The sequence below is a fragment of the Pinus tabuliformis genome, chromosome 3_2 (genome assembly GCF_031772625.1).
Source record: "Pinus tabuliformis cultivar Carrire ecotype Pingquan chromosome 3_2, CPIR1, whole genome shotgun sequence".
In the NCBI taxonomy this organism is placed as follows: Eukaryota; Viridiplantae; Streptophyta; class Pinopsida; order Pinales; family Pinaceae; genus Pinus; species Pinus tabuliformis.
Window position 1 is genome coordinate 1,087,041,604 of NC_142302.1, and position 72,089 is coordinate 1,087,113,692.

Consider the following 72,089-nt stretch of genomic DNA (forward strand, 5'->3'; position numbering starts at 1 on the left):
GAAGAGTGTGAAGTCCAACTCAAATTGTGAAGCAAGTGAGGCTGCCTCACCTTCAGATCCTTCCTTGGATCCCTTCTTGGACTTCTTCTTTGGGCAATTAGTAGCATAATGGCCCAACTCATGATAACGAAAGCATCTCACCTTTGACTTGTCAACCTTCTTCCCATTATTGGAAGAATTGGATTCGGAAAGAGAACCCTTCACCTTACTCGCTAAGGCCCAGTTCTCCTCATCATGCATGGATGAAGAACTATCTTTGGTGCTCCGTCTGATCTCCTCCTGCATCAAATCCGATGATAGTCATTCCCAATTTGGCAGTTTCTCCCTTCCATACACCGAGTCCTGGTAGCTATGCCAACTCTTAGGAAGGTCAAGGAGTGCTAGACTCACCATCCTGATCTGACAGTCACCCCCACACTTCCCAGCTCATCCCGGCATTGGGTGAACTTCGTGAGATACTGGGGCATACTGTCTCCATTCTCACACTTAATGTTTTTGAGTTTATCTCTTGCTTTGGAATTAAATTCGAATTCCACTAGCTCAAAACTCAACCGCTTCCGATCTAGAATTCGTGAGAACAAAGTATTTCTGGTACAGAGATCGACTTTATGGGCATTCACCGGATATCTCACCTTCCAAAAGAAGGATGAATCCAGAGGCTACCTGGCCCGATCACAGACTCTGCCTGAAGAAATAAAATGTAAACACTTTCTGAATAATAGATCCGATGATCAATCCTCGCTTGATATCCTGTAAAAATCTCTTCTACAAATCAAGCAGATCCGATACCATGTAGAAATTTTGAATAATATGACACATATTCATAGAGATTATCCTGATCATACACTTATAAGCGGAACATGCATAATACATAACCTCCTCTACATTGATCATCAATTTACAGAAGCAGAAACATTCACAGGCGCACATAGAAGCATCAATCACACATATCAACACAGTATTTTCCCAGGGAAAGCATCTCGCTAAAAACCCCAACTATCTGTATATTATATTGATTGAATCATGTAACAATACATAGTACAATACTCCTCACAAGTACTCAGTACTATCTCCACATGCTACACACAATACAGCTCAGATCTGATCTCCAAATCTCCCTCGCTGCTTGCCTGCCTCCACAGCTCAATACCTGCTCAAGAATGAATGAGAATGGTTTACCAAACTCGTATTTAACCTCCAAAGAATCACTCACAGTGGGAAAGACGTGAGCATAGGCTATAATACTTGGTATTGGCCAATTCATTGGCATACTCAATCCCTTTGATTGTGCAAATCCTCATGCACAACTATAGTCACAACTGATAGCAATCTGATCCTCTAACACCTGTCCCTGTTGAACTGAACATGAACTGACACGAAATTGAGTTAACTGATGTATTCTATAGTTTCATTATGAGTTAATAATTAGTTTAACAACTCATCATTAGTCTATCTGCAGTTAGACTAATTACAACTAGTTTAACCAAGTCAAACTGAACACAACTCCATCAACTCTACAATCAACTCCACCAAACTCAACTGATTGAGTTCTAACTGAAATCATGCATGCAACAACTCAACTGACCCACAAAGAAAGCGTACTTCCTTCTGACAGCTGCATGTGCCACATCTGTAGCTCAAACTGAAGTGCTCCAAGAGAATAAGATCAAGTTTATAGTCCAAATATTATTATGAGACAATAATATTTGACTTTTCTATTTTGGACAGCCATTCTAAAAATAGACTTTGATCACTCCTGCTGTGATCACTCTGGCTGTGATCATCCCTGCTGTGGTCACTCCTACTGTGATCATCCCTGCTGTGGTCACTCCTGCTGTGATCATCCCTGCTGGGATCCAAAAATAGAACTTGCGCCATAATTTGCCTGCGGGCCCACTTAGTGAAGGCGTCTCTTTTCACTAAGCTCCATCATCTTGTTGCATTCTCAACAAGCATTTCTTGATGCACACTTTTCAACACTTGGTGCTTGGAAGAATTTGGGTTAAGATGGATCTACAATGATAATAATATATTCTTTTACTAAATTTTGAGTTTGAATATTATTATCTATGTTGCTTATGAATGTAATCTTGAATAGATACAGATAAGCGGAAATCCATGTAATACTTTGATAAAGTTTGATTTCATTGAGTAAGATAAGTTAGCAAATAGAGGTTGTCTTGGTTGTAATAACAATAATAATTTACTATGAAGATCACATTAACACATGCAAAGATAAATATACCTAAAAACACCTAATAGTTTGCATGTTGATATATTTTGTTATGAATGGATAGAACCAAATGGGATGAAGCTAATGTTATGATTATTTTGTAGGGAGAAGATGGCTTGGATACATTCTTGAATCAATCAAAGTTTACAGTAAAAAGGTACAAGAAAGAGGCTTATCCCTATATAGTGGTGGACTTGTTGATTGTTGGGACCATTAAGGTGAACTATAAATGGTACATGTTACAAAATTTCTAGGACCATTAAGGTAAACAATAAATGGTACATGTTACAAAATTTTTGAGATGGTTGAGGTAAAAAGGTGAAGCACCAAAATAAATATGCATACTCCATGTGATACAATTGTACAAGTTTGAGAGTAAAGTAGTGCTCAATATTATTACATCAAGGATGCATGAAGACCTCATAGAGATATGTTGCATTATGTGACATGTAATTTAGATTTGGTGTTGAATTGTGTGGGTTATTTGTAAACATATCCCTAGCATTAGACGTATACATATGTTTATAAAGGTTTTTAATATAACTTAAAATCCAAAAATTCCCCTAAAGAATTCTATATACTCATGCATTTTTTATTATTCAAATATTAATAAAATGAAGATGATGTAAAATGGTGAAATATAAATGAAAGTGTATGCGGTAATTAACTTGTTGGGTGAAAGAGAGGGATTATGAACAAACAAGAAGGGAAAATGGGATATGAGAAAATAAGAAGAAGAAGCTAATTGACCTTGCTACTTGTTGAGTTAAGAATCTCTTGACATTTTAAAACGTACAAGTCATTTTTGCTTCAAATTATTTGTTCACAAAGCATGCACAAAGATGAATGACTCAATCTAAAGTCTTTATTTCCTAAGTGACTCCATCTTCTAGTAAATTCTTCCACTTGATAAGATATTCATTGATATTTATAGATTGCAGGACTTTGGTTCTACCTTTTAATATCCCTTTGGGCTTTAATATTAGTCTATCTTCTTCATCCAAAAGGGGTAGTTTTATTTATATAGGAGTGTGGACTTAGATATTTTCTTTAAAAATGAAACATGAAAAACATCATGTAAGTCCCATTTGCTTGGAATTTCTAGAGCACAAGCTATTTGGCTAACTTTCTTTTGTGTTGGTAAGTACCCTAAATCTTAGGCGAAAGTTTATGAATTTTTTAGTTTTTGAGTGAATTTTGCTTGTATGATTGGATTTGGACAAACACTTAGTCCCCTACTTCAAATTCATAGTCAATTCTTTCCAAATAAAATTGTAGTTTGATTCGGTTCCTTACTTGCTCGAGATGATTTTTTTTTGATGGAAAGGCTTTCATCATAAGTGGCCAGGTAAGTTTTCATAATGGGAGCCTTAAAATCAGAGAGACAAACTATTTTATTGACTGTAGAGGATGCCTCGATTGGATTCATTTTTCTGAAGTGTGATAAGTGGTGTTATAACACCAATAAACAAGATGTAGTCAACTATATCATTGTGATTGACGATCAATCACAAAATTCTTGATGTAGCCCTCAAGGCATTTATTTACTGCTTTGCTTTGTTTATCCATTTGGAGATGTTACGAAGTTCTCATGGTTAATGCATTCCCTATTTGGTCGAATATTCTTTCCAAAAATTGCTAGTAATTTGGGGTCTCTATCACTATTTATAACTTGGGGAAAACCATGGGGTCTCTAAATATTTTTCACACAACTATCAGTGATTTTACTAGATTTAGTTTTCGATTATATTCCAATGAACTAGGCATATTTGGTTAATAGATTTATGGTTGCAAATATGTTACCCTTCCCCTACAAAGTATGGAAGCTTGTGGTAAGTCCATGAACATTTCAATCCATTTATGATTTGGGATATGAAGGGGTTGAAGGAGACCCAAAGTTGCAAGTGATTTGAACTTCTATTGCTGATAGGTAGCACACTTTACCTAATATTTTTGAATATCAATCTTCATTCCTTTCTAGAAAAAATATTGGTGAATATTGAAGTATGTTTTGAAATATCCAACATGGTGTGCAAATGGGGAGTCATACTCCTCCTTTAAGATTTGAATTTTGAATTTGGAAGTGCTAGGTAAATATATTCATACCTTATAATAGATCATATCATTTTCCCATGTGAATTTTAAGCCTTATGTATTGTTGCACATATCTTCCTCATTTCATTTTTTTCACATATTCAACTTGAACATTTGAGATCCATTCATGAATGAATATTGAAATGGAGCATAAAATAACATCCCCTCCTTCTTTTCTTGATAAGATATCAATAACCTGGTTTTCCTTACTTTTATTATAGAAGAGTTTTGATGTAAAAAACTTGGATTTTTCTCACCCATTTTTGTTGTTCTAATAATATATCTTCGTTTTAGAAATATTTCAAGTTGTTGTGGTCTATTTTGACCAAGAATTTGACTCCAAATAAACATGGTTTTCATTTTCCAAGGCATGAATACTAGCCATCATCTCCTAATAATATGTATATTTTTCTTGCTCTTTGGGATTTAATTTCTAATTTTCAAAAGGAGCGGGGTGGTATTTTTGCATAAGCCAGTCTCATATTCATGTTCATGAAGCATCACATTTTAGCACAAAATATTTAATGAAATCTAGGGTATCCAAAATTGGGGTTGAAATCATCAAGATCTTCATCTTCTTAAAACAAGATTTTGGTACACATTCCATCTACAAGCATATTTTTTTTAATAGTGTTGTTAGTGGGCAACATTCTCTACATAACTTCTTATGAATCTTCTATAATACAATGTAAGAACTAAGAACCCTTGTCAATATGTGGTAATTTTAGGAACTGAGCAATTAGTAATCAACATAATCTTTTTTGGGTTAACCTTAATTCCTTTTGTGGATACTAATAATGTACTTATATGATTAATACTTTAGATAATGGTTTAGGCTACATAGTGTATTTAAATTTGTTAACCGAGGTTGATAAACTCGCGAGGCTCTTTGTGCTATATGCATAAGAGACAAGCTCTCACTTATTCAAATGACCTAAGCAAAGGAGTGCATGGGAATTTGGGATCAAATGAGAGAATCAATCTATACAGAACACAACTACTTGGCGCTTCAGGCAACCAATATTTTCTAAGGGTGAGTTCAATGTCATTGGGTGTAATTCAAGAAATTCTGCAACATGTGATTCTGTAGCTTCTGCTCATAGAAAAAGCTTCCCAAACCCCCTAAACTACTGAATCAAATCATATTATTAAAAAACAAAGATGACACTTGCTGAGAAATTAAATATCTCACTTACTTGAAAATAAAAAAACACATGTACGTGAAAATAAACAACACCTATATTGAAAGGAAAACCCACTAAATTCACAACACTACAAGACAATGTAAACCTACTAACAAATTAACAAGAAAACCACTGGCACATAACCGTACCTTGAGTGGGCCCCTACTTAAGGCTGGCCTGAGTGATGTAGGAGCATCTAAGCCTAGCCAGCAATGTGATGGTGTGGTCACATGTTGTGGCTAACGAGAGTTTGGAAGAAGAATTGGTTACTTAATTTCTATAAATTGCAAAGTATGTAAGTAGTTATCTTGTTACAAATACTAAGGAAAAGAGAGAATAGGTGGCAAGTTGATCCTCTCTACGTGGAGATCAAGCCAAGTAGTTATATTAATTAGTTAGGGTAGGATATGATTTCTAAATATATAGTGAATTCCTTCATATGTGGAAGGAGACTGTTAGATAGAGCATATATGTATTTTCTTGTCTTTTCTAAAAAAAGAGGAGAGAGGAGAGGATTCGAGAGAATTCAAGATGGGGTTGTAAGCCTATGGGCAGACTAGGAAACAGAGGTTCCAATTAGAAGAATCAGGCCAGAGAGGAATGGAGAGCCTCAAGATGTAATTATGTGTTTATGTGTTTATATACAAAGAGTTGATTCTGAGTGTGGAACTATGTATTTATGCATTTTTGAGTTCTGTTTTATATATATGGTTGATTGTTTAAATCCCATTCGTAGGCATGTTGATCGACCATCCATCATTAGAAGGATCTATGGTGATCCATTGATTAAATGAATGATTGCTATATGGATATCGTGTTTAAAACCAGAGTATGGCAGAGGAAACCCGACTGTAGTGTAAGTCCATCAATAGAACGAGAAGAGAAGAGTGTATGCACAAGAGCTTAGCATTGGCGATCTGTGGTGTAGGTGCAAGGAGTAAAGCCATTGGATCTAGACAATTAACAGACCATATCAAATCGCGTAGAATAGACCAAGTGATATCGCATCAGAGGAGAGTTGTGTTATCGAAACTAGCCGAGGAGACTTAGCGATGGCGATTGTGTGATAGAATGTCAATCGTTGGATCAGAAACAGATCGATGGTCATCACATGGCATAGACACGAGGCGTTAAGTAGCGAAAGTGGTTTTCAACGGTAGTAAGCAGATTATTGGGTGGCCTCAAAAGCCGTAAGTGGTTTCCAGAAAACGAACCCAATGACGTTATGTGTCGAGATTCAATCTAGTTGAAGTCCAGAGAAGATCAGACCATCTGTTGAAAGACTGATCGGATGGATATCGGGTGCAAACATGCATGAAGGTTAATTCGGATTTTGGACTTGATGGGGTTTTATACAACGGGGTTAACTCTATTTGAGATCCGATGATCTTGGTCGTTCGTTGTGGGATCGATCAAATGGTGATCGCACGGAGAAGTGCCATGGTTTAACAGTTCGAGCGGACCCGATGAATTTCTGAATGCGGGTGTATAAGTTTTGAAGTCCGGCTAAGCGTAGTAGAGTGGGGTTTCCCGTGTATATCCATGGTTTCATGCATTTTTGATAAATTTGTGTGGCCCTAGTTTTTTATGAAAAAGCATAGATATAACGCTTCCGATAGTATTAGTGGGCCATAACCATAAACCCACGACTAATAATTGGGTAAAAAGGGGGTTTATTGCCTTAGTGCGATTGACACCCCATCAAGTGGTATCAGAGCAAGGATGCTCTGCTTATGAAGATTATGATTACAAAGGTAAAAAAGTTGCAGCGGCTGAATGAATGACAAAGTTTGGCACCAGACTACATTAGTAAGACTGTAGGAAGAAATTTGGAAGTTCTTAGAGATTGTAGCAGAACCTCATTCCAGCTGAGGCTTGGAATAGATAGGGACAAAGGAGTCCCTAAGAGTAGTGAGTATATCAACCAGAAAGAGAGCAAGAGTGCTCAATGCAAGTTCAAAGGAAAGAGGACTTGGAGACCAGGCAGAGGAGAAGCTTGGTGAGAAGATCAAATTAGAAGGAAGTTGATTGGTTGCTAGTGTAGAGCTCACACAGAAGAGAAGATCACTATGGAAAGTCATATGGAAGGTTCAGAACAAGGCTACAAGATGAAGGAGAAGGGTTCCCAAATAATCCGTAGGAAACAGATGAGTCAAGCAGAGCTTGACAAGGAAATGGCTGAGATAAGGGAAGAACTCGATGCGTTAGTAATGCTGCTAGAGGAGAACCAAAGACAAGGTTGGGTCTTGAAGAGGAAGCCAGTGAAGTGGCCTAAGTTGCAGAGAAGGCTGCAACAAGAACAGGTAAAGTGGTTGATGGAAAACCTCAGAGAAGCAGAGGAAGAAATGGAAGTTTCCATTTGTAGACCAGAACAGGGTGAAATTCTGGGTGAAGAGGATAATGGGAGATCATCTGAAGATCTCATGGACTATTGGCATAGTTTAGAACAATTAGAAGATATGATGACAAGGGAAGTAGATGAGGCAATGAAGCCTTGTGATTTTAATTCTCATAGTTTGTGTATGTTTGCAGGATATGCAGAGGATGATGGACAGTCTGGTGAAACTATCACAAATAGGAATGAAGCTCTTGAGGTGAAGTATGATGGAGAATGCCTTTTAGAGGAAGAAGGTGCTGATTTATTGTAGCAGAAAGAGTTCATAGATAAATTTCTGTTTGGTGTAAGACAATCAGATGAAGTTGATATGGACCAGAAGTCTGATGAAAATGCCATAACAGTATTCCAAGAAGGTAAGCAAATGAATTTGTCTGATGAAATTGATGAAAGAAATTTGCAATATGATAGTGCAGAAAATAAGATAACTCAGGAGGATTGCCAAGAAAAGAATAAAGCTGAGAATAAAAGTTGTGATGAACTGTTGGAAAGATTTCACAGGGAAATAGAGTTCTTGGAAAGATTGCTCAAGGAACCTGCAGGAGAAATGAAGCTTTCAGAACCTGATAAAGAAGAGATTGTGGTTACCATGCATGATAAGGCTGAAATGTCTCAAACATTTATAGAGTTAAGTAAATGTTTAGACTCTTCAGTTAATGATGTGATTGTAGGCATGGAAGACAACATTAATAAATATGATGCTGCAATTAGAGAAATTGAGCAGAGATTATTTGAAGGTGAAATGCAAGATAAAGAGCATAAAGAAAGTTATATCCTTAGAGACATGAAGGAAATAGGAGTATTAATCTAGCATGATAAAGTTGGAAGGAACCAAAAATTTAAAAGAGATGATCAACAACATGAGAATGAATTTGAGGAAGGCATTAGATTGTAGAAGTATAGCAACTAGAAATAGAATGAAGAACAAGAGGTTAGTCTGGCAGTACAAAGAAATATAAATGAAGACCGAAGATACAATTGGAGAATGAAGAAACGGGTCAAGTGGAAGCTATTGCAATAGAGGTGGAATGGCAAGCTGATGAACGAATTCATGGAACTTGAACAAATTCATATTGATTTGTTAGAGAAGAAGAGACTCAAAGGAATGGAGTCACAACAAGAAGGATCTGTTGAAATCTAGAATATCTATGATGCAAGATTAGTGCTTGAAGCATCAAAAGAGGATGAAGGATCTTGTATTTTGAAAACTGAAAGTTGTTGTGTTTGCAGGTTTTGTAAACTTGAGGGAAAACAAGTAGTTATTGGAAACTGTCATAACAACAGGTGGAAAGATGACTACCCACAGCCATATGAAGAATAAGGAGAAAAGTTACAGTCAAGTGAAGGAAGATGTCCAGTCAGAGGACATCCAAAGGATAAGTCAAAAGGAGGATGGCAAAGGAATTATTGAGATCAAAGAAGTGTTTGGAAAGGAAGAGATCCATTCATATGAATATGGAACAAAGATTTTTCTTAGGAAAACTGATGAAGCTAATACAAACCAAATGGAGAATGTTATGGTGTATTCAGGAAGTGGGAGTAAATTGGAAGAATTGATGATGAAATTATTTGTGGAGACCTTGGTGTCTCATAGTTTTGAAACTAATATTTTGTGTGATAATGTAGGATACACTGAAGTAAGGCAACTGTTTAATGTTGTCATAAGGGAAAGGAAAAGTAAAGATATGATTTTTCAGAAGTTAGAAGAAGGAAATTCACATAATCTTGTGATGTAGAGGAAAGAGCAGCTGTTAAACATAGTTGTAGCGAATTATGCAGATATTGGACAACTATTGAGGACTGAAGCCAAAGGAAAGCAACTACTAAAGATTGATACAGAAGACTTGGTAGATGTTAAATAGTTATTGAAGATTATTGACCTTGAAGAAAGCCAGAGTAGAGAAGGACTAAAGACAAATGTTGCAGACAATGAAGTTAGTAAAGATCGTGCAGAGCTCTTGGGAGAAATTCCAAATGAGATGACATATTTGTGGCATGAGTCAAGTATTTTGGAGAAGAGGCAAGAAAACCAAAGAATAAATGATCAGACTGCACAACCAGAACTGAATGAGAATGAAGTTGTCATGGATGACAAATATGGAAAAGAAGTTGTCAGAAATGTTGGCATAATGAAGAAACAGGGTAAAGCATTTGTGTTTAATGAATTTATTGATTTTGGTGAAGATTTATATGTAGGAACAAGACAATGTGAAGTGAATTTGAAACAAGGAGTTGATTCTGAAGATCAGATCGAAGTAAGGAAGGGTGAGATCAGAATGTCTCAGAAAGATGGAATGATGTTGAATTTATAGTATGGAATTGTTGAACTAGAGATGAGTTCAAGAGATGATAGTAACATGATTACTATTGTGCAACAAGGAGTTATTGATGAAGAAGAGGCTGAAGATGACATTTCAGAAGCAAACAAATATGATGCCATGATCCTTAAGGGTGTAGAAATTAAGTTACTGGAAGAAGAGGTATTCCAAGTACCTAAGCAAGCAGGAAGAATTCTTAGTTTTCAGGAAATTTGTGAAATTGCAGGTATACTAGAAATTGAAATAGGAAGTGGTGAAGCCATGAATGAGAAACCAGAAGAAGGATCTGGAATTATTGCAGGGGATCAATGGAGAAGGCATTGGCACAGGGATTATGATGTTCTTATGCAAGAACACATCCAGTTGCAGGAGAATAATATTCATCATCTGAGTAGTGAGGTGGACAAAGAAATTGATGAGTTATGGAGACTCATACAACAATATTCCAACAGAATAAATAGAGGGCAAAATGAGAAAGGAAGATTGGCTGGAAAGAATTGTATAGGTGAAGGTAATGCTAAATTGCAATTTAAAGTGTGGAAGCCTGGCATAAATTGTGATGATGAGCAAAAAGCAGTAAGATATATGGGAAAAACAGTAGCAGACAATGAGAGCATAACTAATGGGGCAATGTAGCATAAAATATGGAGACTTGGAGAACAACCAACAACAACAGTAACCAAGGATATACTACTGAACAAAGTATGGGATCCAGGAGGACATAGATCAGAAGCACATGATCAAGAGATCGTGATTATTTTTAACCTTGGTAGTCTGATGCAGAAGCATCTAGGCCTAGCCATCAATGTGATGGTGTGGTCACATGTTGTGGCTAACGAGAGTTTGGAAGAAGAATTAGTTACTTAATTTCTATAAATTGAAAAGTATGTAAGTAGTTATATTGTTACAAATACTAAGGAAAAGAGAGAATAGGTGGCAAGTTGATCCTCCTTGCGTGGAGATCAAGCCAAGTAGTTATATTAAATAGTTAGGGTAGGATATGGTTTCTAAATATATAGTGAATTCCTTCATATGTTGAAGGAGACTGTTAGATAGAGCATATATGTATTTTCATGTCTTTTCTAAAAAAAAGAGGAGAGAGGAGAGGATTCGAGAGAATTCAAGATGGGATTGCAAGCCTATGGGCAGACTAGGAAACAGAGGTTCCAATTAGAAGAATCAGGCTAGAGAGGAATGGAGAACCTCAAGATGTAATTATGTGTTTATATGTTTTTATACAAAGAGTTGATTCTGAGTGTGGAACTGTGTATTTATGCATTTTTGAGTTCTGTTGTATATATATGGTTGATTGTTTAAATCCCATTAGTAGGCATGTTGATCGAACATCGATCACTAGAAGGATCGATGGCGATCCATTGATTAAATGAATGATTGTTATATGGATATCGTGTTTAAAACTAGAGTATGGCAGAGGAAACTTGGGTGTAGCGTAGGTCCATCAATAGAACGAGAAGAGAAGAGTGTATGCATAGGAGCTGTCAAATTTCACAGATCGATGGTTATCATTGGCGATTTGTGGTGTAGGCGCAAGGAGTAAGAGCCATTGGATCTGGATAATCAATGGACCAGATAAAATCGCGGAGAATAGACCAAGTGATATCGCATCGGAGGAGAGCTGCGTTATCGAACCGACCGAGGAGACTTAGCGACGGCGATCATGCAATAGAACGTCAACTGTCAGATGAGAAAAAGATCGATGGTCATCGCATGGAATAGACGTGAGGTGTTAAGTAGAGAAAGTAGTTTTCAACGGTAGTAAGCGGATTATCGGGTGGCCTCAAAAGACGTAAGCGGTTTCCAGAAAACGGACCCAATGACGTTAAGAGCCAAGATTCAATCTAGTTGAAGTTTGGAGAAGATCAGACCGTCTGTTGAAACACTGATCAGATGGATATCGGGTGCGAACATGCGCGAAGGTTAATTCAGATTTCGGATCCGATGGGGTTTTATACAACGGGGTTAACTCTATTTGAGATCCGACGATCTTGGTCGTTCGTCATGGGATTGATCAAAGGATGATCGCGTAGAGAAGTGCACATGGTTTGACAGTTCGAGCGGACCCGATGAAGTTCTGAATGTGGGTGTATAAGTTTTGAAGTCCGGCTAAGCGTAGCAGAGCGAGGTTTCTTGTGTATATCCATGGTTTCATGCATTTTCGATAAAGTTGTGTGGCCCTAGTTTTTTATGAAAAAGCATAGATATAACGCTTCCGATAGTGTTAGTGGGCTATAACCATAAACCCACGACTGATAATTGGGTAAAAAAGGGGTTTATTGCCTTAGTGCAATTGACACCCCATCACTGAGCCTCTACACTCTTACTTGTTTAACACATGAAAAAAAACTTAAGCTTCCAAATTCAAACGAAAAAACACATCATAATGAGATAACACCGATAAGCGCGCACAAACACACACACACACACACGTGTGTGCGCCCACATACACACACACACACACGCACGCACACACACACACACACACACACACACACACACACACACGCATGCACACACACACACACATCGATCGAGAAAAAATAACAAAGTATCTCCAATGTTCTCTGCTTTGTTGAATTTCCATGACCTTGGGTCTAGGTTAGAGTCTTAAAATCATTGATGCTACCAAACAAAGAATCTCAACCATAAGCTACTTTTCACAATAGAAATATAAAGCAGTAATTCACATATGCATGAATATACACGGTTTTTAACAAAATTGTACAATATTTTACAATCACCAATATTCATTATATTAAACCAAATCTGAATAATACAACAATCTATGGTATACAAGATACAATGAAAAATGTCACTGCAACTTCTATGTCGTATCTTGTCCTGCCGATTCTTCGCTTCTGTACTGCTCAGTAGTAGTGCCTTAGTCCATCAAGGCTACTACACATCGAGACTCCAAGAGGGCTGCCACCTAACACTGCTGCATATCACTTCAACTACATGTACATGGGCTCATCAATCTGCTCTCTAGGTTGGCCAATTCCCGAGCTACAATCTGCCTTCTAGTAGCCTCTTTCGTCCATGAAAGAGCTACTCATAAGGCTACAATATTCACCCAATATTCAACTATCTTAATCACTTCAAGTCTGATAGTCTAGGGCTACTTTGGACATCCACACACTGCCTTCCAACAATCCAAAGATGCCCAATCCACTCATTGCAAGATCTGCTCCTAAGAAAGGCTTCTAAATCTCCAAGTCAGTCTTTCTAATTGACTCACACAGGCTACAATAATTATCTCCACACTAGGACACGATCGAACATCAAATCAACCCCAAACATATCATAACATACCTTTTTTTTAGGACTGTCTTTCTACAATATAAGTCTGGTCCTGGTTAGGGCTGAATACACGTTGATGCAACTCCTTATTCCACCTTCTAAACTTCCTCCAAATTTGTGGTTTAGCTGTCCCTAGATCCTTGTGTTTAGGACTATGTGAAAGGATGAGTTTAGGCTTAGAATAGGCCCCCCATCCCCCTACAAACTACCCAAAAATCCTTCATATCCATGCAGCACCCTACAACAGCCTTTAACACTCTTTAATTAGGCCTTTCGCCCCCCAAAAATGAGACTAATCTCTGCGGCCCTCAAATAAAGGTACCCTACAGCTAATCCACACCTTAAAGAACCCTTATTTGACCTCTCTGGAATGTGGCCTACTCCTACAATTATTTTGGACTTGTGATGTAGGTAAACCACGCCCAAAACAATCCTTAACCCTTCATGTCTTGTCTTCGTTTGTCTGTGGCCAAATTAGAGATGTTATGATGATGACTTGATGTTCTTAGATGCTCAAATGACATGTATTCACCCTATCTTTATAGAATAAAGAGGGGTTCCAACAAATTAGGGAAGAGACCCATATATTGGAGTAATTTACATCAAGCCTACATGACTTGAAAGCCAATAATTAACTTGTCAACTTCAAAACTTCATTTCTCCACTTATATAACTCAGAATTAGACGATTCTCGAAGCATTGGATTCTCCTTTCTACCCTCTATCATCTCATGCCATCACATATATAAATGTGGCTCCGGAATTGCTCCAAACATGATTGGGTGCAAAACCCCATACTTGGGTTCCAAGCAAACAAGTGACCCTTGTGGTGCTTTCCTCTCCAAACCGGAAACCCTAGGGCTTGGAGAACCTCCCAAGCTACATAAATCAACACTCCCTCTTAGCAAGGGAGGTACTTCCAAGACTAGGAAGTAGTTCATCATCGTCATCGCTACTCGCAAAACCTTCCCAACTCCTGGCACTCATAATCGTAACAATCCTTATACAGTGAACTATGCCCTTCTCGGAAGTGTCGCTATCATTGTTGGAAGAACCCTGCTTCTTCTTCTTATCCTGTAACGTCTTCCAGTCTCTCCATGATTTCTTCTTGGCAGTTGTAGGAGTACCCTTTCTCCCCACTGACCACACGCACTTCTTGGACTTAAAAGTCTCCCGCTGAATCTGCAAGATCCCTCTCGAACTTGACTCTCTCTGAGTCTCTAGAACCTGGACCTTCTCGGGAAGGTGTACCTTCTCCTCGAGAACCTATACCTACTCCTTTGAAGCCTGCACTTACACCTTCACCTGCTCCTGCTTCTTTGGAACCTACACCTTCTCCATCTGCTTCTTTCCATGATCCACTAGCTTGCTCGTCAACCTGTAGAGACCATGCTCTCTAACTTAGAGTACAATCCCATCAGACTTAGAGCCTCTAGGCTGAAGTCTTTCCTTTCGATCCTGGAACAAGACCTCAAACCCTTTCCTATTGATCATTGAGATGGAAATCAGCTATATTTGAGTCCTAGTACAAAAAACACATCCTGGACTCGCATCACATGTCATGTCTCCATCCCGAATGGCACAACTCCCGATCCTCGAATCTCCAACTGGCTCTTGTCACCCAAAACCATGTGAAACTTCGAGTCCCATTTAGCTAGAGTCTCAGAAACCTCCTGTGACCCTGTCATATGCTTCGTCACACCACTATCCATGTACCATCCAGCCTCATTAACAATACCCTGGAAGAAATGAGAAATCATAACAAATTCCTCCTCTTCCAATCTCATGGAGATATAATCTATCTCAGCTGAAGTGGAAACATCAGCTGCCTTCTTTCCTTTCCTCTTCTCATCATCTCCCTTATTCTTAATCAGACATCTAGACAAATAATGACCCATCTCGCCACAGTTGAAACACTTGAATTTACTCAAGTCCTTCTTTTGCTTACCCTTTATTCACACTACAAGTGCCATGTCATCATCTGAAGCCTTCTCCTTCGGATGAAGATCCTCGTCTCGCAACTATTCCTGAATGAAGTCATCTGACAGCCTATCCCAGTCTGGCAACTTCTCCCTCGCAACGATCCCTTTGATGAAAGGTTTCCAATCCTCGGTGAACCCTTTCAAGGAAATCCTTACAATATATCCTTCTGAGGTAGAGACACCGATGGAAACAAGCCCATCTTCTACCTAAGACAATCTTGTCAGAAACGAGGTTACACTTTCACCCTTTATCATCTGGCTGGACTTCAACTTATCCTCCAATACCAGTACTCGGTTCTCATTCTTATTCTAGAACAAATTTTGAATAGCCATCCACATCTCATGTGCATTGTTCTTTCTGGACAAATGAGGCATTATGGCATCCTTTACACCATCTAGGATTATCAATCTCATCCTCACATCCAAATATTCATATATTTTTAGCTCCTCAGGGTCTGTTGGCTTCTTGATCTCTTTCTTGGTGAACTTCCAAAGTTTGTTGACCTGTAAGACCAACTTGATCCTTTCCTTCCAAGGACTATAGTTAGAAAACCCCTCCAACCTATCCTCATACTAGAGACCTACATGCAACTTCGACATTGTAGTGAGCCCTTCACTTACAATGTGACCAATTCCCTCTCACGCTTTACTTCACTGCGCACAACTCTGATTTACTTACTTCCAAAGTAACTCAGACACGCTTTGATACCATGTTGAATTTCCATGACCTCGGGTCTAGGTTAGAGTCTTAAAATCACTGACGCTACCAAACCAAGAATCTCAACCATAAACTACTTTGAACAGTGCAAATAAAGCAGTAAATCACATATGCACACATATACACGGTTTTTAACAAAGTTGTACAATATTGTATAATCACCAATCTTCGTTATATTAAACTAGATTTGAATAATACAATAGTCTATGGTATACAAGATACAAATGTCACTGCAACTTCTATGTCGTATCTTGTCCTGTCGATCCTTCGTTTCTATACTTCTAACTAGTATTTCCTTAGTCCATCAAGGCTACTACACATCGAGACTTTAGGAGGGATACCACCTAACATTGCTGCATATCACTTATGTTGCATGTACATGGGCTCATCAATCTACTCTCTAGGTTGGCCAATTCCTGAGCTTCAATCTTCCTTCTAGTAGCCTCTTTCGTCCATCAAAGAGCTACTCATAAGGCTGCAATCTTCACCCAATATTCAACTATCTTTGTCACTTCAAGACTGATAGTCTAGGGCTACTTTGGACATCTACACATTGCCCTCCAACAGTCCAAAGATTCCCAATCCACTCACTGCAAGATCTGCTCCTAAGAAAGGCTTCTAACTCTCCAAGTCAACCTTTCTAATTGGCTCCCACATGCTGTAATAATTTTGTCCACGCTAGGACACGATCTAACATCAAATCAACCCCAAACACATCATAACATACCTTTGTTTTAGGACTGTCTTTCTGCAATATAATTCTGGTCCTGGTTAGGGTTGAATACACGTTGATGCAACTCCTTATTCCACCTTCCAGACCTCCTCCAAAACTGCAGTTTTGATGTCCCTAGCTCCTTGTGTTTAGGACTACGTTCAAGGATGAGTTTAGGCTTAGATTAGGCCTCCCAACCCTCTCCAAACTGCCCATAACTCCTTCCGATCCTTGCGGCACCCTACAACAACCCTTAACACTCTTTACTTAGGCATTTCTCGCCCCAGAAATGAGACTAATCTCTGAGCCCTCAAACAGAGGTACCCTATAGCCAATCCACACCTCAAACAACCCTTATTTCTCCTCTCTGAAATGCAGCCTTCTCCTGCAATTATTTTGGACCTGTGATGAGGGTAAACCATGCCTAAAACAACCCTTCACCCTTCACGTCCTCCCTTCCTTTTCCTGCGTCCAGCTCATATATGTTATGATGATGACTTGATGTTATTGGATGCTCAAATGGCATGTCTTCACCCTCTTTTTATAGCCTAAAGAGGGGTTCCAACAAATTAGTGAAGAGACCCATCTATTGGAGTAATTTACATTGAGCCTACGTCTCTTGAAAACCAATAATTAATTTGTCAACTTCAAAAAATAATTTCTCCACTTCTACAACTCGGATTTCGACAATTCTTGAAGCGTTGGATTGTCCTTTTTGCTCTCTATCATCTCATGCCATCACATGAAGAAATGTGCCTTCGAAATTGATCCAAACATGATTGGGTGAAAAACCCCATACTTGGGTTCCAAGCTCACAAGTGACTCTTGTGGTGCTTTTCTCTCCAAATCCTGAACCCTAGGGCTTGGAGTACCTCCTAAGCTACACAAATCAACACGCTTCACATATTTATACAAAAATCATAAGCTCTAAAATTAAATAAGTAACAAAAGTGGTCCATTTGATGAAATGAATAGTAACGTAAATAGAATTCAACTAACATCCATCTGATGATATTCACATTGTGCAAACAAGACTTTGCTATTCTCGGTCTTTAATGCATGCGCTCCAACCCAATGATCCCGTAGATTCTTGAGAGTGAGTGTAACAACTAGACTTGAATGCCAATTTCGGTCACAACCAACCAAGAAACCAACATCTGGTTGGAGTATCAAAGATGCCATGTGTGCTTTAAATCAATAATACATTAAAATTATAATAGACTCTTCATATTAAAATTTCGCGTGCATGGGTGGTTGGCCCAACAAGCCAGAATCTTCTTATGCCAATGCATAGCCCGAGCTTGTCCAAATGCCCCCACGAACTTGCTTCTTGTGACTTCATAACATGTACACTTGGCTTCCATGCTTAGTTGTAAAATTCTTACAAACTTGATCAAGGTGGCGGTCCCCTTGTACTATAAGGAAATATTGAAGGCTACTCTGCCAACATATGGCCGAGGTGGATATGTCCAAAACCACCCTGTGTTCATCAAATAATCTCATATATTGATAAGTCACTGAACCTTTATTCATTGCAAACCATAATATATATATATATATATATATATATATATATATATATATATATATATATATATATATTTCTACCAAGCCATGCAGACAAAAATACTTCTTATCAACCTTTCAATCTTCAGTTCAAGAAAAAGAAACAAAGCACTTTAGCAAATACATATATGTATACCTATAGACATGAATAATAAGTGTTTTATAAGTGATTGGAAGATAATGGATATATAGGCAAAAGTGAGTGTTTAATGAGCAAAAATTATGCCAAATGAGGGACTCGTTAGATACTATGTTATCAATAAATTCTTTTTCTTTTCTTCTAAATTCGTATTTTGATTTGTTTGAATAGAACTTATTTTCTTTTATTAATCTCAACAATCTCTCTACGACCTTGAGGTGAAAGCTCCAATTTTTTCTACAAATAGGTATATCATCAAAGAACACAAGTACAAAGTTACACAATTTTGCAAGTATGGATAGGATAGGTCATTCATTATTAATTGAAAGGTAGTTGGGGCATTGGATAGTCCAAATGGCATAACAAAAAATTCATATAGGCACTCATAGTACATAGAGAAATTTTGGGAATTTCTTCCTCTCATATGTTATTTGATAATAGGGTAATTTTAGATCAAGTTTGGAAGAATACTTAGCACTGTGAAGTTCATCCACATATATAATAAGGAATTTTTATTTGATATTAATCTTATTTAATATGCAATAGTAAATTAGAGTCTATAGGAGCGATCCTTTCTCCTTACGAGCATGATTGACATTAATTACAAACTCTTGCATTGGTTTATTACACCATAGCCTGATAATTGTTGAACTACGCACTCAATTCTTGTTTTGTGGCGATGCGATTGTGATGCAGGAGCATTGACCCATCCTCCAATTTTTTTTAGTAAGAATGAGTTCTAGAAGGCGCAACTATAAAAAATGCGGGGTGATACCTATTTTGTAAAGGATTAAACGTGTGAAAAAATTGAAGAATCTTAGGAATTCGTTGAGGGCTTTGTGGGGAAGATCATGTAGAGAGCTTTGAGGAGAGGATCATGTTAAGAGATTCATGGAGAAGATCATGGATCTTGAATTAATCCATGATATTTAAATAATACATGATATTATATTTTTCTAATATAAATTGTAAAACTGTGTGTGTATGAAGGGTGACCATTAGAACGAAGATCTGGCCAGCTGAGGTGCCATGTAATAATCTAGCAATTAATGTAATGGAATTAGATTGCTACATGATGTAAATGTGTGCACATATTTTATCTTTGCATGTTGTTTTTCATTATATATAAATCATGTTTGCATGACATGGTTAGTGTGTTTTCTGAGAGTAGGAGATTTGTATGCATGTTTCAGGGGCTAAAATCACTTTACAGGGGAAGGTATGATCAAAGCCATGAGTTAATAGATCTAGAATTTAACATTGTGAGTAGATCGATGTGAGACTATACATACAATTGTGCATGATGGAGGATTTGAAAGATTACGAAAAAGTTCGTGGGCGATAACACAGAGGTCCCAAGATCGAGACCGGTAAAAAGATTGAAAATGATAGACCCTCATTAATCATTTTCTTCAAGTGGTATCAGAGCATAAAATATTCTCGCGTGTAGTATGGAGGATAAGTAGTAGAAGAAGGTACAATTTAATTGAAAATCTAGTAAGAATTTTTTTCTCTGTGCAGGTGACAACAAAATTAGGTGAGAAGATTTGCAACAACTTAGAACAATGCGTGCTCAAAGGGTTCCAGAGAAGAGAAGGGGGAAGATGCCAAAAGTCCAAACTCAAGAGAAAGTTTGTTGAGGTATCATGTAGTAATGATCTAAAAATAAAAAGTGAGGGTTTCATGAAAGAATTTGCAAGCTAGTTCATGTCTTTTAGGAAATCGATCGTGATTGTAAAAGTACAAAAACTTAACTAATTTTTTAGAATTTTAACAGTTAAAAATGGACAAACATGCAACACCAAACAAAAGCAAATTGATAACGGATTTCACCCATCTTGGGCTAGGTCTCCGAATCGATATTCCAGTGGTGACCTTTTATTATATACTCAAATGCTCAATACATAAACATAAAAGGTTCAATCTACAAAAATAACACTTCCATCAGGTCCAGAGTTCTCAAAAACCCCTATCTAGGTTCTTATTGAGCTCAAAAAGGCTGAAAAATGAGCAAAATATGATCCTTTCTCTAATCTGGTTTGCAAATTGCTTTACAAAATGTCTTGGATCTACAAACTGTTCAACAAAACGGTCTATGGTCTACTGGCGGTGCCAAGGATTAGTTGGGCAGAGGTCACAGGTTTGACCCACACCTCCTGTCGGTGTATGCGTTGTTTAGTTTAAATAATATATTTTTTTAAAATCATATGGGTCGATGCCCCCTCCGCATCCGGCGCTGTCGGTCATATGACTTCACAGGAATGAGGGCCGTGGGATATAGGCTGTGTGCCGTTCCTTATCCTCGCTCCTAGTTTTGCAGTTCGCATATGGCCTGGGCTGTTAGGCCTTAGGCGCGGGCAGGGTGCCACACACCTTGCCCCCAATTGTTATGCCGTCGGTCCTGTTTACACACCAATGACCATGGGCCAGACTGGTTGGGCATGCCCGTCAGCCTGCCCTTCCCCCAACAACTCCTTCATATTACAATAAATATAAAATTCCTCCCATACATTAATAAGACTCATGGTGATCCAGATCTCTTCAGTTACTAGAATTAACCAAGATATTTTACTTCTGTGATGTTAGCAAAATTGCATATGAAAGAGTATGAAACAACCACATGTGCATACTTTAGAGCAGATGAAGCATAATGACAACCAAAAAAAAAAACACATAACACATTGGTAACGGAGTTAACCCAGTCTGGGTTACGTCTCCGGGCCCTAGTGTCAAGAGTGGGGATGTTGCTTCATTAATTGTTGCAAAATATGATTATGAGTACATAGTATATTCTGTCATTACAAGGATGAATACCCTCAATGAGAGTGGCATGTATTTCCACGAGACATTCTGTTAGGTCCCTATACTACTAGTGTAACCCCTTATTGTTATTAGTACAACCCCATTATTATAGTGTTGTTCCCATGTAGTCCCATATTGTTATTATTGTGCCCATAAAAGCCCGCTATTATTATTATTGTGCCCTTACATTATTATTGTTATGTCGGCTTTGATTATATTATGACCCCTTAGACTCCTATATATAGAAAGGAGGTCTTGTCATTTGTATCATCCAAGAATTGTTCATTTGTGTAATGTAAAGGAAGTCGCCCCCACGAAGAGGCCAAATTCTAAGGCGTTTATCTTTCTTTTCTATCTTTTTGTGCGCTGGTTTCATATCTTGTAAAGAATTGGCAAGAATTACCACACCTCAAGCTCTCAACATAGAAGGACATATCAAGAAGAAAAAGGTTCAAGAAGTGAAGGATCACATCAAGAAAGAAGAAATGAATCCGACCATATCTTGTAATGCATTGGCCGGAATTACCACTCTTCAAACTACAAGATAGAAGGACATATCAAGAAGAAAAATGCTCAAGAAGTGAAAGATCACATTGAGCATCAAGAAATGAATCCAACCATATCTTGTAATGCATTGGAAGAAATTACCACTCCTAAAACTCTCAAGATAGAAGGACATATCAAGAAGAAAAAGATTCAAGCAATGAAAGATCACATCAAGCATCAACAAAAAGTTCTCCAAATTTTAAAGGATAACGCTACTTTGGTGCAGAATCGAATGAAACAACAGGAAAATCAACATCGCAGTGAAAGAAGTTTTGATGTAGGCAATTGGGTATTTTTATGGCTACATATCAAACAAGTTATTTATGAGAATGAAATGTTGGCACTACTACATGCACTTAAGAAATGGTGACCTTACATAATGGGAAGACACTTCAAGTTAAAAATGGATTGTGATAGTCTTAAATACTTTTTAGAACAAAGATTATCTTTAGAAGAAGAGAAAAAATGGGTCACAAATATGTTGGGTTATGACTTTGAAATGATCTACAAAAAAGGGAAGAAAAATGTTGTTGCAGATGCACTCTCAAAAAAGGATGAGGATTTGGAAGCATTGTTTTGTGTTATTTATATTATCCAACCAGATTGGATAAATGAAGCAAGGGATGAATGGAAGAAGGACGAAGAAGTGTGGCCACTCATTCAAAAGTTGCAGAAGATCCCAGTTCAAACAATATTGACAGAACTTGACGAGGAAGGAAAAATCGTATTGGAACCTAGAGTAGTCATAGAAACAAGAACCCGAAAGCTACGAAATCAATCAATTTCAGAGTATCTCATCAAGTGGAAGAACTTACCCGCTAAATATTCCACATGTGAGGACAATAATTTTATACAGAAGCGTCAAGAACTACTTAAGTGTTGAGGACAACACTTTTTGAAGGAGAGGGGCATGTTAGGTCCCTATACTACTAGTGTAACCCCTTATTGTTATTAGTACAACCCCCTTATTATATTGTTGTTCCCATGTAGTCCCCATATTGTTATTATTGTGCCCATAGAAGCCCACTATTGTTATTATTGTGCCCTTACATTATTATTGTTATGTCGGCTCTGATTATATTATGACCCCTTAGACTCCTATATATATAAAGGAGGTCTTGTCATTTGTATCATCCAAGAATTGTTCATTTGTGTAATGTAAAGGAGGTTTCCCCTTCGAAGAGGCTGAATTCTAAGGCACTTATCTTTCTTTTCTATCTTTTTGTGAGCTGGTTTCATAACACGTTTTCAGGAACTCTCACAAAATGGGCATTCCTTCAACATGATAAGCTAATAAAATCTCACATGATGTGGCATACAAGTATCCTTAAACATAATGGTAATCAAGTATTTCAGAAACAAAAACATCATCTCAAAAAATCAGAAGAAAGACATGGCATAACTGCATCATATCATTGCTGAATTCGTGGTGCGAAATCGTGTCAAACGATTATAAACTTTGCCCCATTCTGACACTGTCAAATTCTAGACCCTCAGGAATCTTGAAGATTCTCCCAAAGATTCCTTCCTGGAGATGGTCAAAAAATCCACTGCTCAGATGAAGATTCTGAGCACACTACTCTGCTCCCTATGAAATTCTGTAAAAAATGACTATAAAGTTGACTTCATTCTGCCTCGGTAAAAAATCAACCTATAAGGAAATCTTTTAGATTCCACAAGATTCTCCAAAGATTCTTCGCTGCTGGACACTTGAATTTCTTCTGCTTAGATAGGAAAATAGACTGCACGGTTGGGCTCCTGGCGAGAAAATGTGCAAAAATAACTATAAACTTGTCAAATTTTGATACTAGCACCATTCTAAGAGAATCTTTTTGAGATCTCCAAGATACCCTCGCTCATGATTTTGCGGTCTCGTCTGCTTAGGGATCTGGCATCCCCGCCGCTCTGCGCCAAATAAACTAATTTGAGTGGCTCTTATATAACTTCATGGGTGAATATTTCCAGCCCATTGGTAAAGCGCCCAATTTTCGCGTGGGTAGGTTGGGGGTTCCAACACTGGTGAACCCCCATGGACTTGTTCCGTTTTAACAAACATGGTATATCTTTTTTTGGCACGACAATTGTAAATTAACGTTATGTAGTTACCATAAATCATGTTGGCGGTTACAATAAATTCAACGGTTAATGGTTATACAACCAATCCACAACCATTTACTCCCACTTTTAATATATTCGTTTTATGAAATTTGTTTTGGTTTTTATTATATGGTTTTTGGTTGGCCTATCAAACCATATAACTGTAACATGGCCACCTTACAAAACTCTTATTAATACCCCACGTTGATATGGTTTTTTGATTTAATATTTTAAATTAGTTTGTTTGTTTAGTATAACCAAATTTTATATGGTATTTGGTTTTATATATTGTTATATATATTTTTAATATTTTTTGTTTTGTTTTGTTTTTTTTTGGTTTTTATGGGTTGTTTTTTTTATTATTATGAATTTTTAATTAATTAATTTATTTTTTTTTGGTCTTTTTACAAGTGTAAGAAGACAATGAAAGGGTTCCATGTGTCAGGGTTTGGTAGGGCAACACTGGATTACCACGTAAGCTTGTGGGTCCCACTTGTTGATTGGATGCCATGTGGCACTACTGTGGGTCTCACTTTTCCCCTGTCTTGTCAAACTTTGAAGAGCCATAAGTTAGTCATACAAAGTCAGATTTGAGTGTTGTCTGCGCCACCGAAATCATAATGACGAGCACTACAACTTGGTATTGGTTTGGATACATTTTGAAGACTTTAATTTTCGAGCCTTTTTGGAGCCACCTTCGACTTCTAAGCCTTTCGAGTGCCACCTGGATCATTCCTCCCCACTGAGGAGATTTTTGTCCTCCAAAAGAATGAACATAATATGCAACTGTTGTTTTACATTGTCTGTACCGCAAGTGTCATTCCAAGCCACACTTCCTTCTCTTTCACCCTTGTTCTTCAAAGCCATAGGTAATGAGATGACATCTGCATCCCCTGCAAACCTTTTGTACAATCTTTGCAAGCCACATGCTCAATCACATGACCAACCATGAATCAAGGATCCCCATACTTGCCAAGAGTTTATAACACACACTCTCTGGTCAAGTTTACATCATAATATAAGCCAATACCCCAACTATCATCAAAAGGCCAAAAAAGATCATCGTTGCTTTAATAATCTATGGAAAACACATCATCCCTCTTACAATTATATTGCAACACATTATTTACAAAATTCGGCCATGACAAGATACTATATTTAATAAAACCATCTCTCACTCATCAAAGTGAATGGGTCACCTTCTTGTGGCAGATTCGGTTGTTGAACATTTTCACCAATTGGTTCATGCACGAGAACTTTTCTCTTAAGACACTACTCTGGATGGAGCCTCCAACATGTGGCTCTTTGATGTCCACCTCTGTTGCAATGATTGAAAAATGTCTTCTTCCTCTAGAATTTTTTAACCTTCTTTCTTCCTTGAAGTGGAGAAGCCCTTTCACGCCTCATCCTCTTTCTTGCTGCCATTTTCTTCCAACACTCAACAATCACATGGTTATGTAAACCACAAAAACTACATAGTTTTCTATGCCATGATTTGTATTCATTAATAACATGCTTGTAATCAAAATGAACTTTAGAGTGCTAAGACTTGTTATACCTCCCTCGACAGTCTCTGGTGAAATTTTGGCGATGAGAACTTGCCTTAGCTCTCCTTTTGCAATGTACACTGTCATGGGAGGATGGTGATGTGTTCCCATCATCCTCTTTCTCCGATGGCTTCGATAATGTCTTGAAAGCTTCTGCTACCTTTGAGCACTCTCCTTCAATGTATCCCAAACCTGCAAATCGATGTCTCTATACAACCTCCAATGGTTGAGTCATCCCTTGGACGTTAACACCAAACCCTCCTCCTTTATACCCCGTCTTGGTAAGGAGTCTCATGCCAATTCCTAAAATGGGTACCTCCATATTTCAAACAGAAATAGTGTCACATGAAAATAAAATTAAAGAACGATCAACATTGTTTACCTCATATGTCGATTCCAAAACAAGTGATGAGCCTTCGTTTTCCTCCAAATTTTCTAAGGCCTCTTCTGTGGCTCGTAACTGAAGCTGCAATATTTGCTTCTGCTCTTTTCTTCTCGTAGAAGTCTCCATAATCAACACTATCTTCTTGAAGGCTCTGATTGACCTCCTCCTCTAAATGATGAGAAGACAATGAAGAAGATGAATGTACACTTGAGGGGGTAGATGGAGCATCATCCTCTGCTCTTTCTTTCTCCCATTCCTCTCTTGCCATCTTCTCCTCATAATCTACATACATTATGTCTACCATTTTTGACATCCTGTAGAAGGCCTTGTACAAATCTCTATCATCCTCCATCTTCTTTCTTGTTTCACATTTAACCGTTCACACTCGCAATTCACATCAACGAGAATACCACTCTGATACCAAACTTGATCCAGATCTCTTCAACTACCAGAATTAACCAAGATATTTTACTTCTGTGATGTTACCAGAATTGCATATGAAAGAGTATGAAACAACCACATGTGCATACTTTAGAGCATATGAAATATAATGAAACCATCAAATCAAAAACACATAACACATTGATAATAGAGTTCAGCCAGTCTGGGTTATGTCTTCAGGCCCTGGTGTCAAGGGTGGGGAGATCGCTTCATTAATTGTTGCAAGATGATGATGAGCACATAGTATATTATTTATCATTACAAGAATGAATACCCTCAACTACAGTGGCATGTCTTTCCACGAGACGTTCTCAGGAACTCTTTGTTACAGGGAAAAGTGTCTACACAGAACTGCTTATCCCACTAAGGTGTGATAGCTACCTTAGAAACAAACAAAGTAAAGCTACTTTCAATTTTCCTTTATGAAGTATAGATGAGAGAAGAACAAAGAAGACCAACCTCTGTCTTGCTAATCTCCTAGTTCGATTCCTCTATCTCTTGATAGTCTTTCGCTACTTGTTCCCTTGCACGCCCAACTTCACAGAGTACCTGTAAGATCACAGTAGCATGGCAATATACAAGAACATGGATCTATAATAATAAAAAATCTAGGATCAGATGTAAATTGACCATACAAATGCAGCAAACTTAAATGACACAAGAGTATGGAGGAAAACTTGAATAGCTTTATTGATAAACAAGAAAGAGCCAAGGGAGTTACAACCAGTTGTTCTAACCCAACATCATCCTCTCAGCAAGGAAGCCCCTCTTCACCTAATACAAAGCTTAGATCACCCAACAATCTGATGTTGTCTCAAGAAACCAACATCAATTCCTTACAATATGAAAAATTCCAGCCTCTAGATATCTGGGATGAGGGATCCATATATAGATATCTGTAAGGGAGATGAGTCATCTTGTGATTTGATTAGTGTCTTCCCTCTGATAGTTCTTGCTTCCACTTGGAGATTGATGATCTCTTACTCATCCTTGGTCGAATTCAGAGAGGCAAGTGTCACAGGAGAAGATTCTGGAAGTTTCCATGCCTCTCCACCTCGCGGAATGACACTGCCATTTGTCACTTCTCACCCATCACACCCAATATAAGGAATTTTTGAAATGCAATGCACCCACACAGTGTGTTTAGGTGAGATGCAATGCACTTTGCCTATGGAGTAGCTGAAATGATCCTGTTTTGACCAGTTCTGAGCAGTTTTTCATGGATAACTTCGGGGAGAAGCTGTAATCAGTTGACCTTGTTCCTTTAGGGGTTAGAACAACACTTTAGGGACTTAGGAGCCCTTGGTTTATGGACATTTCATGCTTGGGGTTGTAGTGCCAAAAAATGTCTATAACAGTTGCCCCCTAAAGCATGAGGTCGTTAATCTTTTGATGTCGGGTGAAATTCTTTATTATGAGGATCCGAAGTTCTTTCAAGCTGGGAGGAGACCTGTAATAAGATACAATACAATACATTATCTTCATAATATTTTCATGATCTAGCTGAGGCGGGCATTCCCATGCTCAACTTTATAAATTCATTTTCATGTACATTGGATAGACAATCGTCTGAGTGTAGACTGATGATTCTGGTAGAGCCATCATCCCTTTGATTGGATGATTATCTGTGTACATTTGATGTCTTTATTTCCCTGAATATATATCGCAACCCGGATGGATGAAACTAGATCCGGGGTCTTCAATCTCATCCGATCTTCACTCGAAGTACAAGTCTATCCATGTGAGAAATGTTTTGGAGTCGAACATGGAAAGACATCGCCTGATTACCAGCCAATGATGTAAGCTGTTAACAGGCGTGAGAGGAATCACCGATAATGATAATGAACCTCAAGGTACTGCAGTACAATTCACGTGGTGTGAATAAAGGACTTGGCGTCGAACACCACGCAAAATCTTTCGGTTGAAGGCCATTGATGTAAACCTGTTGCCGGAAGTGAGAAACTTGCCATTGAGGCATGCAAGCTTCAAAGTACTGAACGGGGTGTTCCTAGATCGACTTCTTGGATAATGAGCTGATGTCGACAAGAAGTGATCCGTCACAGGAGGGCCTTAATGAATCCCACATCAATGAAACAGAACGGAGCAAATGATTTTAATGGAGGTGAAAACGATCTGATGACATACGGTTCAGGGTGGCGGTCATGAAAGAATGGAGTACGAATGTATTGTAGCGGGTGAGACACAAGTGAATTCTTTGAATGACTTCTCTTGAACATATCGGCGACACTGACATGATGGATTGGTAGCATTACCCCAAATGTGGATGGTGTGATGGGACCATGGCGATGTGACCGGTGAATGAAACAACCCAACCCGACTTGGATGTGGAGTGAAAGTGTCATGTTCAAGAGCGACTTGCTACTAACAAAGTTTCTTCAAGTTTTCTTCCCAATTTTCCCCACTCATTGCTGACCAGTACCTCTTTATTTTTGTCAAGCTTTAGGAGGATAACATATGCTTGTTCTATAATTTTCCCTTCGGGCAAACCCATCGCTATGTTTTAACAAGCCTAGAGATAGTGAAACTCGTTCTTGTCTGCTATGGACAATTTTGTCGCTATGAAGTTTTAATGAGTTTAACGACAAAGATAACTCGGTCCTTTTCAATTTTAGAGAGTCTGAAAAGGAACGTAAAGGAAACTCCAAAATTCCTTTTTCGTCATCTAATCCCTTAAGTTCGAAAAAGTATAAAACAATAGAGAAGGGATGAATTTTCGATACTTTTAACGAGCCGAACAAAACAAGCGCTCAATATTTTTGTGTAATAATCCCTCAAGTCCAAAAAGATTAAAATTTAGAGGAGGGATAGCACTTCCGGTCCCTTTAACGAGCTGGAGAGGCCAATGGCTCGACAATCTTTTCATATTTTACGAGTCAGTTGAAAAGAGCTTAAAGGAGACTCGTCTTTTGAGGAACGAGTGATAAAATTGGGTAGCAGCTGATTCCAGGTAAGGTTTGGAATGTTCCAATCACGACAGTGTTACAAGGATGGCTAGTGAGATCACTCTTCGCAGTTGTTCCTCAAAAAGGGGTAAACAATCAAATGGAGGTGAATGATCGGCCAATACAGAGTGGAGGTGATGATGAGAACACGACCAAGGCTTTTAAAGGCTGAAGTACTACATTCATGATGGTTATTTACTGGGAAATAGTTCATTTTTTAATGAGCTTAAACGCGGGGGGAAACATTTGCTCATGGCTTATGTTTATTTTTTAACGAGCTTGAACTATGTGCTAAAACTACTCGATACAACAATCACTTCTTGACTTTACCATAAATAGCTTCATTCTTTCAAAGATTGTACTGTATTTTCAATTGCTTCATCAAACTAGTTAGAAATGAACAATATATGTTTGAAAAATGAGTTAGAACACTAATATTTTACTTCGAACTACGGAAAAAGTAATGTAAAAGTGCTTTTACCTCTCATTTTACCATTTCATTTGAACTTTGGTTTGTTGGAGCTTTGGAGGTGCTTTCCCCCCTTGATTTTCATCAGCTGATTTCGAGAAATTCTGTGGACGATTCTCAGCACCGTCTGGACCAGGCAGGAGCTAAACTTGAGCTCTTTCATTTCATGCTTTCCATCTTGCATTCTGAGCTTGATTTTTGGTTTTTCTGAGCCTCTGGGGTTTGAAAAACTCGCCCTGTCTTCAGCGCACCCTTTGTGTATCGAAAGGTGCGTTGGATGTTGGCCTGTCTACTGGCCATCTGACATGCAACACACCCAGAGCACTACTGTAGGTGCGATGGGCGCAAAGAAGAAATTTTATGCACAGTTTTTGATGGAAATTTTGCCTGTTTCTTACCAAAATCAGGATCTAACTCTTCTCTTGTTTGTTTTCAAAGATCTTTGGAGCAAGATGATTATTACATGGCGAGAACGTGAGCATGAGGAAGAGGAAATGCTTGCTTTACATGATCCGGTTACAGTAAACGCACTGCAGAACTGTGGCTTGCTGAAGTTTTTCCGCATTTCTAGCATGAGACAACAGATCAACTTGTTGCAGTATTTGCTCGATGCTTGGGATCCTACCAACTAGGTGTTCCGGATTAGGGGCAAATCCATCCCCTTGACTGTAGTGGACATCTATTTCTTGACTGGCTTGTCGAGGCAGGGTGCCCCCATCTCTTTATCAGGTTCGGCCCGAGGAGGTGAATCTGTGAGAGACTATGTTCGCTGGTATTGCAGAGAGGGATCTCAGCCAAGTAAGGACGACAAGATTATCATCCGTGATGTCACTGAAAGGTCTCTCAGGACTATTCTGTTCACTTTTGGTAGGATGGCTGGTGGTGCGGCTCTTCATGTAGCCAACCGATTTTATATGCAGTATGCCTTGGAATGTCTCCAACCGAAGGTGTTAAACTGGTGCGACGCAGTACTTATTGTGATGAAAGAACAATTGACCAAGGTGAAGAGTGGGAGGTTGAAGAACTTTGGTTATGGTTCTATCTTGACCGCCTTTGCGTTGGAAAACATACCACTGATGCAGCCGCAGTATATTGCACTCGATTTACCTTCACCGACTGAACCACGTATGCAGAGATGGGTCGACCATATGTCTAGGCATGGTGGTCAGTCTCAGATTTCCTTTTCTGATACCTTCTTCGGGTGGTTTGATCATTAGGCTATGGTTTATTCCGAGTATCCATATGCCGGTATGGACTTCTGGGGTGATCCAGATTTAGTACTGCCGGCTGGCGAATAGTGGGGCGCCATTGGTAAATTCTTTGACCATATCCCTGTTTATTGTTTCTCTTCTATAATGTCCTTGTGCTTTATTCTGTCAAGACTTAACCAAACTCATGTGTTCATGCAGATGTTGGTCCCGTTCGGCCAGTAGTACGCCTGAGAGTGCCAACTGCCGCCCCAGTAGGAGAGGCTGTTGGAAGGGCTATCCTTCTTGACCTTGATGTGGCCGAGACTCTCACAACATTACAGGAACAGGTTGAGGGCCTCACTCTTGGTATTCCAGATGTGAGGACTGACGAGCTGCCCTTGAGGTTGCAGTGACATACTACTGGTGTGCCAAGACGATGGACTCGGCTCTTGCACATGATCGCACAGGCTGTGACTTGCTATCACGAGCATCATTAGACTAGGGTGCCCCCTAGTGTTTTGAGTTTTTGGTCATTTGACCAATTTTGTCTTGGTTACAGAACATTATGCGTAAACCATAAATAGTTATATATATATTTTGATTTTCAGAGTTTTATTTTGGTTAAGTTACCTAATCCAAATGCAAATATTGATGGTATGCTTCTTTTTATAAATGTTGCAAATGTCTATCTAACACATAATTTGCCAATGAGTGAGTTAATGTGTTTAAGGTTATGGAAATATGCTGATATTGAATAAAATCAAATTATCTTTCCAAAATCTTAACCCTTAGGAATATACGATAAATAGCTGGATTTCGGATAGAGTAGATACCAGTGAGTTGTAGTATGACGAGTTGTGAGTCTAGCCTAACAATCAGTCGGCGTATACCATGTGTGATGGCATCAGAGAGAAGTTCTATCAACACGCTATATTTAGTGATGTTATTTGTTGATCGACCAATACATACCGCTCTGAAACTTACTAACTCGCCGCTTGGATCAAAAATGGCCCAGGCCACGGAAGATAGGTTCCGCGAACTACGACTTGCTCCGTCGGCATATCTAACACATGACTCCAATAGGTTTGACATCTGCAATAAATGTAAAAAGTGGATTACTTGACCAAAACAAACACTTTAGCGAAAACAAAAACATAACAAAAGCATACAGGTTACTATGCTGAATAACACATAGTAATGCTTGATGTACAACCCGTTACGAGGTTGTGCCAGTGGAATTCCGTCATAATACATTAACACGTAGGCTCCTTTTGATAACACTCACTTAACAATATAGGGGCCCATCCATAAAGACTTGAATTTACCTGCTCCCAATTTATCGGATTCTTGGTCATAAAGCAAGACCAAGTCACCTTCTGAGAAGACACGGGGTTTGACATTCTTGTCGAACTGCGCTTTAACTCGTTTCTTATGGGCTTCGTTAGCCAAAGCGACATTACGACGGGTTTCATCCAATTGGATTAGTTCCAAGAAACGAGCCTCCTCTTCTGAAGTTCCGGGGAGAAGGTCAATTGCGAGTTTGAGGGACGAGATTTCACACTGGATTGGTAAGAGTGCTTCCAGGCCATATACCAGTTGGAAAGGTGTAAACCCGGTCGCATTCCTTACCGATGTTCGGTAAGCCCACAAGGTTAAGTACAGGATTAGGTGTCAACTTCTTTTGTGAACTCCAATCATCCTTTGCAGCATGCGCTTCAGGACCTTGTTGATTGCTTCAACTTGTCCGTTGGCTTGTGGGTAATATGGAGTAGAGCTGTCGTGAGACAACCCTAGTTTGGCAGCTAATTCGACCATCATGTGATTGCGAAAATGTGATCCATGATATGTGACTATAGCTTGTGGGATGCTGAATCTGGCGACTACATGATTGAAAAAGAAGAGGGCAGCTGTTTCACCAGTATTATCTAATGTAGGCGTCGCCTCGACCCATTTGGTAAAATAGTCGACTGTGACTATGATATACCCATGTCCCCCGGTCGAGGTGGGGTTACATGTCATGAAATCGATGCCCCATTTGGCGAATGGCCCGACAACAACTATTGGCTGCAGAGGTGCGGGTGGTCTTCTGGTTTTGCTATCGAAAATTTGACAAGCACGACAACTTCTGACTGTGGTTATGCAATCTTTGAACATTGTTGGCTAGAAGTATCCTGCTCGTAAAATTTTTTGCGCTGTAGCATAACCGGATTGATGCCCCCCACACGCGCCTGAATGGAAATCATTCAGGACTTTTTCGGCCTCCTCATGGGTGAGGCACCTTCTCAGAACCGTATCGATACCACGACGGTAAAGTGTATCACCGACGATCATGTAGTCTTTTGCTTGGTATCGAATGCGTTTTTGTTCGGAGCGAGAGGTATTTGGCCTATATTTTTGGGTTTGGAGGTAAATAATTATATCCCCATACCACAGATTGCTTGAAGATATCATAAACAAATTTTCGTCCACGATTGTTTCTTCGGATGTTTCATCATTGGATGACGATGGGAGATCGCATAATAATTCTGCGAAAACCAGGTCTTTCTTTGACTTGGATTTTACAAATTCCAGATCAAACTCTTGTAGAATTGCTATCCATTTTGAATATTTTCCCTCCAGCAACTGTCGCGACAATATATAAGTCATGGGGTTGCAATCTGACAGAATGGTAGTTTTTCGAAAGAGAACGTAGTGTCGAAATCTCTGTATCGCTTGAACAGCTGCGAGTGCTAGCTTTTCAACATAAGAATATTTGCTTTCTGTATCATTTAAGTTCTTACTTAAATAATATATAGGATGTTCAATTACGTTGTCTTCTTGAACTAAAACCATTGCGATGGTTGTATTCGCTGCAGCTAGATACAGGTTAAAGTGTTTTTGATAATCAGGAGCATACATTAGTGATGCTTTCATTAGGGATTCTTTTAAAGCATCAAAGGAAGCTTGCGCAACCTGATCCCAGACAAAGGGTACTTCCTTTTTCAAAAGACGTGTATAACCTTTAGCAATTTCGGCATAATTTGGAATGAATCTCCTCAGAAAGTTTGCTTTCCCTTGGAGTTTCTGAATCTGAAGCAAATTTGAAGGTGGAGGAAAATTTATGATTGCCTGAACCTTACATGGGTCGAGACGAATCCCATCTTTCGAGACTACGAAGCCAAGTAAATGACCAGAACTGACACAAAATACACATTTGTGTGGATTGAGTCATATTTTGTAGTGTCGGCAACGTAGAAATATCGCTCTTAAATGTTGCGGATGATCAGTCTGCTTTCACAAATGAGCCGAAAGGTCATCGAGGTATGGTTGAACGATGTTTTTTATGTCATGGAAGGCATAATTCATTGCCCTTTGAAAAGTCACCCTTGTGTTCTTTAAACCAAAGGGTAATTTTCGATATGCGAACGTGCCCCACGGACAGATAAATGCAGTCTTTGACTGGTCCTGTGGGCGGATATTTATTTGATTATACCCGGAGAATCCATCCATGAATGAAAAGATTTCACATCTGGCGCATTCATCAATTATCTGGTCGATGAAGGGTGTAGGGTAGTTGTCTTTTGGACAAGCTTGATTTACATCCCTATAATCGACGCACACTCTAATTGTTCCTTGTTTTTTCATAACAGGGACAATATTCGATACCCAATCGGTTAGAGGAACCGGGTAAATGAAACCAACATGGAGAAGTTTTTCAACTTCTGCCTTAATGGCAGCGGCTTTCTTGGGGTGCACCTGCCGTAGCCGTTGTCGTACTGGTTTGACATCTGGATACATCTTGATTTTGTGTTCAACGATACTCGAGTCAATGCCTGGCATTTCACTATATGACCAAGCAAAGACATCTCTGAATTCACGAAAAAGAGCGTTATATATTTCCAGTTCTGAAGGAGAACAACATTTGCCAACATAAATATTCTCTACAACATCTGTTTTGGTCGAGATATTTATGGCGATAGTCTCTTCAATGTTGGACAAGTTTCGCTCGGAATCCACCGTGTTTACAGTGTTTGATAGGAAATCAAAAACTGAAGGATGATAAAGGTCATCAGAAGTATTTTCTTCACAATATGGAAGAAGGGAACGATGGTGGTAATCATCCCATGGTTCCCCTTCAATTACCATTGATTGAACAATCCCTTCGCCGGTGACATGCACTCGCGACCAAGGATCTGAAGGGGTACCATATTCCTTAGACCTATCTATCCAAACGCTTGATGAGCGTTGATTTGGGTTTTCCTCCCATGCTAGGAACATTGATTGCTACAATATTTCTGTTGGGCTTGGAGGCAAAACCTGCGTATGATCCATGTCGATATCGTTTTCTGAGATCTTTTTAGAAGATATCATATTGCAGGTTCCTACCGACGCTACTTCCGCCAAATTGATTGGAGGTGGAAGGGCGAAAGTTCCCATTAATATAGGATCTTTTAGTAGGCCTACTCCGATATTTTGAAGTGAATGGGGGCTTCCATGGATCATTGGAATGCTTCCCGTAACTTGAGAACCATTGGGCAGGAAGTTTTGTTGATCGACGATTGTAATCCCTCCTTGAAAGGGAAATGCAATCTTTCTAAAATAGGTCGACACAACAGCAGCCATGGCATATATCCATGGTCTTCCCAGTAGGATGTTGTAATCGAGATTTCCGTCGATTACCTCAACATCTATTTCTACTGTTTTCCCTCCTAGTTCAACCTTCAAGTTACTTAGAATACCATATGGGGTATATGTTCGTCCGTCAAATGCTTTTAATGTCGTCGAAGATCGGGACAAGGTTGGAGATCCTAAAGCTTTCCAGCAACTCATTGACATAATACATGTAGATGCCCCCTCATCAATAATTGTTCGATGAACAGTTTTGTTGAGGGTTTTCACTTGAACGAGGAAAGCTAGTTGAGCTGGTAACTGAGGATCATATCCTTTATGATCGGAGGATACAAGATTGGAATCCTTTGGGTCTATCCCACCAATGGCTGATAATAAAGCCTGCTTTTGGGATAGGCAATTTTTTAGTACCTCAAGAGTCGACATAGCGGATGGCGATTGGGCCAAATCTTCCACTATATTATAATGCTGTGCCGCTCTAGCGCGAGGATTAAACGTCGACTTCCGTACTACTCCCTTCGGCGGTTTTATTGTCAACTCGGGAATGATGGGTGGCGCAACTTCTGTCGAAGTTGTTGTCGAACTACTAGGTTGATCTTTATCCTTGTTGTTTGACAGTTGTGGATTCCCATAATCTTTGTTTCTTGTCGATATCAGAGCATCATTTTGCTGTTTGCAAACCGACAACATTAACACTTGAGACGGGGAAGCATTTCCACTATCAACCAGATTTGTCCCTGGATTTGGAAACGGATCAGTTAATACTGCCGAGGTTTTTGAATTCTTGAAGAATTTTTTAAGCTCAGCTCTGTGTGGACAATCTGCGGTCCAATGATCCTCATCGCATATAAAGCATGGATTTTTTGGTTTCCTATTTCCAGGAGGGTTTGCAAAAGATTTTTCAGGTGATGATTCTTCCTGTTTCTTCTTCTTCCCTTTGCCTTTCTTCTTGCCCCCTGGTTGCTTGGTTTCTTTGCCTTTATCTGTCGATACGACATTTACTTCTGAGGCAAGAAGTTCCTCATTTGCATTTTGACCGGAAATATTACAGGCCTTTTTAGATGTAGCCTTTTTCGATTTCGTGTCTATTGCGCCAATCACGCCATCACCGGCATGAGAGTCATTGTTTGATTTAGGAGGGGGAGGAACTGAGAATTCCAGTCTAGGAGCGTCAGGTATTTTATCGTAGAGCGTGCTGGACTGAGTGTAAATCAAGTCCAAGTATTGCGCACGAGCGATAACCTGCTCTTCGGTGATGACTCCCCCTTTTGCCACATCTTCCGTGATGGAAGGCAGTAATGACTTGATAAACCATTCAGCTAAGAGCTGATCGGGAACATACGTTTTCACCATTCTACGACGACGTCGCCACTCATGTATATGATCAGATATGTGAGTGGCCATCGTTTGTTTGAAGTTGGTTAGAAGTTCTGTTCCCGTTTCGTACCTTATCGGTAACTGAAAATGGGTTAAAAAGGTTGTGGCTAGGGTACTGAAGTTGTCGAATGAAGCTCTAGGCAATTCGATATACCATTTTGCTGCCAGACTAGTTAACGTCCTTTGAAAAAGGCGAAGCCTAATCGAATCATAGTTTAGGGTGTTTGATGAACACCACAGATGAAAGGTCATCACATGATTCGACGGATCTTCACCCGGATTTCCATTAAATTTAGGAATATCTGATGGAAGTTTATGTGGAATCACTGGCCACCAAGGGGCGTAAGCAATTGGATCGTTTGTTAACCGATTTAAATCAGGTAACTCTAAAGTTACCACGAAGGGTAACTGTTGATTCAGGTTAGGTGAAGCATACCCAGGATAAGATGGGATTGCCTGAGCAGTTGGTCTTTGCATACCAGCATAATGCATTTGATGCTGGTAACTTTGGTAAGGTTGGTGGGCATGACCATTGTAAAATGGTTGATTTTGACCATTTTGAATATACGGTTGCCCACTATTCGCAAAGATTTGTTGCTCAGAACCTTGGTATACTTGTTTGAACTGCGGTTGTTGGTATTGCACTGGCCATGGTTGTGAAGCCATGTGCTGTTGCCCGATACTAACTGTCTGACCAAGATGAGGGGTGATTGTACCCGTTTGAACCCGTGTCATTCCACCAGTCGGCGATTGTGGTTGAGTCGCAGGGTCAAGGGGTTGTTGCATTACAACCTGAGAAACCTGAGGTTGGCATACAACAGGCAGCGCTTGAACTTGCGACACCGTTATAATAGCTGGCGTAGTTGGTATACTTGACATAGGTAAGCATTGTTGCATCGAATATACAACTCTTGGTTGTTGAGGTATCATCGGTCCCCAACTGCTTGAAGTAATTCCAGCATAACCTTAATTTTGTTGTGAACTCCCATATGGCTATCCTACCGGTGGGGATAATGAAAGGGCATACTTCCCCCCATATGGTGGTAATCCGGTACTTAAGGGAATGGTTTTCCCTTGAGCGCTGGATTGCCCAAATTGACCTCCAAATGGATCAATTTGTTGAGACTCAACATAAGAGTTTCCGGATATTATTCCGGATGAACAAACAGGAACAGACCATACCGTCGAAATGGCACCTGAGTGGGCTCCTTCTAGCAATTGAGAGCTAGTTGGGACAGATGGTATACCGATGAACATTGTTGGAGTGATAGCAGGGAGTTCTGCCGTCGCTGTGTCAGACGACACAGTCCTAGATGATGACGGTTGTTCAGACATTTCTGGTCTATCCAAAATATTACCTAGCGATTCTACAAGAGCTTCTGCTGGCGGTAGACTAACTTCTGATGAAGAAGGATACAGAGTGATCCCGACTCCAAATTGCGATGGAGTACTAGATGGAGGATCTTCCACAATCTCTTCTATAGCAATCAGACTTGGTGGAAGGGGTAGACCGTCAGGTCCGTAGAATATTTCTGGTGCCGAAGAAGGTATGGAATCGGCAGTGATAGATGTTTGAGGAGCAACACTCTCCGAACCGGTTGTAGATGGAACCGGTTCAGAGATACAAGTGCTTACCCTAAGACTAGGATCAGTACTACTGTCCTTCTGTGGCTGCTGAACTTCTTCTGTAAAGGCAGGGATACCAGAAATGTTTGGAGTAACCAGAGTCTCTGATGTTGTTGGAACACTTGTTCTAACTTTAACAGGAGATTTGGAACCGGTTAAATGAGTTCGCTTTGTCCGTAATAGCTTAGATTCTGGAGACAAAAACGGTTGACTTGTAAGCCTCTGCGAACAACGGGGTTTCAATTGACTTTCTTCCACAATTGCGGATTACTCGATCAACTAAAAATAAAGGGGAAGTTGTTTATGAATTAGATGAATTTTAGACGATTTGACACAACTTGTTTTTTCAATTTTTAAGAGTCGAGAAAAAACAAAAGATGACTCTAGTCGCCTTCGATTTTTAATGAGCCTGAAGTGACAAGTGCTCAGATGGACCTTTTCCGTTAAGGAGTCTGAAAAGGAATGAAAGGGAATGCTCTGGAAATCTAGGTAGAGGGATTACCAAACCAATCGCAAAACTGCAGAATACTTTTTACCGTACGGCAGTCAATCTTCCCGAATGCTGTGTTCAGTGCATTGCGATCGATAGGGCGGCAGACACGACTTCCTACGGATAAAGGATTAAGCCTATTATGGTCTCCCAAAATATACTTGACGGTACGTGGGAGCACAAGTCCGTACTAGCACTTATCGTCTCAAAGTGGAGGAATCACCCAACCATCAGTGAGAACAACAGTTACCAGGGTTTACGACGCCAGAATACGTCTCTAGCCTAGACTTCTAAATTTTGTGCGTTAGGTTCCAAAGCATTGTTAGATTCATTAAATTTATTTTATAGTTGATCTTGTTTATGAAGTTTGCCTTTCAGGTTCACCGCGAGATGTAGAAGTGTAATACCTAAAATGCAATCTAAGATGATAAATAGTCTTTTATCTTCTTTGTGCAATGAAAATCCTAGCTACTAAGGAAAGATAGACAATATTCTTTCACAAAGAGCAAAGAGCGCACTCTAAATGCACTTTCCTAAATCAAACCAATCAAACAGTCTAAATGCAAATGCACATGCATGTATTTGTTTTCGACTTTCTTAGTATGTAAATGATAAAATAAAGTTGATGCACAAATCTGAATTACTTTTCAAGCGACAGTTATCAACAAGTCTTTTCGAAATAAAAAATGGAGGCAATCACAACACCTTACGATTTGGAAATGAATACTCATTTTCGACACTAGAAAAATTACAAATTCAGACCAAATACAATAGTAACGGGATAATCGACTATCTACAACAATCAAACTCTTTCCTATGCCTAAAAACGACACTTGCGACACTTTCAAATCAAAGGAAGACAGTACAATTACGTTACTTTTGCAAAGGAGAACTGAAAATGACCCAACAAACACACAAAAACATTTACAGTTCTTTCGTACAAAGGAGGCGGAATAAAAAAAAAGAAAAGGGGTCTCAAACAGAGATATACTGATCACAGGCAACAAAATTCATGAATAGAACTGGAAAGAATGAACTACAGAAACCAAAACTAAACAATGACTAGTTTGATCAGCGCACCTGTAACATAGGGAATTTGAAACGCAACGCACCTACTACACTCGGGAAGTGCTCTGAATTTCAGATTCACAGAACAGTACGTATGCTCTGCCAGAGACGAGACTTTGCTTGGGTTCCGGGTCACAGTTTGCGGTTCAGTTCATGGGTTTTGGCCGAGCAAATGGTAATCAGTAATGCAACAATCAAGGGTAGATCTAAGGAGGATCTAAGAGCTATCACAAAGGGCAATCAGAGAGTTTGTAAATCAGTTGTTTAATTTATAAACAAATCCTGGAGATTGACTAAAGGGGCATTTATCTACTTTTCATTTGCATAGCAAATGCAGTTCAAAAGCTACCTGGCTCGACTTCAGGCTTCGTCTGTAAATTTATAAAATAGACAACAAGGAAGATAAACAAACAAACTAATTCTTCCCCAGTGGAGTCGCCATTTTGTTACAGGGAAAAGTGTCTACACAGAACTGCTTATCCCACTAAGGTGTGATAGCTACCTTAGAAACAAACAAAGTAAAGCTACTTTCAATTTTCCTTTATGAAGTATAGATGAAAGAAGAACAAAAAAGACCAACCTCTGTCTTGCGCTAATCCCCTAGTTCGATTCCTCTCTCTCTTGATAGTCTTTCGCTACTTGTCCCTTGCACGCCCAACTTCACAGAGTACCTGTAAGATCACAATAGCATGGCACTATACAAGAACATGGATCTCTAATCATAAACAATCTAGGATCAGATGTAAATTGACCATACAAATGCAGCAAACATAAATGACACAAGAGTATGGAGGAAAACTTGAATAGCTTTTATTGATAAATAAGAAAGAGCCAAGGGAGTTACAACCAGTTGTTCTGACCCGACATCATCCTCTCAGCAAGGAAGCCCCTCTTCACCTCATACAAAGCTTAGATCACTCAACAATGTGATGTTGTCTCAAGAAACCAACAACAATTCCTTACAATATGCAAAATTCCAGCCTCTGGATCTCTGGGATGAGGGATCCATATATAGATATCTGTAAGGGAGATGAGTTAGCTTGTGATTTGATTAGTGTATTCCCTTTGATAGTTCTTGCTTCCACTTGGAGATTGATGATCTCTTACTCATCCTTGGTCGAATTCAGAGAGGCAAGTGTCACAGGAGAAGATTCTGGAAGTTTCCATGCCTCTCCACCTCGCAGAATGACACTGCCATTTGTCACTTCTTGCCCATCGCACCCCATAGAAGGGATTTTTGAAATTCAACGCACCCACACAGTGTGTTTAGGTGAGATGCAACGCACTTTGCCTATGGAGCAGCTGAAATGATCCTGTTTTGACCAGTTCTGAGCAGTTTTTCATGGAGAACTTCTGGGAGAAGCTGTAATCAGTTGACCTTGTTCCTTTAGGGTTTAGAACAACACTTTTAGGGACTTATGAGCCCTTGGTTTATGGACATTTCATGCTTGGGGTTGTAGTGCCCAAAAATTTCTATAACACTCTCCCTCAAATGAGCATTCCTTCAACATTACAAGCTAATAAAATCTCACATGATGTGGCATTCAATTATCCCTCAACATGATGGTAATCATGGATCTCAATAAAAAAAACATCATCTCAACAAATCAGAAGAAAGACATGGCCTAACTGCATCATATACTTCCGCTTTCGGGGATGGCTGAAAAATGCAAAGCTTAGTTGCTGAAACATACATCACCGCTGATTTCATGGTGCGAAATCATGTCAAACGATTATAAACTTTTCCCCTTTCTGACATCGTTGAATTCTTAACCCTCAGAATATATAAGATTCCCCCAAAGATTCCTTCCTTAAGATGGCCGAAAAATATGATGCTCGGATGAAGATTATGAGCACACCACTGTGCTCCTTGTAAAATTCTATGAAAAATGACTATAAAGTTGGCATCATTCTGCCTCGGTAAAAAATCAGCCTCCAAGTGAATCTTTTAGATTCCAAAAGATTCTCCAAAGGTTCCTTGCTGCTAGACACCTGAATTTATGCTGCTTAGATGGGGAACATACTACATGGTTGGACCCCTGACGAGAAAATGTGCAAAAATGACTATAGACTTGTCAAATTCTGACATTGGCACCTCTGGCCCTCTAAGAAAATTTTTTTGGCATCTCCAAGATACCCTCGCTCACGGTTCCATTGTCTCCTCCACTCATGGTTCTGTCGTCCTCCGCCGCTCTACCCTCGGTCGATTGATTTGAGTGGATTTTATATAAATTCATGCGTAGATATTTCCAAGTGGGGTTGTTGGTCCGTTGGTAAGGCGCCCAATTCTCGCATGGGTAGGTCAGGGGTTCCAACCCCACTGACCCCCCATGGGCTCATTCTGTTTTATCAAATGTGATATATCATTTTTTTGGCACGACGGTTGTAGCTTAACATTATGTGGTGACCGTGAATCCTGCTGGAGGTTACAATAAATTGAGAGGTCAATGGTTATACAACCATGCCACCAACATTTACTCCCACTTTTAATATATTCGTTTTATGAAATTTGTTTTGATTTTTTTATATGGTTTTTCATTGGCCTATCAAACCATATAATCGTATTATGCCCACCTAACAACATAAATTTTATTAACACCCCATGTTGATATGGTTTTTTTTTGTAAGCTTGGTAGGACTACATCTTCATCATGTCCAAATTCTCACCCTAATCGGGGGGATAGCACAAGATTTGAACCTAAGACTTCCGGTTCGGTGAGACTTCATTTCCACGGCCATTTCCAATTGAGCTACCCCAAGCGGACTTGTTGATTTAATATTTTAAATAGTTTGTTTGTTTAATATAACTATATTTTTATATGGTATTTGGTTTATATATATATATTTTAATATAATTTTTAATATATATATTTTTTGTCTTTTTGCAGGTGCAAGAAGCCAATGAAAGGGTGCCATGTGTTAGGTTCTGGTAGGGCAACACTTGATTTCCACGTAAGCTTATGGGCCCCACCTTCTAACTAGGATGCCATGTGGCACACCGTGGGCCCCGCTTTTCCCATGTCTTGTTAAACTTTAAAGAGCCATAAGTTGGTCATATAGACTCATATTTGAGTGTCGTATACACCACTGGAATCGTAATGAGGAGCACTACAAATTGGTATTGATTTGACCACCTTTTGAATACTTTGATTTTTGAGCCTTTCTGGAGCCACCTTCGACTTCTGAGCCTTTTGGGAGCCACTTGGTTCACATGGTAGCCTAATTGGTCGAGTGACCAATTTGTTGGTTGGAATTCATGGGGTCAAACCCATAGAGCTTGTCAGTTAGTTAACAATTTTTTGGTGCATTTCTTGAGGCCACATGGTAGCCTCTCACAGGGCCATGTAGCACCCTCTGATTGGCCCAAATTCAAATTCAACCACGAATAACTATGTGCTAAGTGTTCTCATGGGATTGTCCCATGTTCCATCCATACAACCTAGTTAGCGTAATGACATCAACACCCCATCAATGTACGAATTACCACATGGCATCTGTACCTACATAATCAACCTTGGACTTTGACTTTTTTGTTATTTTCCCAAAGCTTCAAAACACGATAACTTCCTCATACAATGTTGGATTGAGGCGATTCAAGCATTATTGGAATAAAAATGATGAGATCTATGATTTGCTGCTAGTTTCATGAGATTGTGATTAGTTTCATTTTGAGCATATTTTTGATCCCCTAGATCACTCCTCTCCACTGGAAGCTTTTGGACCACCAGAAGTTTGTTCTTTACTCATCAAGTAAGTGAGAGTACAACTCCCTGACTTTACCAATCTCTATACACCTTGCTTTGCTTGGATTGGTACCTTTGAGCCCCACACAAAGATACTCTACATTATCTTTGTGTGAAGTTCTTATCCTCCTGTCAAGAATAAAGTCTTCTTCTAACTCATTTAAATATTCAAGAGAAAAATCTTGTATGGATGGGATTTGAACATTCTCTTCTTGATAAATGATCATAGGAGGCTCATATAATCTCAAATTTTCCACATTCACAACAGAATAAATTAGCATGTAAGGTGGAAAATCTAATCGAAAAGCGTTGTTGCTAATCTTTTCCAAGATTTTGAAAGGAGCATATCTGATTGGCTTGAGCTTTTTAACTTCACCTTGTAATATTTCCTTGATGATGTACAACCAAACTTGATCTCCTACTTGGAAATCATGATCAACTTGATGCTTATCATGTCTTTCTTTTTACTTGGCTTGGCTTTCTCCAGTTGTTCTTGTACCCTTTGATGCACTAATTGGATTTTTTTCAATGAAATGCCTGGGTTTGTCCACATCACTATCTCCATCTACTGCAATATCTTTACCAAAGATGAAATCCAAAGAAGACTTTGGAAAATAAACCAAACAAGCTTCAAATGGAGATACTTGTGTAGATGAATGCTTGCCATGATTATAGGCATGATGGATGTAATGAAAATGCTCATCCCAAAGTTTAGGATGCTTACCACAATATCCTTAAAGGAGATGCACTAATACTTTGTTCGCTACTTCTGTATGGTTGTCGGTTTGTGGATGGAATGTTGTGCTTTTCTTCAACTTTGTGTCCATGAGTTCCCATAAACTTGACAAATTTTTTTCGATAATCAAGAATATCGATCATAAATAATCGAAGTAGGTAACCCAAAAGGAACCCATACATTTTGGAAGAACATCCTTGTAGTTTGTTCAATTTTAACCTATTTCTTATAAGGAATCAACACACACATTTTTTTGAAATGATCTACTTCAACATATAAATAATCATGACCTTTCCTAGACATTGTTAGTCCCCCAAAAAAATCCATAGAAATACTTTCCCAAGGATGTGAAGGGATAAGAAGTGGAGTGTACAAACCTATTTTCCTATTACTTGGCTTACTAGTAGCGCACATATAACATCCTTTTACATATGTTCACACCATTTCATTCATATGAGGCCAATAACAATACCTATGTAGCTGAGCAACTATTTTTCCTACACCAAAGTGACCAACAATAAGAGAAGTATGGGCTTCCCTTATGACATTAACTCTTTCACCCCGTGGAATACACAACTTGCCAAGATGATACAACAATTTGTTATGAACATGATAATCCAACTCTTCAACATGATTTCCTTGACTCAAAGTTGCATAGACATCTTTAAAATATTCATCTTGGGCATATTAGTCAATATAAATTTCATGCATGATTGAATTATGCTTAAGAATGAAATATGCATTAACAATAGGCCTTGATAACATATTTGAAACTGTCATAAATACCTTTCTTATACCTGATAACCAAATGAAATTGCTACAGAAATCCCATCCATATGAAATGTATAGCTTGTTCTAGCTTGGTTTGTGATTTTAAATATTGAAAAGGTTGATATTTAGTATGAATAATCGTTCCTTTACCCATAAAATAATGCTTCCACTTCTTCACGCTTTGTACCAAATCATACAACTCATTATCATGAGTTGGATAATTAATTACTGCATTAAAAATGTTTCAAAATGATAACATATTGACTTACCATGCTGCATCAATACTTCTCCCATAACATATTAACTAACATCAGTTTGGATTTCAAATGGTTGCTTGAGGTCTGGATGATTTGAAATTAAAAACTTAAATGTTTTTGAAAAAGTTTGCAAGCTAGTTTATGTATTGTGGGCAATGGATCAATTTGCAAAAACACATAAACATATTGATTTTAGTTAAGTTTTGTAGAAATAACCAAAGAAAAATAGACAACATGCAACATCACACAAACAACAATTTGATGATGGAGTTCACCCCTCCTGGGCTACGTCTTTGGGTCTAGCTTCCAATGTTGGCCCTTTCTATTATATTCACAAAATGTAAATTACATCAACATGGAATGCTCAAATCACAAAAATAATGCTGCCATTGTGTCCAGAACACCCAAAAACCCCGCTGTAGGCTCTTCTTGAGCTAAAAAATGACCAAGTTAGGCCTCTTTCTCCATTTCTCTAATATATGTCCTGCAAAATGACAAAATTGGCTAACCAGGCAACAAATTCGTGCTTTGGAAGGTCCGCTGAGAAATATTTTCGTGTGCTTTTGGTGCAATTTCCGCCACAACAAGTGAAAATTGTCAGACTGTTAAAATGCGACTTTAAGCCTTAGTGCCGATTCTTTTGCCCTCCGTTTCGGTCACATGGGTTCAACGTGGCCAGGGGTGCGGGCTACTGCTCGCATTGTGTGCCATGCGGCTTGGGGCTAGGCCACGGGCCCGCCCTATACTCCGAGCGCTTTGCCTATGGTTTCAGGTGGTTACATGTGACCAGGGCTAGGGGTTACTGCCCCGCCCCTCCCGCTGCACCTATGGTTACACCACGACCCATACGACTTGGGGTTGGGGCCAAGTGCCCCTCCCCTCTGCCAACGCTACACCAGATCACGTTAAATATAATCATCGGGCCTATAGTTAATAAGAAACATATGCAGTCCAATGGTAAGGTTCTTGGTTTGCATGCCGAAGATTGCAAGGTCGACCCTCGCTGGGTTGGTCAGACTCCTATATAAATTTTGTTTGGCCCTTGAGGGTCACGTCGCGCCTCTTGATTGGCCACACCCAAACACAATAACCAATCAAAAACCGCCACTCATATATGTACAACCTGCCATGTGTCAACCCATCGTTGGCCCGTATTGCACATCGTAAAGCCAAGTAAATTGCTGATGTCATCGTACGACATGCCTAGTCAACCTTACAAGTTGACTTTTTAGCTGTTTGCCAAAAAATTTAGAACACGATAACTTTCATACACAATGTCAGATTGAGGCATTTCAAGCGCCATTGGAATCAAAATGATGAGATCTATGATTTGGCACTAGTTTCAAGCTATTTTGATAATTTTTGTGAGCATATTTTTGATCACTTATATCATTAATCCCTACTCGAAGCTTTTGGAACACCAAAATTCTGTTTTTACTGAGCAAGTAAGTGAGGGTACAACTCCCTCACTTTTTTGATCTCAATCCAGCTTACTTTACTGAGATTGGTACCTTTGAGCCCCACTCAAAGATACTCTACATTGCCTCTACGTGAAGTCCTCATTCTCCTGTCAAGAATTGTGTCTTCCTACACCTCATCTAAATATTAAAGAGAACAATTTCAATAGATGGGATCTAAACATTATCTTCATGATTATCAATCATTGGAGGCTCATACAATCTCAAGTTTTCCACATTCACAACATAATAAATTTGCATGTAAGGTGGAAAATATAATCCAAAAGCATTGTTACCAATCTTTTCCAAAATTATCAAAGGACCATATCTGATTGGCTTGAGATTTTTACCTTCAACTTGAAGTATTTCCTTGCCAATATACAACCAAACTTGATCTCCCACATGGAAATCATGATCAAATCGATGCTTGTCATTCCTTTCTTTGTACTTTTCTTTGATTTTCTCAAGTTTCTCTTGTACTCTTTGATGTATTAGCTAAATTTGTTCAATAAAATTCTTGGTTTTGTCCATATCACTATGTCCATGTATTGCAATATATTTACCAAAGATGAAATCCAAAGGAGACTTTGGAAAATAATCCAAACGAGCTTCAAATGGAGATACTTGTGTAGATCAATGCTTGGCACGATTGTAGGCATGCTGGATGTAATGCAAATTCTCATCCCAAAGTTTAGGATGCTTGCCAAAATATCCAAGAAGGAGATGCACTATGGTTTTGTTTACGACTTCTGTCTGGACATCAATTTGTGGATGAAAGGATGTGCTCTTCTTCAACTTGGTGTCAATGAGTTCCCATAAACTTGACCAAAATCTCCTAACAAATTGAAAATCTCGATCACAAATAATGGAAGTCAGCAACCCAAAGTGAACCCATACATTTTGGAAGAACATCTTTGCATTTTTTTTTAGCTGTAACCTGTTTCTTACATGGTATCAACACAAACATTTTGTTGAAACGATCCACAACAACATATAGATAATCATGACCTTTTCTTGACATTGGTAGTCCTCCTACAAAATCCATAGAAATACTTTCCCAAGGACGAGAAGGAATATGAAGTGGAGTGTACAAACCCAATTTCCTATTGCTAGGCTTGCTAGTAGCACACATGGAACATCCTCTTACATATCTTGAAACACTTTCATTCATGTGAGGCCAATAACAATACCTTTGAATTTGTGCAACTGCTTTGCCTACACAAAAGTGACCAAAAATAACAAAAGTGTGAGGTTCCCTTATGAAATTGAATCTTTCACCCTGTGGAACACATAACTTGCCAAGATGACACAAAAACTTGTTATGAACATGATAATCCAACACTTCAATATGATTTCCTTGAATCAAATTTGCATAAACATGTTTAAAATCGTCATCTTGAGCATACTGTACAATATAACTATCATGCATGATTGAGTTATGCTTAAGAATGATATATGCATTAAATATAGGCCTTGATAACATATCAATAGCTTTGTTGTATATACCTTTATTGTACCTGATTAGAAAATGAAATTGCTTTAGGAATCCCATCCAATTGAAATGTTGAGCTTGTTGTAGCTTGGTTTGCAATTGTAAATAGTGAAAAGATTGATGGTCAATATGAATAATCGTTTCTTTACCCATCAAATAGTGCTTCCCTTTCTTCACACTTTGTATCAAAGCATAGAACTCTTTATCATAAGTTGGATAGTTAATCACTGCATTGGTAAAGGTTTCATAATGATAACATATAGGCTTACCATGCTGCATCAAAACTCCTCCCATGGCATATTCGCTTGCATCGGTTTGAATCTCAAATGGCTGCTTAATATTTGGAAGTGCTAGAACTGGTGTTGTACTGATTTTCTCTTTCAATGTATCAAAGGATTCCTTCTACTTGCCTCCCCACTGAAAGACTCGTTTCACACTTGTCAAAGCATGTAATGGTGCAACAGTGAGTGAGAAGTTAGTTATAATTTTTCTCCAATATTGGGCTGCTCCCAAAAATCTCCTAACTTCTGTTACATTGTTGGGTTTAGGCCAATTCACAATGACTTCAACTTTTGAGGGATCAATCTTCAATTCACCCCCTCCTACAATATGACCCAAATAAACCAAATAGGTTTTCCCAAATTCACACTTAGACATCTTCAAATACAATTTCTCTTTCTTCAAGACATCTAAAACTTGTTTCACATGCTTGACATGCTCTTCACGAGTCTTACTGAAAATAATAATATCATCTAAGTAGACTAAGACAAAATCATCAAGGAATGGTCTCAACACATCATTCATAACTCTCATGAATGTTGCAGGTGCATTGCAAAGCCCAAACGACATAACTAACCATTCAAACAAACCTTGTTTTGTCTTGAAAGCAATTTTCCAAATATCATCTTCAACAATCCTTATCTGATGATAACCACTTCTCAAATCTAACTTAGTGAAGTAAACAACATCCTTTAACTGATCTAGCAAATCATCAATACAAGGAAGAGGATAACGATTCTTTATCGTGATCTTGTTCAAAGATCTAAAATTCACACACATGCGCCATGTACCATCCTTCTTTGGAACCAAGACAATAGGAGACCCACAAGGAGATATGCTAGGCATGCTGAACCCTTTGTTAAGCAACTCTTGAATTTGATTTTTGATTTCTGCATTCTCCAAAATTGACATTCTATAGATGCCAATGTTTGGAAGTGGTGCATCGTGCTGCAAGTGAATCTCATGTTGGATTCCTTTTAGGAGGCAACCCTTCAGGTTCCTGAAATATCTTTTCATAAGTGCTAACAACTTCAACCAAATCATGTTTGAGTTTTGAATCTCATCCTTTGAAAGCTTCAGATTTAGCAATATCTTTAGCTTTAATCACCAATAACACAAAATTCTTACTAGCATTAACAATTATTTTCATTTTACCAACACTTACATGAGATAAGTTCATCTTCTTATGATTTGCTCTAATAATATACTCAATGCTAGGTCTCTATAATACTAGTGTATTCCCATTATTGGTATTGTTAGTGTAGCCCCCTATTGTTATTGTTGTGCCCTTACGTTGTTATTGCTATATAGGCTCTGATTATATTGTGACCCCTTAGACTCCTATATATACCAAGGAGATCTTATCATTTGTATCATCCAATAATTGTTTATTTATGTAATTCAAAGGAGGTTTCCCTCTCAAAGAGACTAATTTTTAATTCGTTGATCTATCTTTTATTTTATTTTGTGAGCTGGTTGCATAACATTTGGTATCAAAGCTTTGGATTCTAGGGTTTCACTTCTTCAAACCGGTCATCTTGGAATTTTCAGTATAAATTTTTTTATATGAGGTTTTAGAAGCTGAAATATCAATCATGTGGAGCCGAAATATTTCACTACTTCATATACGAATTTTAGATCTTGATTCACTATATTTTTAGAGATATGATATGAGTAAGTTAGGGTTTTTGCAGGCTCCAAAATTCAATATCAAACATGCGACCTAGGGAAAATCGTCATAACTTTCTCTCGGAGAATCAGATTTGAATTTCATAAAAAGTTTTTGAAAGTGCACAAACTTTAGTTTTTTGTGTATCATTCTTAGGGCCGAAGGTCATAACAATGACACATGTCACTCTATACAAGTTCGCTCTACTGAACTAACCGATAATCAGGTCGTCATGGGAGATTGGGTATAACTCTTTCTTGAAGAATCCAATATTGGTATGACTTCTGGGGTTGGAAATAAGGCTCATAGGGATACCACAAGATGAAAATTTAGACCTTAGAGATCCAAAATTACATATATACAAAAATTTCAATATCAAGCTCCTAAAAAACAAGAAAAAGGTGTGATTTTTTTTAAATTTTACATAGCTTTTGTTTGAAAAATTAGTTTGAAGTGATTCAAAGGGCATATAGAAGCATACATATCATTGTTTTATTGAAAAATTACTAAAAAAAAATTGGGCATACCTAGTAAGCGACCAAAAATCTCTTCTAGGACACATGAAGAAGAGGAAGAAATGAAATATGATATATCAAAATTACAAGATCAAGTGCAACAAATTTCACTCTCACAAAGAGTAACCAAAAATGAATTGGAAGCGATGATGAATGTTAAGATGTATGTTTTAAAATGGAACATGGATGCTTTAGAAAAAAAAAAAAAAAGGTTTGAAGGATGGTTTAAAAGCAGAAATGGAAGGTTTGACAAAGTCACTACAAGAAATTCTTTCTAATGGCGACAAGGTATTCCATGAAACTCATGAAGAGAAAAAAAAAGAATATTAATCATGATTTTAGAGACTCTAACTTTGGGTTGAAGACCTACCGCATTCCAAATATCGATATGAGGAAGTTTGATGGGAAGGATCCGGTAACATGAATACTATAGATGGAGCAATATTTTGATCTACATGATGTACAATCCTCACAAAAGGCACGCATTGCATTCTTATATTTAGAACCCGATCAATTTGTATGGTATAGATGGTTTTGTTCTCGTAAACCACTTTTCACCTGGTCAATTTGTACGAAGGAAATGATAACACATTATAAAGATACAAAGAGCAACATCTTCTTTAGCCAATTGATAAATATCAAACAAAATGGTTCAATGATGGAGCACATTGAAGACGTAAAAAAATGAATATTAGGGTAACTGATATTCTAGAGGAGCATAGGATTGATGTCTTCATAGGTATTTAAAGGATAGAATCCAAGATGAGGTTTGACTTTGGGAACTTGATTCATTGGAGAAAGCATTTAGGGTGGAAATAAAAGTTGAAAGAAAAATTATGGCAACAAGGAAATGTACCACTCGCAACTGTAAAGATGGAAGTGTTGCTGCTCCTAGTCTTCCACAACCTACAAGGTTGAAAACACAATAATTGGAGGAAAAAAGAGCAAAAGGGCTTTGTTACAGTTGCAATAACACATACACTAAAGGTCATAAGTGTGTCAAGAAGAAATTATTCTACATAGATTATGAAGAGGATGAAGAAAAGGAATAAGACACATCAAAAGAGGAGGATATATACTAGGAACCAACCCCAAAGAAAGAAGAAATGAACCCAACCATATATTGCAATGCATTGGCAAGAATTACCACTCCTCAAACTCTCAATATAGAAGGATATATCAAGAAGGAAAAGGTAATTGTTTTGATTGATTCTAGTAATACCCATAATTTTATTCATTGCAAGATAGGAAAGGAAGTTACTGATAATTTTATTCATTGTAATCCTATCCAAAGAACTAGTACTTGCATTAGAAGCTTTACCTTTAATTTCCATTGACGTGATTTTGGTTTCATCACTTGAATCAAATCCTAGATCTTATTGAGTTGTTGCAACAATGTTTTGTTTCCCCTTGTTGTTGAACTTCTTTGGTCTCATTTCTGGATGTATTTTATGGCCTTCTTTTGAACAATGTTTATAGGTAAGTTTCTCTCCCTCTTTCTTGATTGTAGAATTCTTTTTGCATTTTCCTTTAAAATTCCCCTTTCCTTTGTCTCTAGATTTGGATGGCTTCTTGCTAGTCTCTTAAGGAACTGTAACAACTCTGGTTAAAACTCCATGTAATAATATATAAGGCCATGGTGATGGGACACGTATTCCAAGTTGAATGGTGGGGGAAACATCCTAGTGGGTGTTGATTCAGTTTATTATGGCTAAGGAAATTGGCAAAGGCAATGACTAAGGTTTTGGAAAGGAATGAGGCATTAATTGGCATTTTGTTTATGAAAATAATGGAAATTAGGAGAAAAGGAAGGTGAAAGGTCACAGGTTGCATGTGAGGAGGAAAATGAAGGAAAATAATGGAAAATGAAGAAAATAAAGGCCTCATTAATAAAAAGGCTTCTGAGGGGATTAGTGGGCAAGACTTGATTAGTTCATTTTTGGAGCTCTCTCATTATTCTCTCTCTCTCTCGTACTCTTGGAGACTTAGAGTTTTCTTGGAGCACTCTTGGTGGGTGTGGCATACTTGGATTCTTGGAGAAAGAAGGCAAAGGAAGAGTAGGAAAGCACAAGAAGGCATCGAGATCAACAACTACATCATATTTTCTTGCAGGTACTGAGTTGCATGTATGTTTCCTTCACTAGTTTTGGCATGCATGGCACATGCATGTGGTTTCTTGGTTGTGATTTGTCATTGGCATGGAGGATTGCCTGGATTGACAGTGGATTGCCTAGCCTTGCCATTTCCTAGATAGCCATGGTGATTGTGGGTTTACTTTCATTGTTTTTTTTGGTTGGTTCTCGTGTTTCCTTAACTTGGGTTGAGTTACTAATTCCCGTAGCCTTGGTTAGACAAACGCTCTGGAGAACTATAACAGCTTGGGTTGAGTTACTAGTCCCGTAACCTTGGTTGGAAAAATGCTCTGGAGCCCTTGGTGGTTTGAGTTACTAGTCTTGGAGCCTTGGTTGGAACAAACGCTTTGGAGCCCTGGATGCCTGGGATAGAGACCAGCCTGATGATGGTTTTGTGATGTCCGACCATGAAGTGGAATCACTACTTCATGGGTTGAGGTGGATGGCCTCTGGAATCCATCAATGGTTTTTGATTGATGTGTTCTATGAGATCCCACATTCATGCTTGGAATATGGCATGGGGGTGAATGGCTGAAGAGATATTTGGCTTAGCCATTCTACGATCGGGTGGAACGTGGAAGTCCCATCCCGAGTTTGGATTTTGTATCATTAATGAAAGTTTATTTCTCCTTGTATCTCTATGAGCATTATAATGGATTATATGTGGTTTATATGGTTGTGATTTCATTGGTATTTCTGTCCCTATTATGCTGGTTATGTATATGTTTTATATCAACAATTATGTATGGATCTCATGTTTCTACTTGTATATGAATGATCAATGTATCTATGGACTAATGGATGGAATGGCAGTTAATGTGATAAGGCATCAATGCTTCATGGAAAATCTCAGATAAGTATGAGACACGAATGCTCAGATATGTTATTTACACATGTAGGTTGCATATTTACTAAGTGTTTGACAAAAAGCCTGTCATGGCTAGTATGAGTCCAATCAAGGTCTTGAATAAGTATTTGCTTTAGTACTGTCATTTCCATGTTATTTTACTGATTTGAAGAGATGGTTCAATTATGGGTAGTGACCTAGGCTCTAGGCTTGAAAAAGTGGCTCAAATCTCGGAGTCGCTGGAATAGCACTGACAATTTTGGTCTCTAGTCGTTGACAGGAAAGCCTGTGAGAGAGAATTTATGTTACTAGTCGCACTCATGCCTATAACATCAGAACGACTGAGGCTTAAGTTGTCCACAAGTTCAGTGGGACCCCAAGGTAAGCTATCTAAAGTATTGGATGAGTTCTCGAGGGTCCTATAGCTGATGATTAATGTATGTATGGTGTGTTTTCGTTGGTTCCACTTACTTAACATGATTTAGGAGGTTGAATCATATCATTGTGGCCTCTCGTCGCATGTTTACCTCGACTGGACGGTTTCTTGGGTAGATTTGGGAGGAGGTGTTACAAGAAAATTCTTGCCTCTTACTTCTAAATGAGTTTCCTGAACACATACTTCATCTAGATTGGTGGGATTAAACATAAATAAAGTATGCCTCAAATAACTATGTAATCCACCTATGAATTTAAGGAGAGTTCCATGTGAAGACAAATCAACACCCAAGATCAAAGATCTTCTTCTAAACTCTTGTGTGTAACTTTGAACACTATGACCTTTAGCTTGTCTAAAATTTTGCCAATCCATTATTGCTTTTTTCATATAAGCTAATGGATAAAATTTCCTTCCTAATGTAACTAGAAAATCATTCCAAGAAGAGATAGTTTTACCACTTTTCTTCAAATATTCTTGAGTTTTGGCCTCCCAACAGATGGGAGTTGCACTTTCCAAATGAAGAGAAGCAAGTTGGATATTTGTAACATCATACTTAATTCTTTGAATCTTGTAATAGACTTCAATTTGACGAGCCCGATTATCCATCTTTTCAGCATTTACTTCTCCATTGTACATAGGAAATTCAAACTTGACATCAAGTTTAAGAAAACGAGACTTCACATGTCCTTTTGGATATCTAGGAGGAGTATGTGTAGGTGTTGAAGGATGTGAAGAAAGAGGTGAGGATGGAGGTGAATATGGAGGTGAAGGAGGAGGTGGAGGTGGAGGCTTTCTCCCATCACCACCATTACCTTTTTATTGATTAGAACCTTCTCCTTACAACCTCATTGTTCTCTCTTCATAAAAAATTTTCACCATCTCAAACATATCAAAGAAAGAATTTTTGAAATCTCTCTCATCCTCAAACATAAACTCCTGTCTTTCTTCATGTGCCATGACTAATGGAGTTTTTGGAGTTTGTGACTTCCTTGAACCAATTTGAGGATTTGGTTCTTCAATCACTCCTTCTCCTCTATTCAATTTAGACCTTGTTAACATTCAAAAACACTTGCAAAAAAAAATAAAACCTTCAAAACAACCATGCTCTGATACCAAACTGATTTGAAATTAAAAACTTGAAGGTTTCTTGAAAAAGTTTGCAAGCTAGTTTATGTCTTGTGGGAAATGGATCAATTTGCAAAAGCACATAAACTTATTGATTTTAGTTAAGTTTGCAGAAATAACCAAAGAAAAATAGACAACATGCAACATCACACAAATAACAATTTGATGACGAATTTCACCCCTCCTGGGCTACGTCTCTGGGTCCAACTTCCAATGTTGGCCCTTTCTATTATATGCTCAAAATGTAAATTACATCAACATATAATGCTCAAATCACAAAAATAATGCTACCATTGTGTCCAGAACACCCAAAAACCCCTGTGTAGGCTCTTCTTGGGCTCAAAAAGACTGAAAATGACCAAGTTAGGCCTCTTTCTCCATTTCTCTGCTATCTGTCCTACAAAATGACAAAACTGGCTAACGAAGCAACAAACTCATTTTTTGATGGGTCCGATGAGCGACATTTTCGTGTGATTTAAGTGCAATTTCCATCACAACAAGTGCAAATTATCAAACTATTAAAACACAATGCTAGGCCTTAGCGCTGATTCTTTAGCCCTCTGTTTCAGTTGCATGGGTTCAACATGGCTGGGGGTGTGGGAAAGAGGCCATGCGCTCGCTGACACTTTGCCCCTGGTCACATTATGTGCCATGTGGCTGGGAAACGCTTCTGCCTCGGCCTCCAAGCCCTTTTCCTGTGGTTCTAGGTGGTTAAATGTGACCAGCGCTAGGGCTTACCGCCCCACCCCTCTCGCTGCGCCTATGGTTATGCCACAACCCACACGACCCCTCCACCAACACTACACCATATCACATTAAATATAACCACTGGGCCTATAGTTAATAATAAACATATGCATTCCAATGGTAAGACACTTGGTTTTCATGCCAGAGGTTGCGGGGTTAACCCCTGCTGGGTCGGTCAGACTCCTAACTAAATTTTTTTCAGGTCCCTAGGGCCACGTGGCCCCATCCATTGGGCCATGCAACACTCCCTAGTTGGCCACAACCAAACACAATAACCAATCAAAAACTTCCACCTAGATCTATATGACCTACGATGTGTCAACACGTGATTGGTCTGTACTGCACATCGTATCACCTAGTTAGCTACTGACGTTTTCGTACGACTTGCTCAATCAACTGCCTCGTCAACCTTGCAAGTTGACTTTTTAGTTGTTTGCCAAAAAATCCATAACGAGATAACTTTCACATACGGTGTCAGATTGAGGCGATTCAAGTGTTGTTGGAATCATAATGATGATATTTACCATTTCGCACCGGTTTTGAGTGATTTTGAACACTTTGATTTTTGAGCATGTTTTTGATCCTCTGGATCACTGGAAGTGCTATAAATGGTGTTGTATTGATTTTATCTTTCAAAGTTTCAAAGCATTTTTGTTGTTTTCCTACCCACTGAAATACCTGCTTAACACTTGTCAAGGCATGTAATGGTGCTGCAATGAATGAGAATTTATTGATAAATTTTCTCCAATATTGGGATGCTCCCAAAAATATCCTAACTTCTGTTACATTGTTGGGTTTAGGCCAATTCACAATAACATCAAATTTGGAGGGATCAATCTTCAATTCACCACCTCTTAAAATATGAACCAAGTAAACCAAAGAGGTTTTCCTGAATTCCCAGTTAGACATCTTCAAATACAACTTTTCCTTTTTTAAGACATCTAGAACTTGCTTTACATGCTTGACATGCTCTTCACGAGTCTTACTAAAAATCAGAATATCATCTAAGTAGACTATGAAAAAATCATCAAGGAATGGTCACAATACATCATTCATAACTCTCATGAATGTGGCAGGTGCATTACAAAGCCCAAATGACATAACTAACCATTCAACAACTTGTTTTGTCTTGAAAGCAATTTTCCAAATATCATCTTCAACAATCCTTATTTGATGATAACTGCTTCTCAAGTATAACTTAGTAAAATAAACAACATCCTTTAACTTATCTAGCAAATAATCAATGCGAGGAAGAGGATAACAATTCTTTATTGTGATCTTGTTCAAAGCTCGAAAATCCACACACGTGTGCCAAGTACCATCTTTCTTTGGAACTGGAATAATAAGAGACCCACAAGGAGATGTACTAGGTATGATGACCCCTTTGTCAAGAAACTCTTGGATTTTCTTCTTAATTTATGCATTCTCCAAAACTGACATTCTATACATGCTAATATTCAGAAGTGGTGCATCCTATTGCAATTGTATCTCATGTTGGATTCCTCTTTTTGGAGGTAACCCTTTAGGATCTTGAAACATCTTGTGATAAGTATTAACAACTTCAACCAATTCATGCTTGATTTTAGAATCATATCCTGAGAAAGATTCATATCCAATAGTATCTTTAGATTAAATCTTCAACAACACAAAATTCTTACTAGCATTCACAAGCCTTTTCATTTGACCTGCACTAACAAGAGATAAGTTCATCTTATTGCGATGTGCTCTAACAATATACTCAACTCCATCTTTAAAAATATGATATTTTTTCTCATGATGATATAATATGGCTTTTTGGTCTTATAAATATGGATTCCGTAATACAATCCACAAATATCAAGTGGTACAACATCAAGATCTAGCTCATCTATAAAATTAATAGTGATGGCAAATTTGAGTTTACATTTCCTTGTCACTTGCAATTTGGCATCATCACATTCCCAAACCAAAGGGTAAGGTTTTGTATGAGGTGTAGTTTCCAAGTTAAGTTTCTTGACAATTGCTTCAAAGATAAGATTAACTTGAGATCCACTATCAAATACTGTATCAACCTTTGTATGCTTTGTAATGTCCTTGATATGAAAAAACTTACTTATTTCTTTATCATTTTGAGATTCAACAAGCTTACTAGAAGAACTAGTACTTGTGTTATAAGCTATACCTTTCATCGACATGGCTGTGATTTTTTTTTTCATTACCTGAATCAGATCCTAAATCTTGTTGAGTTGTAGCAGCAATCTTTTATTTACCCATGTTATTAAACTTATTTAGTCTCAATTCTAGATGTAATTTCCAACAATGGTTTTCATCATGGCCATATTTTGAAGAAATGTTTACAAGCAAGCTTCTATCCCTATTTCTTGAGGGTAGAATTCTTCTTGCCTTTGCCTTTAAATTTTCCCTTTCCTTTGACTCCAGATTTAAAAGGTTTCTTGTTGGAATCTTGAGGAAAATTCTTGCTTCTTGATTCTAAATGAGTAGCCTAAACACGTACTTCATCTAGATTGGTGGGATTCAACATAATTATAGTATGTCTCAAATAACTATACAATCCACCTCTATATTTAAGGAGAGTATCTTGTGAGGTCAAATCAACACCCAAGATTAATGCTCTTTTTCTAAATTCTTGTTTGTAACTTTGGACACTCTGACCTTTAGCTTGTCTAAAATTTTTCCAATCCATTATTGCTTTTTGTTTTTAAGCTAATTGATAAAATTTCCTTCTTATTGCGGTGGTAAAATCATTCCAAGAAGAGATAATTTTACCACGTTTCCTCAAATCTTGTGGAGTTCTGGCCTCCCACCATATGAGAGCTGCACCTTCCAAGCCAAGATAAGCAAGCTGGATCTTTGTAACATCATTATCAATCTTTTGAATCCTGTAATAAACTTCAATTTGATGAACCCAATTATCCAACTTTTCAGCATTTACTTCTCCATTATACATTGGCAATTCAAACTTGACATCAAACTTAAGAAAAGGAGGCATAACATGTCCTCTTCAAGATGTAGGAGGAATAGGTCTACGTGAAGAAGGAGGTGAAGAAGGAGATGAGGATGGAGGTGAAGATGGAGTTCAAGGAGGAGGAGGAGGTGAAGGCTTGTTACCATTACCACCATCACCTTTTGGTTGATTAGAAATTTCTCCTTGCAACCATGATGTTATCTCATTATACAACACTTTCACCATATCAATCATATCAAAGAAAGCTTTTCTAAAATCTCTCTCATCCTCAAACATCAGTTCTTGTCCTTGTCCTTCTTCATGTGCCATGAATTGTGGAGTTTGTGGTCTCCTTGAGCCAATTTGAGGGTTAGGTTCTTCAAGTGCTCTTTCTTCTCTTCTCAATTTAGACCTTGTAAGCATTCAAAAACCTTACAAATTCTGTCAAACCTTCACAAAAACCATGCTATGATACCAAAATGATCCAAAAATAAAAAGTGAAGGTTTCATGAAATAATTTGCAAACTAGTTCATGTCTTTTAGGAAATGGACTGTGATTGCAAAAGTACATAAACTTAAGTAAAATTTGTAGAATTTTAATAGTTAAAAATGGACAAAATGCAACATCAAACACAAGCAAATTGATAACAAAGTTCACCCATCTTGGGCTACGTCTCTAGGTCCAGCTTCCAATGGTGACATTTTTATTATATGCTCAAATTCTCAATACATCAACATAAAAGATTCAATATGCAAAAATAACACTGCCATCATGTCCAGAATGCTCAAAAACTCCTGCCTAAGCTCTTCTTGATGTCAAAAATGTTTAAAAATGAGAAAAATATGACCCTTTCTCCAATCCGGTTTGCAAAATGCTCTCCAAAATGTCTCGGGTCTGCAATTTGTTCAAAAAATGATATATGGTCTATTGGTGGTGCGAAGGACTAGTTGGGTAGAGGTCATAGTTTTGACGCACACCCCCTGCCGGTGTATGCGTTGTTTGGTTTAAATTAAAAAATATTTTAAAAATCATATGGGCCAAAGCCCCCTCCGCATCCCACATCGCTGGTCATATGATTTCATGGGACCGAGGGCCGCAGGCCATAGGTCATGTGCCCTTCCCTAGCCCCGCTCCTAGTTCTGTGGTCCGCATGTGGCTTGGGCCATTGGGCCTTGGGAACAGGCAGGTTGCCATGCGCCCCGCCCCCAAATGTTAGCTATTGGTCTTGTTTACACACCAATGACCATGGGCTTGGCCGATCGGGCATGCCTTCCGGCTCACCCTTCCCCTTACTGCTCTTCCATATTACAATAAATATAAAATGTTGCCCATACATTAACAAGACTCATGGTAGCCCGATCGGTTGAGCGAACAATTTGTTGGTTGGAGGTTATGGGGTTGAACCCTGCGGACTTGTCGGTTAGTTAAATTTTTTTTTGGCACATTTCCTGAGGTCACGTGGTAGCCTCTCATATGGCCATGTGGCACCCTTTGATTGGCCCGTGTGGTGGCCTATGATTAGCCCAAATTCAAATTCAACCACCAATAACTATGCACTAAGTGTCCTCACGGGATTGTCCCACACGCTATTCGTACAACCAAGTTAGCCTGATGATGTCAACATACAAATTTCCATGTGGAATCCGTACCTGCACAATCAACCCTTCACTTTGACATTTTAGCCGTTTTCCCAAAACTTCAGAACACGATAACTTCCTCATACGATGTCAGATTGAGGTGATTCAAGCATCGTTGGAATCAAAGCGATGAGATATACAATTTAGCATTGGTTTCATGAGATTTTGAGCACTTTATATTTTTTTTTGAGCATATTTTTGATCCCTTGGATCAAGCAAGGTGGACACTTGTTACTACATAGGCGTGTTACAACTCACGAGTTGAAGTTGTTATGAGAAGACCAAAAAGCATATGACCAAGAGGTCATAAATTTTTGTACCTTGGGAGTCTGATGTAGGAGCATCAAACCATCGTCTAAAAAAATAAGTAAGAATGAGTTCCAGAAGGCAAAATTGTGAAAAAGGTAGGGTCATATCTATTTTGTAAAATATTGAAAGCATGAAAAATTAGATCCTTGGGGAATCTTAGGAATTCGTTGAGGGATCTTTGGAGAAGATCACTTAGAGAGCTTTATGGAGAGGATCATGTTGAGACCTTTATGGAGAAGATCGTGGACCTTGAAATAATCCATGATATGTAATTTTGTAATATAAATTGTAAACGTGTGTGTATGAAGGGCAACCATTATAACGAAGATCTGGCTAGCTGAGGTGCCATGTAATAATTTAACAATTAATGTAATGAAATTAGATTCCTACATGATGTAAATGTGTGTGCATATTTTATCTTTGCATGTGTTTTTTTATTATGTATAAATTGTGTTTGCGACTTGGTTAGTGTGTTTTTCTAGAGTAGGAGAACTATATCTGTGTTTCAAGGGTCATAGTCACTTTACAGGTGAAAGTATGACCAAAGCCATGAGTTAAGATATCTGGAATTAACGCTGCAAGTGAACCAATGTGAGACTGTACATACAATTATGCATGATGGAGGATTTGAAAGAGAATGAACAATTTCGTGGGCCATAACCCACATGTCCTGGGATCAAGTCCAGTAAAAAGGTTGAAAACGACAAACCCCCATAAATTGTTTTCATCAATTTGCTTGCAAGATTTACTCCTAACTAGAGTTTATCCAAGAATGAGCTCTATGCTATGACCTCTTGAACATTTTAGAGGAAGGACATGAGGTAAGTCTTGATACTTTGTTTCCTCATGCACTCCCTCCATTGAATAATAATGTAAAACATAGGCTTGGGCTCCTTTCTAAATCATTTTCTTCATTTTTTTGGGAGATACTATTTAAGTGGGTAGGTTGTTGATTCCATGAAATTTGTACTTTTTTACCATTTTCATAAAATCTTCTTTCTATTTGTGCTTTTATTTAAAGATTTTGGATTTTTGTTGCACTTGCTCAAAATCCTCGACGTCTAGTAATTTGAGTTCATTTTTTCTAATTGATTTCAACTTTGATATGCCAGTTTGCAACAAATGCTTATCAGATAGGTCTTTAATGCAAGTGGCTATTACATGTAGATCCCAAAAATTTTCCTCTAGTGTGCCTAATTATTGCGACTAAGTGAGTTTGGTGAAAACTTTGTCCTCCTCTATATCTTGAAATCATTTGAAATTTTTCTTTATGAATGTGTCCCAGTCTCTTGTTATTCCCAGATATTTGAAGTTCCATCATAAGAACTAATCATGAGCCAGAATTTCAAGATGCATCGATGCAATGCGATTTTTGTCTTCCTCAAAATGTATATGATATATATTGATATAATTATTGAGTTTATTAATTTATCTCATGCCTTTCTCGATCATCCTCACCATCAAACTTGGGGTATTTATTTGTATTTTTTGTATAATACCATTGAATGAATATATGTTGGATAAATAGTTTGGCTATGAAAATGATGTTTGGGATTTTTGATTGCTTATTCCTTTACTCCCATTTTTCAATGCTTTGAGCTCATCCTTAAGCAAATTAAGGTTGTTATCCTTCTTCTTAGAATGTCAAGTTTTTTTTTGATCCCTTACAATGTGGTTGAGGCATTGGCTTCAATTTAAGATTCAATTTTAGCTTGCAAATTTTTCATCGCATCAATTACTTCTGAATTAGGAGGATCTATGGTGCCTAAGGTCTTCATTGAGTTTTCATTACTCCTCATAGTGTACATATTTAAGCTAGATAATTGGTGGCAATATCAGTGTATGCGTTTCCTAATTTAAACCCCAAATCAACTCCGTGTTGACTAATAAGTTATACTATGACTTTGATAGGAAGAAATCATAAACTACATAACATATTAACATTTTGCAGCTATGACTTCATTGATTAGTTGGTTATATCATTCAACGTAACTACTTGAAAATGAATTGGTAGTTAATGGGCATGAGCATAAGAGAACCAATGGGATTATGGCTTTGATCTAGTTGTTTTAATAGATGTACTAATGCATTTAAGCCACACATTGTATGTAGATTCAACAATTGCACAAAATGATAAAGTACACAAAGACTGCAACTTTAAGTAATGAACAAATATAGATAAAGTCACAACTTCACACACAATGAATAAGGATAATCATTAAACCAATGGTGGGCGAATGAACCAACTTCGATAACAATTGTAGGCAATCATATTCACAAATAAATATATTTTATTAATCAAATCAAGTCTTACATTAATATGCGACTAGTTTATGTGTGTGTGAGTGTGCGCATGCTCATAAACAATATGTATTAGGTAATTATCATTACCTTTTAGACATATTACCCATTTCCATTTTGATTTTTCCATGAAAGAGTTCATACAAAATCCAATCCCTCATTTTTGGGTCATTAGTTACCTCATGTTTTTGTTGGAAATACTGAGTGGGGGGGGGGGGGTGAATCAATATTCCTTAGCAATTATCACTTTTAAATCTTTTCAAAGCATTAGTTAATCTTAAATTATTATTAATGTTTAAGTAGTAATAACAATAAATAAAAGAACACAGTAGGCACAAGCATTTTAGGTGGAAAACCCCCTTTGAGTCAAAAACCAGTGAACGCTTTTCTAATAAATTCTTTAATCTTCAACCCCAATTGAAATGATAGCAACAACTTCCTAGAATTCTAGAAAAAACATTCTTCTCCAGCTCCCACTGGAAGGATGCCCCAATGCCCTGGTTTCTTTAGTAATCAACTGAATGGATGCCTCACCACCCTAGCGAGCCACAACTCACCCTAGAACCACCCTACCACCCTGAAGTGTTCACAGGCTCCAACCTGTAGGTGACTTCATGCACCTACCTAGAACCTCCCTGCCACCCTATAATGACTGAAATAAGACAAGATTGTGGATTCCCAAACCAGGGACAACAATCCACAATACAATAAGATGTACAATGATTTTTGTGTACTTGACCAAATACCCAATCACTCTATGACCTACAACCCAACCATGACATCATCCCAACAATGACTCTTATACCTCCCAACACTGCCTCTTCGACTCTAGGCATAATGTCTCTTTCAAAAACTACTCTTTTACAATCTTTACAATGATGACTCTTTTACAAATTTATATTGATGACTCTTTTACAATGATGACTCTTCTATAAATGACTCTTTTACAACTTTACAATGATGACTCTTGGCCTTAACAATACTTCACAATATCTGGATGGCTGTCATGTCTTCAAGGATGTCTCGCTAAAATGCTTCCTTTGATTTGATACTTTTGCTCTTGAATTATTGCTTGATGTTGTACTTGAATCTTCTTCTACTTGCATGCAAAATTTTCCTCGTGAAACTAATCCCAATATGAAACAAAATACCCTTCAACTTACCTCTGCCTACAAAACACATGTAAGTGCATAATAATGAATAAATACAAATTAAAATTACAAAGCGCATCTGAAGTGTGCTTGTCACTTTTGTTGTTGACTTGTTGCAGCAGTAGACAAAGACTCCCACTCTTGATATAGGCCTGGAATCTATGCAAGACTATATCCAAAATTGACCTAAAGATATATACAATAAAAACTGATGACAGGCCCTAGACTTGTGATGCACCAAGTTCTAAGTACAAAAGAGACCATTCTATCAACTATGACAAGACAAGTAACAAGAAGTTACAACATCATATAGATTTAGCAGACTTGGTGTAACATCAAGAATAGGACATCCGAAATGTGGTATCAAAACTAACTGTTACATATAGAGACATAGAGATATAACTGAGACCCTATATATACTTACGTTGCCCTGAAAAACATATGTCCGAGATGATACTCAAAATTCAAATGTAAACACTAATCATACATACCTTGCTGTAGGAGAGTTACCATTGATTGTTGACATGTGGTCCTTACTGCAGTGATCCTTGAATGCATGTTTTTACTTGCCTTCTAGGAGCTCGATATTGAATATGTTATATCTATGTAAGTTCAGATCTCCAGGGTATGAAATTTCTTCATATGGTATCCCTCTGAGTCCTCTTTCCAACCCCATAGGTCTTATCAATATTGGATTCTTCAAGAAAGAGTTATTCCCAATATCCCACGATGAATTAATTATAGACTAGTTTAGAGAGCGAACTTGTACGAAGTGCCACGTGTCACTATTGCAACCTTCGGCCCTGAAAACGATACCTGAAAAACTAAAATCCGTCCTCTTTCTGTCACTATTTATGAAATTGGAATCCAATGCTCAGAGAGAAAGTTATGAATATTTTCCTAACGTCACATGTTTGACATGGAATTCGGGAGCCTGCAAAAACCCTAACTTCCTCAAATCATATCTCCAAAAATATAGTGAAAAAATATCTGAAATTATGTCACTAGGTTCATAAATATTTCATCTCAAATGGGTTTTAATTTCAGCTTCTGAAGCTTCACATAAATATTTATAGCGAAAATTCCATGATGACCTGTTTGAAGCCACAAAATCCCTACTAGAGAAGGATATGAGGGTCACTATTTATATGAATGTCTTGAGTTGAGAGGGTCCTCAACAAGTGAACATTGGAAATATTTTAGGAGTAAAAAAACATTATCAATTATTTACTATTCAATTGCCCCAATCAATTATGAGTGCTATGCCACAACCCCATAGGGTTTTAGCCCACTAACTAAGGTTACTAACTTCAAACACCAATATCTATCAAACCGTGAAGAATTACGTGGCATGCCATATATCAATAGGAAACATGTCGATGAGTAGAATCCATCTAGAAGATCATTGAGTCAGAATAGAGTAAGTTTTAAAGTCAAAATTCCAATGCAAAATCGGGGTAGCCCTTGGTGCTACTAGGGTTGACATCAATGACAACCACTGATCAACAATCTCCCCCTTTGGAATTGATGGAAACACAAGTACTCCCCCTGCGATCATGACACCTCTTCCTACTACCTTCTCTCCCCCCTTTGTCATCAATGGTTAAGGGTAACTGCCCCTGACAAACTTTCATCCTGCAAACTTGTACACACCTCCACTCCCCCTTTCTACTTAGTTAGATAAGAGAAAGATTCTAATGAGAACTTGGGAGAATCCCAAGCTTTTGGAGAAGATACTCAAATGATTCATGAGGTAATGGTTTGGTAAAGATGTCAGCAATTTGTTCCTTTGTGCCAACATATTCAAGCTTGATATTCTTTTCGGCAACCTGCTCTCTAACGAAATGATATTTGTTTGGAATGTGCTTTGTTTTGGAATGTATCACAGGATTTTTGGAGATACCGATGGCACTGGTATTATCACAGATGATGGGAATAGGCTAGTCAAACTTAACTTGAAGATCTTGCAAGGTTTGATTCATCCAAAGAACTTCAGTATAACAAGTTGCTATCACGATATATTATGCTTCCATTGTGGATAACGAGATTGAAGACTGCTTTTTACTTAACCATGAGACAAGGCAACCACCTAGGTAGAACATTGCTCCATTTGCACTCTTACGATCATCAACACTTCTTGCACAATCTGTATCTTTATAATCTTGGATGACCATATCATTTCCTTTGGGATACCAGAGACCATATTCTGCTGTGTGCTTAAGATATCGAAGAATTATTTTGATGGAAATGATATGAGATTCTTTTGGTGCTGCTTGGAATCATGGTACTTATCCAACTGCCTGCATCACGTCTAGCCGAGAGGCTGTCACATATAGGAGACTACCAATCATGGATCTATACAACCTTTGGTCCACATCCGTTGATGAATATTCTTGTAACCTGTTACCATGGGGGTAAGTATAGGCTTGCAATCTTCCATCTTGAATTTCTTGAGCATTTCCCTGATGTACTTGATTTGATATATGAATATTCCTTTATCCTACTGAGATATCTCGATAACTGTTAGATTGTCTTGATCCACTTTCACATAGAGATTGCTTGTTAATTCTTCCTTTCTTGAATCTATAATACTTCAAATATTCTTCTCCCCTTGAACATGTAATGAAGCTTCCAACTTGTTCAAATTACCTGTCTGTCAATCGTAGACTTGTGTCATATATTGTTGCATAGACTCCTCATCTTCAAATTTTTAGGAGTCGATAAGCTGAATTGCTCAGAATAGTGTGTCATTTAATGGACTGTCTTGATTTGAGTCATTAACCGAAGCAACTGCTGATTCCTTACAATCCGTTATGAATTGTGAAAGCATAATTGTTAGGACGTTATTGCCTTCTTGATTTTTTTTCTCATCTTGTACTTGTTCATCATGTACTTGTTTTCCATTCCAAACATTCTTATTCTCATCGTCAAGATTTTCATTCATAGTTGATTCCATCTTGTACCTGCAGATAGAAGATATGTGTCCATAATTATGACATTTGTAACATTCAATGTTATTAATAGAAGATTCCGTTTGGTGTCTATTTCGTGATCCTGCAAATTTGCTTCTAAGGTTTTGCCAATAATAGTTGTACCTATTTGGAACTTCACAATCCCTAGTCATATGTCCAAAATTGTTACATTTGTAACATTCGACATCATCTCTCAAATGATAAAATTTGTTAATATTATGCTGAGTTCTGGAATATCCATTTATGAAGGATCTCGTGGAATTATATTCATTCCAAACATACATGCGACATTCCGCAACTCTATGTCCAAAACTTCCACATGAATAACAATGACCATAAAAGATAGGTTGGTACATGGGAGGAAATCTTCTTCAAGGAATTGTCTTCCAAGGTTCTTCCTGCGAGTCTTGATCTTTTGATTTAGCTGAGAGATCTATCTGCTTGGTAGATTTTTCATATTCATCTTCTTTAATTGTCATAAAAGGACTCAACTTCTTTTCGATTTTTTCTTTGTAACCAAGACTAGTCTTGTCACTGTATGATCATTGGTTGCTGATGAATTTGTCCAAAGTCTTTGAACTGTTGGCATATTTTTGAAAAGTTTTTCCATTTTTTACTTCCTATCGTAGAGAAACTATTTCAGTTTCCAATGCTTCTCTTTCCTTGTTGTTTTCCTTTAATTATTTCCTGAGTGATTCTTATATTCGTTTGCATTCTTCAACCTTGATTTTAAGATTGAGGAATTGTTCCCTTTCTGTCTTCAATTTGTCTTCAAGAGTGTTAACATGCTTCTTTTAGGCATTGAGCTCTTTGATAACCCTGATTACTTCGTTTTGAAATTCGAATTCAGTCATTTCTTCTTCTTCATCTCCTTCGTCGTCAGGTGCCTCTTTTTTATTATCCTTGGCCATAGATAATACTCTTTCATTGAATTATTCTTTGTTATCACTGTCTTATTTGGATGAGGAACTATCTTCTTTGGAGAAGAAAATTTTCTTAAACAATTTATTCTTGCCTTGCTTGTTGAGATTCTTAGGAATTTTCTTCCCTTTTGTAACACCCTCATTTTTGTGAGGACATATGGCTGCAAAATGCCCAACCTCACCACAATCAAAACATATTAATGGAATTTTACCTTTGAATTTCCCGTACATGTTCTCATTTTCCGCGTGAAGTAGGCAAATTCTTTATCTAAGAATTCTTCTTCATCTTGTTCCTTTTCCTCATCCTTACAATTGCAAGTTTTTTCTTTTGGACTCTGCTTGCCTTACTATTCTTCTTGGATGAGGCAAATGTTGTTTCTAAGTGAGATGTGCCATCCTCTTCTTCAATCCTAATTTCATATGCCGTAAGAATTCCATGTAGTTCATCTATGTTGAGATTGGTCAGATTTGATCTATCTTCTAAGACAAATACCTTAGGGTTAAATCTTCCTGGAAAGGTTATGAGGATCTTCCAGACAACAATTTTTCGTTTCAAAAGGTTCTCCCAAACCTTCCAATGTATTTATTGTTTCATCAACATGTTGAAAGTATGCAACAATATCTTCATCTTCCCTCATTTTGAGTTGCTCAATTTTTTCCCTAAAAATTTGAAGCTTTGCTTCTTTCACCTTTGAGTCACCTACAGATATATTTTCAAGCTTGCCCCATGCCTCTTTAGAAGTTTTACAACTCAATACCTTAAGATAAACAGATTCAATAAGCCCACTAATAATAAGATCTTTAGCCTTTGCATCATATACCATATTCTTACCTTGTTCATCCTGGGTCGGTGTGAAGCCTTTGTCAACGATTTACCATACTTCATATCCTTGCGCCAGCAAATGAACTGGCATTCTTCCACTCCAAAGTGCATAGTTATTTCCATTGAACAAAGGAACTCCATTCCTAGTATACTCCATAATCTCCTTCTAGTTGTTAGACTGCTATTGAAGGAACCAAACTCTGATTCCAATTGTTGGAAATAATGAGAAGGGGGGTGAATCAATATTCCTTAGCAATTAACACTTCTAAATATTTCCAGAGCATTAGTTAATGTTCAATTATTATTAATGTTTATGTAGTAATAACAGTAAATAAAAGAACATAGTAGGCACAAGAATTTTAGGTGGAAAACCCCCTCCGGGTCAAAAATCACCGATCAATTTTCTAATAATTTCTTTAATCTTCAGCCCCAACTGAAATGAAACCAACAACTTCCTAGAATTCTAGAAAATCATTCTTCTCCAACTCCCACTGGAAGGATGCCCCAATGCCCTGGTTTCTTCAGTAATCAACTGAATGGATGCCCCAACACCCTAGCGAGCCACAACTCGCCCTAGCACCACCATACCACCCTGAAGTGTTCACAGGATCCAACCTGTAGGCGACTTCATGCACCTTCCTACCACCTCCCTGCCACCCTATAATGACTGAAATAAGACAAGACTGTGGATTCCTAAACCAGGGACAATAATCCACGATACAATAAGATGTACAATGATTTTCATGTACTTGACCAAATCCCCAATCACTCTATGACCCACAAGCCAACCATAACATCAACCCAATAGTGACTGCTATGCCTCCCAACACTACCTCTTCGACTCTAGGCAGAATCACTCTTTCACAAATGACTCTTTTATAATCTTTACAATGATGACTCTTTTACAACTTTACAATGATCACTCTTTTCCAATGATGACTCTTTTATAAATGACTCTTTGACAACTTTACAATGATGACTCTTGGCCTTAACAATACTTCACGATATCTTGGATGGATGTCGTGCCTTCAAGGATGACCCGCTGCAATGATTCCTTTGATTTGATACTTATTCTCTTGAATTATTTCTTGATTTTGAAATTGAATATTCTTCTACATGTATGCAAAATTTGTTCGATGAAACTAGTTCGAAACCAAAACAAAATACTCTTCAACTTACCTCTACCTGCAAAACACATGTAAGAGCATAATAATGAATAAATACAAATTAAAATTACAATGTGTACCTGAAATGTGATTGTCACTTTTGTTGTTGACTTGTTGCAGCAGTAGAAAAAGACTCCCACTCTTGATATTGGCCTAGACTCTATGCAAGAATGTATCCAAAACTGACCTAAAGATATATACAATAAAAACTGAAGACATACCCTAGACTTGTGATGGACCAAGTTCTAAGTACAACAACAGAGACCATTCTATCAACTATGACAAGACAAGTAACAAGAACTTACAACATCATATAGATTTAGCAGACTTGGTGTAGCATCAAGAATATGTAGCATCAAATATGTAGTATCAAGAATATGACATCTGAAATGTGGTATCAAAAGTAACTGTGACATATAGAGACATAAAGATATAACAGAGACCCTGTATATACTTACGTTGTCCTGCAAAAACATATGTCAGAGATGATACTCAAAATTCAAATGTAAACACTAATCATACATACCTTGTTGTAGGAGAGTTACCCTAGACTGTTGATGTGTGGTCCTTACTATAATGATCCTTGAATGCATGTTTTTTCCTTCCTTCTAGGAGCTTGATATTGAATCTATTGTATATATGTAATTTTGGATCTCCAGGGTCTGAAATTTAGTCATGTGGTAGCCCTATGAGTCCTATGTACAACCCCATAGGTCTGATCAAGAATGGATTCTTCAAGAAAGAGTTATGCCCAATCTCCCATGATGACCCGATTATAGATTGGTTTAGTAGAGTGAACTTATACAAAGTTCCACATGTCACTGTTGTGACCTTCGACCCTGAAAACGATACCCAACAAACTAAAGTCCATCCTCTTTCTGTCACTATTTACTAAATTTGAATCCAATGCTCAGAGAGAAATCTATGACGATTTTCCCAACGCCACTTGTTTGACATGGAATTCAGGAGCTTGCAAAAACCATAACTTCCTCAGATCATATCTCTGAAAATATAGAGAAACAAGATTTTAAATTCGGTCATGAGGTTCATCAAGATTTTTTCTCAAATTGGTTTTAATGTTAGCTTCTGAAGCTTCCAAAAAAAAAATTATAGTGAGAATTCCACGATGGTCTGTTTGAAGTCACAAAATCCCTACTAGAGGAGGATATGAGGGCCACTATTTATATGAATGTATTGAGTTGAGAGGGTCCTCAACAAGTGAACATAGGAGGGATTTTAGGTGAAAAAAATATTATTAATTATTAACTATTCAATGACTGCAACCAATTATGAGTGCCATTCCACAACCCCATAGGGTTTTAACCCACTAACTGGGGTTACTAACTTCAAACATGAATATCTCTCAAACCGTGAAGAATTACGTGGCAT